Source organism: Triticum dicoccoides, chromosome 2A (assembly GCF_002162155.2).
Source record: "Triticum dicoccoides isolate Atlit2015 ecotype Zavitan chromosome 2A, WEW_v2.0, whole genome shotgun sequence".
Classification (NCBI taxonomy): Eukaryota; Viridiplantae; Streptophyta; class Magnoliopsida; order Poales; family Poaceae; genus Triticum; species Triticum dicoccoides.
The window spans coordinates 182407855-182479943 of NC_041382.1; positions in this window are offsets into that span (position 1 = coordinate 182407855).

Here is a 72089-nt window from a genome sequence, read left to right on the forward strand (position 1 = left end):
GAGAGTTGGTGCAAACTTTGCCGGTGCATCCAAACCCCGTGATATGATATGCTCTAACACACAAAAGCCTCCTTATATCTTCCTCAAAACAGCCACCATACCTACCTATTATGGCATTTTCATAGCCATTCCGCGATATATTGCCATGCAACTTTCCACCGTTTCATTCATGACACGCTTCATCATTGTCATATTGCTTTGCATGATCATGCAATTGACATCGTATTTGTGGCAAAGACACCATGCATAATTTATCATACATGTCACTCTTGATTCATTGCCCTTCCCGGTACACCACCAGAGGCATTCATATAGAGTCATATTTTGTTCTAGTATCGACTTGTAATCATTGAGTTGTAAATAAATAGAAGTTTGATGATCATCATTAATAGAGCATTGTCCCCCCAAAAAGAGAAAGGCCAAAAAAAGAAAGGCCCCAAAAAAGAAAAAAAGGAAAAGAAGAAGAAATAAAAGGGACAATGCTACTATCCTCTTTTTCCACACTTGTGCTTCAAACTAGCACCATGATCTTTATGATAGAGAGTCTCTTGTTTTGTCACTTTCATATACTAGTGGGAATTTTTAATTATAGAACTTGGCTTGTATATTCCAACAATGGGCTTCCTCAAATGCCCTAGGTCTTCGTGAGCAAGAAAGTTGGATGCACACCCACTTAGTTTCTCTTGTCGAGCTTTCATACATTTATAGCTCTAGTGCATCCGTTGCATGGAAATCCCTACTCCTTGCATTGACATCAATTGATGGGCATCTCCCTAGCCCGTTGATTAGCCGCGTCGATGTGAGACTTTCTCCTTTTTTGTCTTCTTCACATAACCCCCATCATCATATTCTATTCCACCCATAATGCTATATCCATGGCTCACACTCATGTATTGCGTGAAAGTTGAAAAAAGTTTGAGATTACTAAAGTATGAAACAATTGCTTGGCTTGTCATCGGGGTTGTGCATGATGAGAGCATTCTTGTGTGACCAAAATGGAGCATGACCAAACTATATGATTTTTTAGGGATGAACTTTCTTTTGCCATGTTATTTTGAGAAGACATGATTGCTTAGTTAGTATGCTTGAAGTATTATTATTTTTTGTTGGGGAACGTTGCAGAAAACAAAAATTTTCCTACGGTTTCACCAAGATCCATCTAGGAGTTCATCTAGCAACGAGTGATTAGATGCATCTACGTACCTTGTAGATCGCGAGCGGAAGCGTTCAAGGAACGGGGATGATGTAGTCGAACACGACGTGATTCAAATCACCGATGATCTTAGCACCGAACGGACGGTGCCTCCGCGTTCAACACACGTACGGAACGGATGACGTCTCCTCCTTTCTTGATCCAGCAAGGGGGGAGGGGAGGTTGATGAAGATCCAGCAGCACGACGGCGTGGTGGTGGATGCAGGGCGTCACAGTAGCAGGGCTTCGCCTATACTACGAGAGAGAGACGTAACGGGGAGAGAGGGAAGCACCAAAGGCTGAGGTATGAAATCCCTCCTCTCCCCCACTATATATAGGAGGGCCAAGGGGGGTTGGTGCGCAGCCTAGGAGATCTAATCTCCTAGGTGCGGCTGCCAAGGGGAGGATTCCCTCCCCCCCAAGGCACCTAGAGGTGCCTTCCACCACTTGGACTCCTTCCCCATGGAAACCCTAGGCTCATGGGCCTAGTGGGGCTGGTGCCCTTGGCCCATGTAGGCCAAGGCGCACCCCCTACAGCCCATGTGGCCCCCCGAGACAGGTGGCCCCACCCGGTGGGCCCCCGGGACCCCTCCGGTGGTCCCGGTACAATACCGATAACCCCGAAACTTGTCCCGATGGCCGAAACAGCACTTCCTATATATAATTCTTTACCTCCGGACCATTCCGGAACTCCTCGTGACGTCCGGGATCTCATCCGGGACTCCGAACAACATTCGGGTTTACTGCATATACATATCTTCATAACCCTAGCATCACCGAACCTTAAGTGTGTAGACCCTACAGGTTCGGGAGACAAGCAGACATGACTGAGACGACTCTCCAGTCAATAACCAACAGCGGGATCTGGATACCCATGTTGGCTCCCACATGCTCCACGATGATCTCATCGGATGAACCACGATGTCGAGGATTAATCAACCCCGTATACAATTCCCTTTATCAATCGGTATGTTACTTGCCCGAGACTCGATTGTCGGTATCCCAATACCTTGTTCAATCTCGTTACCGGCAAGTCACTTTACTCGTACCGCAATGCATGATCCCGTGACCAGACACTTGGTCACTTTGAGCTCATAATGATGATGCATTACCGAGTGGGCCCAGTGATACCTCTCCGTTATTCGGAGTGACAAATCCCAGTCTCGATCCGTGTCAACCCAACAGACACTTTCGGAAATACCTGTAGTGCACCTTTATAGTCACCCAGTTACGTTGTGACGTTTGATACACCCAAAGCACTCCTACGGTATCCGGGAGTTACACGATCTCATGGTCAAAGGAAAAGATACTTGACATTGGAAAAGCTCTAGCAAACGAACTACATGATCTTTGTACTATGCTTAGGATTGGGTCTTGTCCATCACATCATTCTCCTAATGATGTGATCCCGTTATCAATGACATCCAATGTCCATAGCCAGGAAATCATGACTATCTGTTGATCAACGAGCTAGTCAACTAGAGGCTTACTAGGGACATATTATGGTCTATGTATTCACACGTGTATTACGATTTCCGGATAATACAGTTATAGCATGAATAAAGACAATTATCATGAACAAAGAAATATAATAATAATGCTTTTATTATTGCCTCTAGGGCATATTTCCAACAGTCTCCCACTTGCACTAGAGTCAATAATCTAGTTACATTGTGATGAATCGAACACCCATGGAATTCTGGTGTTGATCATGTTTTGCCCTAGGGAGAGGTTTAGTCAACGGATCTGCTATATTCAGGTCCGTATGTACTTAACAAATCTCTATGTCTCCATCTTGAACATTTTCACGAATGGAGTTGAAGCGATGCTTGATGTGCCTTGTCTTCTTGTGAAACCTGGGCTCCTTGGCAAGTGCAATAGCTCCAGTGTTGTCACAAAAGAGTTTGATTGGCCCCGACGCATTGGGTATGACTCCTAGGTCGGCGATGAACTCCTTCACCCATATTGCTTCATGTGCTGCCTCCGAGGCTGCCATGTACTCCGCTTCACATGTAGATCCCGCCACGACGCTCTGTTTGCAGCTGCACCAGCTCACTGCTCCACCATTCAACATATACACGTATCCGGTTTGTGACTTAGAGTCATCCAGATCTGTGTCGAAGCTAGCGTCGACGTAACCCTTTACGACGAGCTCTTCGTCACCTCCATAAACGAGAAACATTTACTTAGTCCTTTTTAGGTACTTCAGGATATTCTTGACCGCTGTCCAGTGTTCCTTGCCGGGATTACTTTGGTACTTCCTACCAAACTTACGGCAAGGTTTACATCAGGTCTGGTACACAGCATGGCATACATAATAGAACCTATGGCTGATGCATAGGGGATGACGCTCATCTCTTCTATATCTTCTGCCGTGGTCGGACATTGAGCTGAGCTCAATTTTACACCTTGCAAAACAGGCAAGAACCCTTTCTTGGAGTGATCCATTTTGAACTTCTTCAAAATCTTATCAAGGTATGTGCTTTGTGAAAGACCTATGAGGCGTCTTGATCTATCCCTATAGATCTTGATGCCCAATATATAAGCAGCTTCTCCAAGGTCCTTCATTGAAAAACTCTTATTCAAGTAGGCCTTGATGCTGTCCAAGAGTTCTATATCATTTCCCATCAAAAGTATGTCATCTACATATAATATGAGAAATGCTACAGAGCTCCCACTCACTTTCTTGTAAACGCAGGCTTCTCCATAAGTCTGCGTAAACCCAAACGCTTTGATCATCTCATCAAAGCGAATGTTCCAACTCCGAGATGCTTGCACCAGCCCATAAATCGAGCGTTGGAGCTTGCACACCTTGTTAGCATTCTTAGGATCGACAAAACCTTCTGGCTGCATCATATACAATTCTTCCTTAAGGAAACCATTAAGGAATGCCGTTTTGACGTCCATTTGCCATATCTCATAATCGTAGAATGCGGCAATTGCTAACATGATTCGGACGGACTTCAGCTTCGCTACCGGTGAGAAAGTCTCATCGTAGTCAACCCCTTGAACTTGTCGATAACCCTTAGCGACAAGCCGAGCTTTATAGATGGTCACATTACCATCCGCGTCTGTCTTCTTCTTAAAGATCCATTTATTTTCTATGGCTCGCCGTTCAACGGGCAAGTCAGTCAAAGTCCATACTTCGTTTTCATACATGGATCCTATCTTGGATTTCATGGCTTCTAGCCATTTGTCAGAATCCGGGCCCGCCATCGCTTCTTCATAGTTCGAAGGTTCACTGTTGTCCAACAACATGATTTCCAAGACAGGGTTGCCGTACCATTCTGGTGCGGAACGTGTCCTTGTGGACCTTCGGATTTCAGTAGGAGCTTGATCAGAAGTATCTTGATCATTAATAACTTCCTCTCTAGTCGGTGCAGGTGCCTCAGGAACATTTTCTTGAGTTGCGCCATTTACCGGTTCAAGAGGCAATACTTCATCAAGTTCTACTTTCCTCCCACTTACTTCTTTCGAGAGAAACTCTTTCTCTAGAAAGGATCCATTCCTGGCAACAAAGATCTTGCCTTCGGATCTGAGGTAGAAGGTATACCCATAAGTTTCTTTAGGGTATCCTATGAAGACGCATTTTTCCGACTTGGGTTCGAGCTTTTCAGGTTGAAGTTTCCTAACATAAGCATCGCATCCCCAAACTTTTAGAAACGACAGCTTAGGTTTCTTCCCAAACCACAATTCATACGGTGTCGTCCCAACGGATTTCGACGGTGCCCTATTTAAAGTGAATGCGGCAGTCTCTAAAGCATAGCCCCAAAAGGATAGCGGTAAATCGGTAAGAGACATCATAGATCGCACCATATCTAATAGAGTGCGATTACGACGTTCGGACACACCATTACGCTGAGGTGTTCCAGGCGGCGTGAGTTGTGAAACTATTCCACATTTTCTTAAGTGTGTGCCAAATTCGTGACTCAAGTATTCTCCTCCACGATCTGATCGTAGAAACTTGATTTTCCTGTCACGTTGATTTTCAACCTCACTCTGAAATGCCTTGAACTTTTCAAAGGTTTCAGACTTGTGTTTCATTAAGTAGACATACCCATATCTACTCAAGTCATCAGTGAGGGTGAGAACATAATGATAGCCACCACGAGCCTCAACACTCATTGGACCGCACACATCAGTATGTATGATTTCCAATAAGTTGGTTGCTCGCTCCATTGTTCCTGAGAATGGAGTCTTGGTCATTTTTCCCATGAGGCATGGTTCACACGTGTCAAATGATTCATAATCAAGAGACTCTAAAAGTCCATCTGCATGGAGCTTCTTCATGCGTTTGACACCTATGTGACCAAGGCGGCAGTGCCACAAGTATGTGGGACTATCGTTATCAACTTTACATCTTTTGGTACTCACACTATGAACATGTGTAGTAATACGCTCGAGATTCATTAAGAATAAACCATTGACTATCGGAGCATGACCATAAAACATATCTCTCATATAAATAGAACAACCATTATTCTCAGATTTAAATGAGTAGCCATCTCGTATTAAACGAGATCCTGATACAATGTTCATGCTCAAACTTGGCACTAAATAACAATTATTGAGGTTTATAACTAATCCCGTAGGTAAATGTAGAGGTAGCGTGCCGACGGCGATCACATCGACCTTGGAACCATTCCCGACGCGCATCGTCACCTCGTCCCTCTCCAGTTTTCGTTTATTCCACAGCTCCTGCGGTGAGTTACAAATATGAGCAACGGCACCGGTATCAAATACCCAGGAGTTACTACAAGTACTGATAAGGTACACATCAATTACATGTATATCAAATATACCTTTGGTGTTGCCGGCCTTCTTGTCCGCTAAATATTTGGGGCAGTTCCGCTTCCAGTGACCCTTCCCTTTGCAATAAAAGCACTCTATCTCAGGCTTGGGTCCATTCTTTGACTTCTTCCCGACAGCTTGCTTGCCGGGCGCAGCAACTTCCTTGCCATCCTTCTTGAAGTTCTTTTTACCCTTGCCCTTCTTGAACTTAGTGGTTTTATTCATCATCAACACTTGATGTTCCTTCTTGACTTCTACCTCTGCTGATTTCAGCATTGCAAATACTTCAGGAATGGTCTTTACCATCCCCTGCATATTGAAGTTCATCACAAAGCTCTTGTAGCTTGGTGGAAGCGACTGGAGGATTCTGTCAATGACCGCGTCATCCGGGAGATTAACTCCCAGCTGAGTCAAGCGGTTATGAAACCCAGACATAGTGAGTATGTGCTCACTGACAGAACTATTTTCCTCCATCTTACAGCTGAAGAACTTATCGGAGACTTCATATCTCTCGATCCAGGCATGAGCTTGAAAAACCATTTTTAGCTCTTCGAACATCTCATATGCTCCATGTCTCTCAAAACGCTTTTGGAGCCCCGGCTCTAAGCTGTAAAGTATGCCGCACTGAACGAGGGAGTAGTCATCAGTACGTGTCTGCCAAGCGTTCATAGCATCTTGGTTCTGTGGGACGGGTGGATCACCTAGCGGTGCTTGTAGGACATAATCTTTCTTGGCAGCTATGAGGATGATCCTCAGGTTCCGGACCCAGTCCGTATAGTTGCTGCCATCGTCTTTCAGCTTGGTTTTCTCTAGGAACGCGTTGAAATTGAATACAACATTGGCCATTTGATCTACAAGACATATTGTAAAGATTTTAGACTAAGTTCATGATAATTAAGTTCATCTAATCAAATTATTAATGAACTCCCACTCAGATTAGACATCCCTCTAGTCATCTAAGTGTTACACGATCCGAGTCGACTAGGCCATGTCCGATTAACACGTGAGACGGACTAGTCATCGCCGGTGAACATCTTCATGTTGATCGTATCTTCCATATGACTCGTGTTCGACCTTTCGGTCTCTGTGTTCCGAGGCCATGTCTTCAAATGCTAGGCTCGTCAAGTTAACCCTAAGTGTTTTTGCATGTGTAAAACTTCTTACACCCGTTGTATGTGAACGTAAGGATCTATCACACCCGATTAACACGTGGTGCTTCGAAACGACGAACTGTAGCAACGGTGCACAGTTAGGGGAGAACACTTCTTGAAATTGTTGTAAGGGATCATCTTATTTACTACCGTCGTCCTAAGTAAACAAGATGCATAAAACATAATAAACATCACATGCAATTATATAAAGTAGTGACATGATATGGCCAATATCATATAGCTCCTTTGATCTTCATCTTCGGGGCTCCATGATCATCTTGTCACCGGCATGACACCATGATCTCCATCATCATGATCTCCATCATCGTGTCTTCATGAAGTTGTCATGCCAACGACTACTTCTACTTCTATGACTAACGCGTTTAGTAATAAAGTAAAGTAGTTTACATGGCGTTCTTCAATGACACGCATGTCATACAAAAAATAAAGACAACTCCTATGGCTCCTGCCGGTTGTCATACTCATCGACATGCAAGTCGTGATTCCTATTACAATAGCATGAACATCTCATACATGACATATAGATCATTCATCATTCATCACAACTTTGGCCATATCACATCACATAGCATACCCTGCAAAAACAAGTTAGACGTTCTCTAATTGTTGTTTGCATGTTTTACGTGGCTGCCATGGGTTTCTAGCAAGAACGTTTCTTACCTACGCAAAGACCACAACGTGATATGCCAATTGCTATTTACCCTTCATAAGGACCCTTTTCATCGAATCCGATCCGACTAAAGTAGGAGAGACAGATACCCGCTGGCCACCTTATGCAACTAGTGCATGTCAGTCGGTGGAACCTGTCTCACGTAAGAGTACGTGTAAGGTCGGTCCGGGTCGCTTCATCCCACGATGCCGCCGAATCAAGATAAGACTAGTAACGGCAAGCATATTGAACAAAATCAACGCCCACAACTACTTTGTGTTCTACTCGTGCAAGAGAACTACGCATAGACCTAGCTCATGATGCCACTATTGGGGAACGTTGCAGAAAACAAAAATTTTCCTACGGTTTCACCAAGATCCATCTAGGAGTTCATCTAGCAACGAGTGATTAGATGCATCTACGTACCTTGTAGATCGCGAGCGGAAGCGTTCAAGGAACGGGGATGATGTAGTCGAACACGACGTGATTCAAATCACCGATGATCTTAGCACCGAACGGACGGTGCCTCCGCGTTCAACACACGTACGGAACGGATGACGTCTCCTCCTTTCTTGATCCAGCAAGGGGGGAGGGGAGGTTGATGAAGATCCAGCAGCACGACGGCGTGGTGGTGGATGCAGGGCGTCACAGTAGCAGGGCTTCGCCTATACTACGAGAGAGAGACGTAACGGGGAGAGAGGGAAGCACCAAAGGCTGAGGTATGAAATCCCTCCTCTCCCCCACTATATATAGGAGGGCCAAGGGGGGTTGGTGCGCAGCCTAGGAGATCTAATCTCCTAGGTGCGGCTGCCAAGGGGAGGATTCCCTCCCCCCCCAAGGCACCTAGAGGTGCCTTCCACCACTTGGACTCCTTCCCCATGGAAACCCTAGGCGCATGGGCCTAGTGGGTCTGGTGCCCTTGGCCCATGTAGGCCAAGGCGCACCCCCTACAGCCCATGTGGCCCCCCGGGACAGGTGGCCCCACCCGGTGGGCCCCCGGGACCCCTCTGGTGGTCCCGGTACAATACCGATAACCCCGAAACTTGTCCCTATGGCCGAAACAGCACTTCCTATATATAATTCTTTACCTCTGGACCATTCCAGAACTCCACGTGACGTCCGGGATCTCATCCGGGACTCCGAACAACATTCGAGTTTACTGCATATACATATCTTCATAACCCTAGCGTCACCGAACCTTAAGTGTGTAGACCCTACGGGTTCGGGAGACAAGCAGACATGACTGAGACGACTCTCCAGTCAATAACCAACAGCGGGATCTGGATACCCATGTTGGCTCCCACATGCTCCACAATGATCTCATCGGATGAACCACGATGTCGAGGATTAATCAACCCCGTATACAATTCCCTTTATCAATCGGTATGTTACTTGCCCGAGACTCGATCGTCGGTATCCCAATACCTTGTTCAATCTCGTTACCGGCAAGTCACTTTACTCGTACCGCAATGCATGATCCCGTGACCAGACACTTGGTCACTTTGAGCTCATAATGATGATGCATTACCGAGTGGGCCCAGTGATACCTCTCCGTTATTCGGAGTGACAAATCCCAGTCTTGATCCGTGTCAACCCAACAGACACTTTCGGAAATACCTGTAGTGCACCTTTATAGTCACCCAGTTACGTTGTGACGTTTGATACACCCAAAGCACTCCTACGGTATCCGGGAGTTACACGATCTCATGATCAAAGGAAAAGATACTTGACATTGGAAAAGCTCTAGCAAACGAACTACACGATCTTTGTACTATGCTTAGGATTGGGTCTTGTCCATCACATCATTCTCCTAATGATGTGATCCCGTTATCAATGACATCCAATGTCCATAGCCAGGAAATCATGACTATCTGTTGATCAACGAGCTAGTCAACTAGAGGCTTACCAGGGACATATTATGGTCTATGTATTCACACGTGTATTACGATTTCCGGATAATACAGTTATAGCATGAATAAAGACAATTATCATGAACAAAGAAATATAATAATAATGCTTTTATTATTGCCTCTAGGGCATATTTCCAACATTTTTATGTCAATATTAAACTTTTGTCTTGAATCTTTCGGATCTAAACATTCATGCCACAATAAATAAAATTACATTGAGAAATATGCTAGGTAGCATTCCACATCAAAAATTCTATTTTTATCATTTACCTACTCGAGGATGAGCATGAATTAAGTTTGGGGATGCTTGATACGTCTCCAACGTATCTATAATTTTTGATTCTTCCATGCTATTATATTATCTGTTTTGGATGTTAATGGGCTTATTTATACATTTTTATATTATTTTGGGACTAACCTACTAACCCAAGGCCCAGTGCAAATTGCTGTTTTTTTGCCTATTTCAGTGTTTCGCAGAAAAGGAATATCAAACGGAATCCAAACGGAATGAAACCTTCGGGAGAGTTATTTTTGGAACAAACGTGATCCAGGGGACTTGGAGTGGACGTCAAGAAATAAACGAGGGAGCCACAAGGCAGGGAGGTGCGCCTGCCCCCTTGGGCGCGCCCCCACCCTCGTGGGTCCCTCGTAGCTCCACCAACCTACTTCTTCCTCCTATATATACCCATATACCCCGAAAACATCCAGGAGCAGCACGAAACCCTATTTCCATCGCCCAATGTTCTGTACCCAAGAGATCACATCTTGAGGCCTTTTTCAGAGCTCAGCCGAATGGGGAATCAATCACGGAGGGCTTCTACATCAACACCATAGCCTCTCCGATGATGTGTGAGTAGTTTACCACAGACCTTCGGGTCCATAGTTATTAGCAAGATGGATTATTCTCTCTCTTTGGATCTCAATACAATGTTCTCCTCGATCTTCTTGGAGATCTATTTGATGTAACTCTTTTTGTGGTGTGTTTGTCGAGATCCGATGAATTGTGGGTTTATGATCAAGTTTATCTATGAACAATATTTGATTCTTCTCTGAAATCTTTTATGTATGATTGGTTATGTTTGCAAGTCTCTTCGAATTATCAGTTTGGTTTGGCCTACTAGATTGATCTTTCTTGAAATGGGAGAAGTGCTTAGCTTTGGGTTCAATCTTGCGGTATCCTTTCCTAGTGACAGCAGGGGCAGCAAGGCACGTATTGTATTGTTGCCATCGAGGATAAAAATATAGGGTTTATATCATATTGCTTGAGTTTATCCCTCTACATCATGTCATCTTGCCTAATGCGTTACTCTGTTCTTATGAACTTAATACTCTAGATGCATGCTGGATAGAGGTCGATGTGTGGAGTAATAGTAGTAGATGCAGAATCGTTTCGGTCTACTTGTCGCGGACGTGATGCCTATATACATGATCATGCCTAGATATTCTCATAATTATGCACTTTTCTATCAATTGCTCGACAGTAATTTGTTCACCCACCATAATACTTATGCTACCTTGAGAGAAGCCACTTGTGAAACCTATGGCCCCCGGGTCTATCTTTTATCATATAAAGTTTCCAATCTATTTTATTTTGCAATCATTATTTTCCTATCTATATCATAAAAATACCAAAAAAAATTATCTTATTATATCTATCAGATATCACTCTCGTAAGTGACCATGAAGGGATTCACAACCCCTTTATTGCGTTGGTTGCGAGGTTCTTATTTGTTTGTGTAGGTATGAGGGACTTGCATGTAGTCTCCTACTGGATTGATACCTTGGTTCTCAAAAATTAAGGGAAATACTTACGCTACTTTGCTGCATCAGCCTTTCCTCTTCAAGGAAAAACCAATGCAGTGCTCAAGAGGTAGCAGGGGGGCACGCAGCTAACCCTTGAGGCCCTTCTCTCCTTTCCCGTATGGCCCTTTAAGGCCCACTACTTCCCCCGGCGAATTTCCGTAACTTTCCAGTACTCCGGAAAATACCCGAATCACTCGAAACCTTTCCGATGTCCGAATATAGCCTTCTAATATATCGATCTTTACGTGTCGACCATTTCGAGACTCCTCGTCATGTCCATGATCTCATCCGGGACTCCGAACAACCTTCAGTACATCAAATCACATAACTCATAATACAAATCGTCATCGAACGTTTAGCGTGCGGACCCTACGGGTTCGAGAACTATGTAGACATGACCGAGACACATCTCCGGTCAATAACCAACATCGTAACCTGGATGCTGATATTGGCTCCTACATATTCTACGAAGATCTTTATCAATCAAACCGCATAACAACATACGTTGTTTCCTTTCTCATCGGTATGTTACTTGCCCGAGATTCGATCGTCGGTATCATCATACCTAGTTCAATCTCGTTACCATCAAGTCTCTTTACTCATTCCGTAATGCAACATCCTGCAACTAACTCATTAGTGACATTGCTTGCAAGGCTTATAGTGATGTGCATTACCGAGAGGGCCCAGAGATACCTATCCGACAATCGAAGTGACAAATCCTAATCTCGATCTATGCCAACTCAACAAACACCATCGGATACACCTGTAGATCATCTTTATAATCACCTAGTTACGTTGTGACGTTTGTTAGCACACAAGGTGTTCCTCCGGTATTTGGGAGTTGCATAATCTCATAGTCAGAGGAACATGTATATGTCATGATGAAAGCAATAGCAATAAAACTAAATGATCATTTATGCTAAGCTAAAGGATGGGTCTTGACCATCACATCATCCTCTAATGATGTGATCTCGTTCATCAAATGACAACTCATGTCTATGGCTAGGAAACTTAACCATCTTTGATTAACGAGCTAGTCAAGTAGAGTCATACTAGGGACACTCTATTTGTCTATGTATTCACACATGTCTCAAGTTTCCGGTTAATACAATTTTAGCATGAATAATAATAATTTATCATGATATAAGGAAATATAAATAACAACTTTATTATTGCCTGTAGGTCATATTTCCTTCAGTCTCCCACTTGCACTAGAGTCAATAATCTAGTTCACATCGTCATGTGATTTAACACCAATAGTTCACATCTTTATTTGATTAGTTCACATCTCCATGTGACTAATACCCGAAGGGTTTACTAGAGTCAACATTCTAGTTCACATCGCTATGTTATTGACACCCGAAGAGTGATCATGTTTTGCTTGTGAGAGAAATTTAGTCAATGGGTCTGCCACATTCAGAGCCGTGTGTATTTTGCAAATTTTTCTATGTCTACAATGCTCTGCACGGAGCTACTCTAGCTAATTTCTCCCACTTTCAATATGTATCCAGATTGAGACTCAGAGTCATCTAGATTGGTGTCAAAACTTGCATCGACGTAGCTCTTTACGACAGACTTTTTGTCACCTCCATAACCGATAAACATATCCTTATTCCACTAAGGATAATTTTGACCGGTGTCCAGTGATCCACTCTTGGATCACTATTGTACCCTCTTGCCAAACTCTTGGTGAGGTACACAAAAGGTCTGGTACACAGCATAGCATACTTTATAGAACCTATGGCTGAGGCATAGGGAATGACTTTTCATTCTCTTTCTATTTTCTACCATGGTCGGATTTTTTTGAGTCTTTACTCAACTTCACACCTTGCAACACAGGCAATAACTCCTTCTTTGACTGTTCCATTTTGAACTACTTCAAAAACTTGTCAAGATATGTACTCATTGAAAAAATTTATCAAGCGTCTTGTTCTATATCTATAGATCTTGATGCTCAATATGTAAGTAGCTTCACCAAGGTCTTTCTTTGAAAAACTCCTTTTAAACACTCCTTTACGCTTTACAAAAAATTCTACATCATTTCTGATCAACAATATGTCATTCACATATACTTATCAGAAAGGCTGTAGTGCTCCCACTCACTTTCTTGTAAATACAGGCTTCACCGCAAGTATGTATAAAACCATAGGCTTTGATCACTTTATCAAAGCATATATTCCAACTCCGAGATGCTTGCACCAGTCCATAGATGGATCGCTGGAGCTTGCACACTTTGTTAGCACCTTTAGGATTGACAAAACCTTCTTGTTGCGTCATATACAACTCTTTTTAAGAAATCCATTAAGGAATGCAGTTTTGACATCCATTTGCCAGATTTCATAAAATGTGGCAATTGCTAACATGATTCAGACAGACTTAAGCATCTCTACGAGTGAGAAAATCTCATAGTAGTCAACATCTTGAACTTGTCGAAAACCTTTTGCGACAATTCGAGCTTTGTATATACTAACACTACTATCAGCGTCCGTCTTCCTCTTGAAGATCCATTTATTCTGAATGGCTCACCAATCATCGGGCAAGTCAATCAAAGTCCATACTTTGTTCTCATACATGGATCCCATCTCAGATTTCATGGCCTTAAGCCATTTCGCGGAATCTGGGCTCATCATCGCTTCCTCATAGTTCGTAGGTTCGTCATGGTCTAGTAACATGACTTCCAGAACAGGATTATCGTATCACTCTGGTGCGGAATGTACTCTGATTAACCTATGAGGTTCGGTAGTAACTTGATCTGAAGTTTCATGATCATCATCATTAACTTCCTCACTAATTGGTGTAGGCATCACTGGGACTGAATTTAGTGATGAGCTACTTTCCAATTCGAGAGAAGGTACAATTACCTCATCAAGTTCTACTTTCCTCCCACTCACTTCTTTTGAGAGAAACTCCTTATCTAGAAAGGATCCACTCTTAGCAACAAAGATCTCGCCTTTAGATCTGTGATAGAATGTGTACCCAATAGTTTCTTTTGGGTATCCTATGAAGACGCACTTCTACGATTTGGGTTTGAGCTTATAGGCTAAATTTTTTTCACATAAGCATCGCAACCCCAAACTTTAAGAAACAACAACTTAGGTTTCTTGCCAAACCATAGTTCATACGGTGTCATCTCAACGGATTTAGATGGTGCCCTATTTAACGTGAATGTAGCTATCTCTAATGCATAACCCCAAAACGATAGTGGTAAATCAGTAATTGACATCATAGATCACACAATATCTAATGAAGTACGATTACGATGTTCGGACACACCATTACGCTGTGGTGTTCCAGGTGGCGTGAGTTGCGAAACTATTCCACATTGTTTCAAATGAATACCAAACTCATAACTCAAATATTCACCTCCACGATCAGATTGTAGAAACTTTATTTTCTTGTTACGATGATTTTCCACTTCACTCTGAAATTCTTTGAACTTTTCAAATGTTTCAGACTTATATTTCATCAAGTAGATATACCCATATCCGCTCAAATCATCTGTGAAGGTCAGAAAATAATGATACCCACCGCGAGCCTCAACACTCATCGGACCGCATACATCGGTATGTATTATTTCTAGTAAGTCAGTTGCTCGCTCCATTGTTTCGGAGAACAGAGTGTTAGTCATCTTTCCCATGAGCCATGGTTCGCAAGCATCAAGTGATTCATAATCAAGTGATTCCAAAAGCCCATCAGCATGGAGTTTCTTCATGCGCTTTACACCAATATGACCTAAACGGTAGTGCCACAAATAAGTTGCACTATCATTATTAACTTGCATCTTTTGGCTTCAATATTATGAATATGTGTATCACTACGATCGAGATTCAATAAACCTTTCACCTTGGGTGTATGACCACAGAAGGTTTTATTCATGTAAACATAATAACAATTATTCTTTGACTTAAATGAATAACCGTGTTGCAATAAACACGATCCAATCATATTATGCACAACGCAAACACCAAATAACATTTATTTTAGGTTCAACACTAATCCCGAAGGTAAAGGGAGTGTGCGATGGTGATCTTATCAACCTTGGAATCACTTCCGACACACATCATCACCTCGCCCTCAACTAGTTTCTGTTCATTCTGTAACTCCTATTTCAAGTTACTAATCATAGCTACTGAAACAGTATCAAATAACCAGGGGCTACTATGAACACTAGTAAAGTACACATCAATAACATGTATATCATATATACTTTTGTTCACTTTGCCATCCTTCTTATCCGCCAAGTATTTGGGGTAGTTGAGGGAGTCCTGGACTAAGGGGTCCTCGAGCGTCCGACCTGTTAGCCATGGGCCGGACTAATGGGCTGTGAAGATACGAAGACCGAAGACTGCCCCCATGTCCGGATAGGACTCTCCTTGGTGTGGAAGGAAAGCTTGGGGACCGAATATGTAGATTCCTTTCTTTGTAACCGACCTTGTGTAACCCTAGATCCTCCCAGTATATAAACCGGAGGACTTAGTCCGGAGGGGGAGATACTCATTATCATAGCCATACAAGCTAGACCTTTAGGGTTTAGCCATTACAATCTCGTGGTAGATCAACTCTTGTAATACTCATATTCATCAAGATCATAGAGAGGGCCCGAACCTGGGTAAAACATTGTGTCCCCTGTCTCCTGTTACCATCGACCTTAGATGCACAGTTCGGGACCCCCTACCCGAGATCCGCCGGTTTTGACACCGACATTGGTGCTTTCATTGAGAGTTCCACTGTGCCGTCGTCGAAAGGGTTGATGGCTCGACTTATTGTCAAGGAAACTATCACCTCCGGAGGAGCTCTGGCCTCAGGCCAAACCCTTCGGCTGGGCGGTTTTATCATGACCGTCCGTTCGGCCCTTGAGCCGACGATGATGACCTCTCGAGTCATCGAAAATTGCCTCTGCGTTGATTCTGAATACGCCAAACGGATGGATCCGACAGAGTTATCGTATTTAAACAAACACCTAGATCGCATTGCCACCTTGGGGGTCGCTACAGACTACGATCGGATTGGGCTTAAACCCGACCAGAGAGAAATTAAATATCCACCGATCACCCACCAGATAGCAGTAGTCGAGGAGCAAGATAAATCTTCCTCTATATTGAGGACGAACTACGTTCGGATATCCGACCTCGAGAAGCCAGACACCTACCGGCAGAAAGACATGCCTTGTCCTCCGAACATAGAATTGGACGATAAGCTCCAAAAATCAGTTGATATCCCGGAGCTCGAACCACTAAGTCCGGAAGATCTTAGGACTCCGGACCCAAAATTGGGTCAGGGTTCGGATTTAATTCCACCCACCCACCCAGACATAAGCGCTCTCTTGAGCACGCAGCAGCAATCTCAGGAAACAGTCCACCACTTTTGGGCCAGATTCCTCCTTGTCAAAAACAAGATCAAAGATTGCCGCGACGAAGACGCGATCTCATCGTTTCGCAACAATTGCACGGACAAGGGAATCCTCAATGCCATCAACCGCCGTCACATATTACACTTTGCTGACTTGGCAACTATCATGCAGAAGTACATCGCAATGGAAAGCGCCTGGAAAACTCAGGCAGCACGGTGGGGACCATCAGTCCCCACTCAACCCCTCGTTCAGACGAATAGGGCGCACCCTCATGGCACGCCGGGACAAATGGTAAAGAAACACAGGCCCGTTATGGGGCGCGGGACTGTTCTGGAAGGATGGCTCGACGGGCCATGCAAAATACACACAACACCGGATAGCATACCAACCCACAGCCTTAGAGCATGTTGGATACTCTGGCAGGTGGCCAAGAGCTGTGAAGATATCCTCACCAGGAATACCCCAGAGCAACACCCCCAGAAGACGACGACCTCAAAGTATTGATGGTCTTCGAGACATTTGCCTCAAACAATAGGCGCAAAAGGGCACTCCGTGAACTCACCAAGGTCTGCCAGATTGCAACAATAAACCCTTGGAACGACACAGCGATAACCTTTAATGCTGGCGACAAGCCAAAATACAGGACAGTCCGAGCACCAGCCGCCTTGGTCGTCAGCCCAATTCTGGACGGCTTTCGGCTCACCAAGGTTCTCATGGACGGCGGCAATGGACTAAACCTCATCTATGAGGATACAATACAAAAAATGGAAATAGACAGGAGCCGCATCGAACAAAGCAACACGACCTTCCAAGGAATAATTCCTAGTTGGGAGGCACGGTGTGCGGGAAAAATAACACTCGATGTGGTATTCGGCACACCGGAGAACTATCAGTCCGAAGAAATAACCTTCCAAGTGGCCCCTTTCAATAGCGGATATCACGCCCTCTTAGGGCGAGATGCATTTATGCGCTTCCAAGCGGTACCCCATTATGGATACATGAAGCTTAAGATGCCTGGGCCCAACGGTATAATCACTCTAGCTAGTGATCCGGACATATCACTCCGCGCCGAGAATAAAAACGCACCCCTGGCCCTCGAGGCATTATCTGAAGCCCTCACGGCCAAAGAATTAACCGCGCTGCGCTCCATGGTGGACAGGGATGATGTGGTCCTAGACAAACGACCCAAATCCACCTCCTTCAAACCAGCAGAAGAAATAGTCAAATTCCAAGTCCATTCCAACGGACCCCAAGAAGACATCATCCATTGGAGCACAACTAGACCCAACGGTTAACGCCGCGCTATGAGAGTTCCTGCGCGAAAATTGGGATATATTCACCTGGCACCCTTCTGATATGCCAGGAATCCCACGCGAGTTGGCCGAACACAGCCTCATTATATTGAAGGGATATAAACCGGTCAAGCAAACACTGCGGCGCTTTTCTGAACCCAAACGTTAAGCTATGGGGGAAGAGCTAGCCAAGCTAATCGAGGCATGATTCATTAGAGAAATAAAACATCCGGGCTGGCTGGCAAACCTGGTGATGGTTCCAAAGAAGGACAAGTCCTGGCGCCTGTGCATCGATTTCAAAGACCTCAACAAGGCTTGCCCTAAGGATCCCTTGCCCCTCCCCCGCATTGACCAGATCATTGATGCTACCGCAAGACACGACTCATTATGCTTCCTTGACGCATATTCCGGATACCATCAAATTAAAATGAAGGAGTCCGATCAAGCCACAACAGCATTCATCACCCCATATGGGCCATTCTGCTTCAACACCATGCCCTTCGGACTCAAGAACGTTGGCGCTACTTATCAACGCATGATCCAAACATGCCTGGAGAAATAGATTGGAAAGACAGTTGAAGCCTATGTGGATGACGTCGTAATCAAGACGAGGCACGTCGAAACACTAATAGACGACCTATGCCTCACATTTGACAACCTCTGCGCATATGACATTAAGCTCAATCCGGAAAAGTGTGTTTTTGGCGTCCCCGCAGGAAAGCTGCCGGGCTTCATCGTTTCCAATAGAGGAATTGAAGCAAATCCAGCCAAAATCCGAGCTCTGTCACAATTGGCTACACCAACAGACCTTAAACAAGTCCAAAAACTCGCGGGTTGCTTGGCAGCTCTAAGCCGCTTTATCTCCAGATTGGGAGAAAAGGCACTGCCACTCTATCGTCTTCTACAGCAAACCGATCACTTTGAGTGGACGGCTGCGGCAACAGCCGGACTGGAAGAAATAAAAACCCTTCTAGCGAGCAACCCAATCCTGGCCGCACCAAACGTCAGCGAACCCATGTTGCTATACATATCGGCAACACATCAGGTGGTGAGCGCCGTACTCGTCGTTGAATGAGAATAGGACGGACACAAATTCCCGCTTCAGAAGCCAGTATACTACGTATCCACTGTCCTTACACCATGCAATTCCCGGTACCCCCATTATCAAAAGATAGCATACGCGGTCTTCATGGCATCCTGAAAGCTCCGACACTACTTCCAGCAGTGTTTGATCACGGTGGCTTCCGAAGTACCACTCAATGACATAATAAACAACCGCGATGCCACAGGCCAGATTGCCAAATGGGCCATTGAGCTCCTCCCATTTGACATTACATATAAACCACGTCGAGCTATTAAATCCCAAGTACTGGCTGACTTCGTCGCCGAATGGACAAAGGCCGAACTCCCTAAAGAGTATGACACATATTCCAATTGGGGTATGTATTTCGATGGCTCCAAAATGCTGGCAGGACTAGGAGCGGGCGTCGTTTTAGTGTCCCATACTGGAGACGTCGTTCAGTATGTACTCCAAATACTATACACAGACTCCAATAAGGCAGCCGAATACGAGGCCTTATTGCATGGTCTCCGGATGGCCGTCTCCATGGGCATATAGCGCCTGGAAGTGTGCGGGGACTCAAACCTCGCAATATCTCAAATAAATGGAGACTTCGATGCCAAAGACCCGAAGATGGCAGCTTATCGTAATGTTGTCCTAAAAATGCCGGCTCGGTTTGAGAGACTCAAGTTCCATCATGTGGCCCAAGAAAGTAATCAAGCGGCGGACGTTCTTGCTCGCATAGGCCCTAAGCGCGACCCCGTCCCACCTAACATTTTTCTGGAAAGGCTTTTAAGCCATCCGTGGTGTGGCAGGGGGAGGGCGGCAACACTAGTCCGGATCTGAACACAACCCCAGATTCCGAACACACCGATATCGTCGGAGGCTGAACCACCGAAATAACACCATCGGCCCATCTCATTATGGCAGTCATTGCCCAATGGACCGAACCATTCCTGGCCTACCTTAATAAGAAGGAGCTTCCCAAGGATCAGAATGAGGCCCGCTGCATTGTCCGGCGTTCGAAGGCCTATAAGGTTCATGACGGAGAGCTCTATAAGAAAAGCGCTAGCGGAGTCCTTCAAAGATGTATCTCCGAAGAGGAGGGGCGACAACTTCTGGCTGAGATTCATGCAGGTCTCAGCGGGCACCACACCGCAGCTCGGACCCTTGTTAGAAAGGCCTTCCATACAGGGTTTTATTGGCCGACGGCCTGAGCAGATGCACAGGACCTTGTCCAACATTGTGTCGGATGCCAACTCTTCGCCAACCAAAGCCATATGCCCCCTGAGGGAGTCCTGGATTAGGGGGTGTTCGGATAGCCGAACTATACCTTCAGCCGGACTCCTGGACTATGAAGATACAAGATTGAAGACTCCGTCCCGTGTCCGGAAGGGACTTTCCTTGGCGTGGAAGGCAAGCTTGGCGATATGGATGTTCAGATCTCCTACCATTGTAACCGACTCTATGTAACCCTAACCCTATCCGGTGTCTATATAAACCGGAGGGTTTTAGTCCGTAGGACAACATACACATCAACAATCATACCATAGGCTAGCTTCTAGGGTTTAGCCTCTCTGATCTCGTGGTAGATCTACTCTTGTACTACCCATATCATCAATATTAATCAAGCAGGACGTAGGGTTTTACCTCCATCGAGAGGGCCCAAACCTGGGTAAAACTTTGTGTCCCTTGCCTCCTGTTACCATCCGGCCTAGAAGCACAGTTCGGGACCCCCTACCCAAGATCCGCCGGTTTTGACACCGACATTGGTGCTTTCATTGAGAGTTCCTCTGTGCCGTCGTCGTCAGGCCCGATGGCTCCTAGGTCATCAATGGCGATGCAGTCCAGGGTGAGGCATCGCTCCCTGGATAGATCTTCGTCTTTGGCGGCTTCGCACTACGGGCCAATTCACTTGGCCATCTAGAGCAGATCGAGAGCTACGCCCCTGGCCGTCAGGTCAGATTTGGAAATTTAAACTACACGGCTGACATCCGCGGGGACTTGATCTTCAGCGGATTTGAACCACCGCCAAGCACGCCGCACTGTCACGACGAGCATGATCTAGCTCTGCCGCCGAACAGTGCCCTGGAGGCTGCACCCGCATCGGCTCCGACCCTTAGTCCGGAGCCAACCGCGCCGATCGAGGATGGGTGGTTGGACGCCACCTCGGGGGCTGTGATCCCAACGACGGTTGAGCCGAACACCAGCCCCGTACTCTGCGAGACTCGTGACTCCATGGAGCCAGATTCTTCTCCGGACTCCGAACCCTCCGCGCCCCTGCCGATCGAATCCGATTGGGTGCCGATCATGGAGTTCACAGCCGCGGATGTCTTTCAGCACTCGCCTTTCGGCGATATCCTGAAGTCACTGAAGTCTCTCTCTTTATCAGGAGAGCCCTAGCCAGACTACGGTCAGCAAGGTTGGGGTACGGACGATGAAGAAATTCAAAACCCACCCACCACCCACTTTGTAGCCACTATCGACGACTTAACCGACATGCTCGACTTCGACTCCGAAGACATCGACGGTATGGACGCCGATGAAGGAGATGATGAAGAACCAGCGCCTACTAGGCCCTAGAAAGCCACCTCGTCATATGACATATACATGGTGGACACCCCAAAAGAGGGAGAGGGCGATGGAACAGCGGAGGATGACCCCTCCAAGAAACATCCCAAGCGCCGGCGTCAGCGGCGCCGCTCAAAATCCCGCCAACACAAAAATGGTGATTCCAGCACGGGAGATAATAATACTCCGGAGAGTGCCCAAGAAAATCCCCTCCAGCAAGGTTTAGCACAGGAGGATGGAGAAACCAGCCCTCATGAGAGAGCGGCAGACAAAGAGGTCGAGGACGATAATTATATGCCTCCCTCCGAAGACGAGGCAAGCCTCGACGACGACGAATTCATCGTGCCAGAGGATCCCGTTGAGCAAAAGCGTTTCCAACGGAGGCTTATGGCCACGGCAAGAAGCCTCGAGAAAAAATAGCAACAGCTCCGAGCTGATCAAGATTTGCTGGTTGACAGATGGACCAAAGTCCTTGCAGCCGAAGAGCATAAACTCGAACGCCCCTCCAAGAGTTACCCAAAGTGCAGGTTGCTACCCCAATTAGAGGAGGAAGCACTTGATGCGGCCGAACGGCCACCTCGTGGCCGCGACAGAGAGGCCTCCCGGCCCTCCACTCAAGCCGCACCCCGTACCAAGGCACGGGAATATGCGCCAGACTTACAAGACATGTTGGAGGACAAGGCAGGGCAAACACGATCGATCTACGGATCGCGTGGGCACCCCACGGCTCGAGACGGTAACTGTCATGCCGGCCACAAATTCGGCAGGGCCGAACACAGTAGACAAAACTCATTGGAGCTACGTCATGATATCGCCCAGTACAGAGGCGTCGCACACCCACTGTGCTTTACAGACGAAATAATGGATCATAAAATCCCCGAGGGTTTCAAACCCGTAAACATCGAATCATATGATGGCACAACAGACCCCGCGGTATGGATCGAGGATTATCTCCTTCATATCCACATGGCCCACGGCGACGATTTTCACGCCATCAAATACCTCCCACTCAAGCTTAAAGGACCAGCTCGGCATTGGCTCAACAGCTTGCCAACAGGATCAGTCAGTTGTTGGGAGAACCTGGAAGCCGCATTCCTCGACAATTTCCAGGGCACGTATGTGCGACCCCCAGACGCCGATGACCTCAGTCACATAATTCAGCAGCCAGAGGAATCGGCCAGGCAATTCTGGACACGGTTCCTAACAAAGAAAAATCAAATAGTCGACTGTCCGGATGCTGAGGCCCTAGAAGCCTTCAAGCACAATATCCGTGACGAGTGGCTGGCCCGGCACCTTGGACAGGGAAAGCCGAAATCTATGGCAGCACTCATGACACTCATGACCCGCTTTTGCGCGGGAGAAGACAGCTGGCTTGCTCGTAGCAACAATATGACCAAGAACCCTGGTAGTTCGGACACCGGGGACATTAGTGGCAGGTCGCGTCGCAACAAGCAGAAGCGCCACATTAACGGCGACAATGCTGAGAATACGACAGTTAATGCCGGATTCAGAGGCTCTAAATCCGGTCAGCGGAAAAAGCCATTCAAAAGGAATCCTAGGGGGCCGTCCAGCTTGGACCAAATACTCGACCGCTTGTGCCAAATACATGGCACCCCCGAAAAGCCAGCCAATCACACCAACAGGGATTGTTGGGTGTTCAAGCAGGCAGGCAAGTTAAGCACCGACAATGAAGACAAGGGGCTGCATAGCGACGACGACGAGGAGCCCCGGCCGCCGAACAACAATGGACAGAAGGGTTTCCCCCCACAAGTGCGGACGGTGAACATGATATACGCCACCCATGTCCCAAAAAGGGAGCGGAAGCGCGCGTTAAGGGACGTATATGTGGTAGAGCCAGTCGCCCCAAAGTTCAACCCATGGTCCTCCTGCCAGATCACCTTTGATCGAAGAGACCATCCCACTAGCATCCGTCATGGCGGATTTGTCGCATTGGTTCTAGACCCAATTATTGATGGATTTCATCTCACTAGAGTCCTCATGGACGGCGGCAGCAGCCTGAACCTGCTTTACCAGGATACAGTGCGAAAATTGGGCATCGATCCCTCAAGGATTAAGCCCACCAAAACGACCTTTAAAGGCATAATACCAGGTGTAGAGGCCAAATGTACAGGCTCAGTCACACTTGAAGTGGTCTTCAGATCCCCGGATAATTTCCGAAGCGAGGAATTGGTCTTCGACATAGTCCCATTCCGCAGTGGCTATCATGCACTGCTCGGACGAACCGCATTCGCCAAATTCAATGCGGTACCGCACTACGCATACCTTAAGCTCAAGATGCAAGGCCCTCGTGGAGTAATTACGGTTAATGGAAACACCGAACGCTCCCTCCGAACGGAGGAGCACACGGCGGCCCTTGCAGCGGAAGTACAAAGCAGCCTCTCCAGGAAGTTCTCTAGTACGGCCATTAAACGTCCGAACACCGTCAAGCGCACCCGGAGTAACCTACAACAAGACCTCCTAGCACGTTCCGAGCAGGCGTAGCAATACCACCCCAACCCCAACCCTAGCAAAAAGGCGACGCTAATACTTCGCGTACATAATTACGCTCTAGAAATACCATGGGCATAGGGGGAAGGGCACCATCACGGCATGCCCAAAACACGGCTTAAACCGCACCAGGGGCTGCCAATTTTTTACTTTTCTCTTACTTCCAGGACTCTACTCTTCGGAAGGCTTGTTCGGCAGTTCAATTGCCGCACAAACGATGCAAGAACCAGGGAAGCAGACAAGCCATGCCGCATTACGGAAATCCCAGGTGGTCTCTATCACGAGCAGTATACCTGTTTCGCATACTATTCCGCAGCTTGCCCCTGGAGCAGACATGTTAAATAGTCCAACTTTTCGTTTATCGCATTACTTGTATTGTTCTGCTTTGATCGCAGCTATTTCTAATAAACAATGCATAGCTTTTGTCTATTTTTGCACTATCTTTTTATAAATAAATGTTCCTTAACGACATGTTGCACCCATACAACTTGGTATGGCCAAAATACGCCAGGGGCTTTTAGCACCCCTCAATATGGTGTGAGAAGTCCGAACACTTTCACAAGTGCGGCACCCCAAACTTATAGCATTATATGCATCGGCTCCGAATCATGTCTTGGGTCAATAGTTGGGTTTGCCCGACTCCTATGTTTTGGTGCCTTATGTTCCGCTATATCGGCTAAGGTAGCACTAGGAGAACCACTGCGATTGTGCCCCAGTTGAGCTGGGCCGAGCACCTCAGTGGAGAAAGCTAAAACTGACTGTCATGATGAAGCGAGAGCTGGTCGCTGTTCAAGAGGTTTTTTTTAGTCCCTAAAGACTTATGCCGCTTAGGGCGACGAGTCGGCTCTGTCCGGCCAAGGCGTGGACAGCGCCCCGAACTCAGTCTTCCGAATACTAGGGGCTTCACCGAAATTTAAAATTATAGAATTCTATGGCTAAGTGAGAGTGTTCACGCATTATAGTCCGATTGCCTCGTTCGTCGGGCTGAGCACCTCCCTCGAAGGACCCAAACATGGAAAAAAGAGCACCCAGATTTATCCCCGAACACCCCAGCACTAGTGGCAAGGGGGCAGAAGCCGACGACTCGCCATCACTCAGTATTGATAAACAGGCGCACAGAAGGTAATATTTTAAATTCAAGCAGCATTGCTCAGCGCATATGAACAATTTTTCAGCGCACAGGACAAAAACGAGCGAGTTTTACTCAAAAATTACATCCCTAGTACATTCATCCGCCACAAGGCGGGCACCCTTCAGAACATCCTTATAGTAATTTTCGGGCTTGCGATGCTCTTTCCCCGCTGGTGGCCCGTCCTTCACAAGCTTCTCCGCATCCAGCCTGCCCCAGTGCACCTTAGCGCGGGCAAAGGCCCTACGGGCACCTTCAATACAGACGGAGTGCATGATGACTTCGAGCCTTGGACAGGCCTCCACCAGCCGCCGCACCAGCCCAAAATAGCTCCCAGGCAGAGCCTCTCTAGGCCACAGCCGAACTAGGAGGCCCTTCATGGCCTGTTCGGCCGCCTTGTGGAGCTCGACCAGTTGTTTCAGCTGGTCGCTCAGGGGCACGGGGTGTCCGGCCTCAGCATATTGAGACCAGAACACCTTCTCTGTCGAGCTGCCCTCCTCGGCTCGATAGAATGCGGCGGCATCGGATACACTCCAGGGAAGATCTGCAAATGCCCCTGGAGAGCTCCGGATTCGGGTATGTATCAAGTAACTCACGTTTATGTGTTTACTTTGCATAAAGAATGCCTTACCCGCCGCTATTTTCTTCACCTCATCCAACTCCTGGAGGGTCTTCTGGGATTCGGCCTTGGCAGACTTGGCATTTTCAATAGCCTCCGCAAGCTCCGACGCTTGCGTCTTCGAGTCAAGCTCCAAACTCTCATGTTTCTTCATGAGAACCTGGAGCTCTTGCCGCACCTTGCCAACCTCGGCCTCATACCTCTCCCGCTCAGTGCACTCCGCGGCCGCACTCTTCTCGGCCTCGAGCAGCGCTTGCTTAAGGGTCGCCACCTCAGATGTGGCCCCTACAATAGCCATGTTAATCCTGTCATTTCTTGCAATTGCACCTTTTTTATATACATATTCAACCAAGGTATTTCTTACCTTCCTTCTCCTCGAGCTGCTTCTTGGCACGCCCGAGCTCTTGCTCGGACTTCTCGAGGCTCTGCTTCAGCGTGTCCACTTCCGCAGTAAGTACGGCGGACGCCAGCAGAGAAGCCTGCACACGCATATTGACTCCTTTTGTTAGACTCCTGCGAATTTTTTTGATCCTCTATTCGGCTTTTCTTCCCGAACGCCCAACAGAGCATCAGGGGCTACTGTCTATGCGGTAATATTATTTACACATTATTTACTTACCTCAAAGCCTGTCAAAAGGCTAGTACAAGCTTCAGTCAGTCCGCTCTTGGCGGACTAAACCTTCTGGACCACCGCACTCATAATAGCACGGTGCTCCTCGTCGATGGAGGCTCCTTGGAGCGCCTCCAACATATTGTCCGGCACCTCCGGGTGGACGGGGGTCACCGGCATGGTGGACTTGCTCCTCTTGGAAGGAGGTCCCCCGCCGGACTCCGGAACCCTTGAAGGTTCCGGAGCGGTGTCCGGCCTAGAACCGGACTTGGAGCCCTGGGGGGTTTCATCCCCTTTACTCCTGGAGTCCGGGAGGTCGCCTTGCGGCGCCTCCGGGACCACCTCCTCCCTGCTTGGAACCTATTGGGACAACACCTCGGTGTCGTCCATAGGGCGGGGGGAGGAAGCCGTCGGAAGCGAGTTCACATCCGACGAGTCCAGTGAGCCGCTCGACGACGCGTCGAGCCGGTCTTTGGGTGGGCTGCATAAGCATGTTCGACATAAGGGAAAGCTGTGCAATAAACGGATACTATGAATTACTCCGGTATACGGATACTTACGATTTTGCCAGGGGCTTGGCCCTCGGCTGCCACTCCTCTCCGCCATCGTCGGCATCGTTGGAGTAGTTCGGAGGAAGGGTTTTCCCCTTCTTGGACCCTCCGGCCTCCTCAGAGAGGGCGGCCTTCCTTTTCTTCTCTCCTCCCGCTGGAGGGGGAGAGGTCTCTTCTTCTTCCTCCTCGTCTTCACGAGAGGAAGGCGCTTCGGGACCGTCGGATGATGAATCCGACACCTCCTGGCGCTGGGCACTCTTTCGAGTCCCCGTGGCCCTTTTTGTGGCCTTCTTCTCCGGCACCACATAGGGTGCCAGAACCAGCAGCTTCGCCAAGCGAGCGTCCGCTGGGCCTTCGGGCAAAGGAGCCGGACAGTTGATCTGTCCGGACGTCACCTCCCAATCCTGTCAAAGATAAGGGAGCTTAGATCCTGCATAGAGTCAAACTATGAAAAACTGATACCCTGTAAAAGGACAAAAACAGCTTACCGCATGAGCGTGATGCTGAGTACTGAATCAGCGATCCTCGATAGCGGATGCGGGAGCCTCGGCGCCTTTGAAAAGCATCCTCCAGGAATCTTCGTACGTTGTGTCAAAGAGCCTGTTTAGATTTCGATGCTGCACCGGGTCGAACTCCCACAGGTTGTAGGCCCGTCGTTGACACGGGAGGATCAGGCGGATGAGCATAACCTGGACTACGTTGACAAGCTTGAGCTTCTTGTCCACCAGGATTTGGATGCATGTTTGGAGTCCGGTCAGCTCTCCTTTTTTACCCCAAGACAGGCCTGTCTCCTTCTAGGAGGTGAGCCGCGTAGGGGGGCCGGATCGAAACTCAGGGGGTGCGACCCATTCGGCGTCGCGTGGCTCGGTGACGTAAAACCACCATGATTGCCACCCCTTCAGGGTCTCCACAAAGGAGCCCTCGAGCCACAGGACGTTGGCCATCTTGCCAACCATGGCACCGCCGCACTCCGCCTGGCTGCCGCGCACCACCTTTGGCTTGACATTGAAAGTCTTAAGCCATAGGCCGAAATGGGGGCAGATGCAGAGGAACGCCTCACACACGACGATAAACGCCGAGATGTTGAGGACGAAGTTCGGCGCCAGATCATGGAAATCCAGGCCGTAGTAGAACATGAGCCCCCGGACAAATGGATGTAGAGGGAAGCCCAATCCGCGGAGGAAATGGGGGAGGAATACCACCCTCTCATGGGGCCTAGGAGTGGGGATAAGCTGCCCCTTTTCGGGAAGCTGGTGCGCGATGTCGCTAGCTAGATATCCGGCCTTCCTCAGCTTTTTGATGTGTCCCTCCGTGACGGAGGAGACCATCCACTTGCCTCCCGCTCCGGACATGACTGGAGAAGGTTGAGGTGGTAGTGCGGACTTGGGCGCTGGAGCTCGAGTGCGCAAGAATGGATAGGCAAAGGAGGAAGAAGGCGTGGGTGAAAAGGTGGATCCTTATCCCCTTATATGGGTGGACGCAACTACATGTCCCCACCAGCCTGGTAAAACTCGCTTATCTCCAAGGGCCGTAATCAAAGGCGCGGTTGGGTTACCCATGCCCGTATTGATGAGAATCCCGGAATAAGGGGACACGATCTCTGCTTTGAGAAGACGTGCCAAGGAAACCGCCTCTCATGACGCCCTGAGGTGGGATAATGAAACGACTCGGATAAAAGCTTGGTCGTGGTGTGTCGCACTACGGAATACGTCAGCAGATTAGATTTGTGTAAATATTATTCTCTCTATGGCAATATGTGGAAAACTTATTTTGCAGAGCCGGACACTATCTTTGTGTTTAAAATCTTCTATAAAGTACTTCGAGGAGGAACCCGCCTTGCAATGCCAAAGACAATCTGTGCGCCGGACTCGTCGTCATTGAAGCCTGGTTCAGGGGCTACTGAGGGAGTCCTAGATTAGGGGGTGTTCAGATAGCCGAACTATACCTTCAGCTGGACTCCTGGACTATGAAGATACAAGATTGAAGACTCCGTCCCGTGTCCGGAAGGGACTTTCCTTGGCGTGGAAGGCAAGCTTGGCGATACGGATGTTCAGATCTCCTACCATTGTAACCGACTCTATGTAACCCTAACCCTATCCGGTGTCTATATAAACCGGAGGGTTTTAGTCCGTAGGACAACATACACATCAACAATCATACCATAGGCTAGCTTCTAGGGTTTAGCCTCTCTGATCTCGTGGTAGATCTACTCTTGTACTACCCATATCATCAATATTAATCAAGCAGGGTGTAGGGTTTTACCTCCATCGAGAGGGCCCGAACCTGGGTAAAACTTTGTGTCCCTTGCCTCCTGTTACCATCCGGCCTAGACGCACAGTTCGGGACCCCCTACCCGAGATCCGCCGGTTTTGACACCGACACCCCCACTGCCTTACAAACAATCCCCATCACTTGGCCTTTTGCGGTCTGGGAACTCGATATGGTCGGACCCCTTAAAGGAGGAAGCCATAAGAGAAAGTATCTGCTGGTCATGGTGGATAAATTCACTAAGTGGATAGAGGCCAAACCAGTCAAAACGGCCGAGGCGGGGCCGATAATAGATTTCATATTCGGCGTGGTACACTGTTATGGTGTTGCACATAGCATCATCACCGATAATGGCTCCAATTTCATAGCCGATGAAGTGAAAACTTGGTGTGCTAATCTGGGCATTAAGCTCGATTACGCCTCTGTCTATCACCCGCAGACGAACGGTCAAGTCGAACGGGCTAATGGTCTTATGATGAGCGGCATCAAACCTAGACTAGTGCGGTCTTTGAAAGAATCAGACAAGCACTGGGTGGAGGAACTTGACTCCGTACTCTGGGGGCTGCGGACCACCCCCAACCGCACTACTGGATATACACCTTTCTTCATGGTGTACGGTGCGAGACCAGTGTTACCCTGCGACATTATTCATGACTCACCTCGAGTGCGCATGTACGAAGAGAGAGAGAGAGAGGCTGAGCTTGATCGGCAGGACAGCTTAGATGCCCTGGAGGAGGAGCGCGACATCGCAAAAGCCCGTTCTGCATTTTATCAACAACAGGCTCGCAGGTATCAAAGCAGAGAAGTGTGGGCCAAGACTTATAACATTGGTGAACTCGTTCTACGCCTGCCGGAGAAGAAAAAGGACAAACTAAAGCCCAAGTGGGAGGGTCCCTTCATCATTGACGAAGTTCTCACCAGAGGGGCATACCGCCTGCGTGATGCGTCAGACAATCACTTGGAGCCGAACCCCTGGAATGCGGCCAGACTCCGACAATTCTATGCCTAGCGCCGAACTCTATGTTTGTCTCCTTCCTCCTGTTATCAACGTTATTTTTTCTCTCTTTTCATTTTTCTCTCTTTTCGTTTTGCTCTTTAGCCCTACGGCTTTAGTACGGCTAGACCATGCTCCCCTGATGCGTACGTCTCCAAATATGTACGCCCATTATACCTGGGGGCTTCTTGTAGAGAAGCTTTCTATTATTCTTCGAGCATCATGCTCACCACACATGCGTTCTTCCCATATGTACCTTTTCTTCGCCATTATATGCATCGATATGACTTAAGTTTTGGCCAAGCTGGGTTGCCTGGCTCATGTGCTTATGCCCTACATTCCCGTTAGTTCGGCTAGGGCATAAAGGGAGCGCCTCTGCGATTGTTACTGCCGGGTCTTCCTGATGTGTATCTCAGACTGGGTGAAGCCGAAAGCTAGCATTCTTAAGGGAATATTCGGTCGGTGAATTAAAGATGTTTCCACATTCACTCCATTGTGAAACCCCAGAAGTTACTTACTCTACGATATTTTCAATCATAGTTCGGACATGCACATTAAACGCATGCACACCCAGGGAAAGGAACCCTTAACGGAACTATTCTCTCTGGAAGACGTTTCTTACATAATGTAATATAACATAACTAGCCAGATACACATTGTCTGTTCAAGCAACTATGACCCCTACGCCTGGTTCCCATGCATACCCTGGTATATTTTACCGCTAGGGTATTAGGAAACACTCCGCACCTTTGGGTCCAGAGGTCAAAGCGAAAAGGTCGGCCATGGCAATCGTTTTTACAATCCAGCTAGAAGGAAAGTACATAGTTACTTAGGACTTAAAGACTTCCTCCTCTATACCGTCCAACAGGCAGTCTAACTTACAATCATGCTGGGAATATCTCGCGGCCACCTCTACTTGGTCATATACTAATCTGACAAGAATTTCTTCCCCATTTGACCCTAGCGGTCCGACCCGGGCCATGTGATTCGGATCCATCTTGGTATACCGTGTTTTTACCATGGCCCAGGTCTCACGCGCACCCTCTCGGCAGGCCGATATCTTACATAGTTGGATACGCCGCCGCGCTCCCTTGAACAGCTCTACAAGCTTCTCCATACTCCCTGGAGGGGAGGCGGATGGCCATAAGGCCTTGGCTACACTCCGCATTGCCTGCCGAGCTTGCTCGTGTAACTGCGACAGCCCTTGCAGAAGATCACTTAATGATCCGGACACCTCCTCTTCGGGACGGCCCGTCAACATACCTGCAATCACAGCTATATCAGCTAATTGTACACCCAAACTGTTATAAGATAAATTCGGCCACATACTGAATATGCCGCCTCGCAGCTTTTTGTTCTCCTTCACGGAGTCGGCTAGTTGGGCTCGCACATCTTTCAGTTCTTCACCTAGTTTGGTGTTTGAATCCTGGAGTTTGTTTTTCTCCTCTCTGACTCGGGTCAGAACCGCTCGCCTGCGGCATGTTGTCTCTTCACCTCTTTTTCGCTTGTTTGAGCAGCCCTCAGTTCCTCTCCCAGTTGGTCTGATGACCCTGTTATGAGACAAGCAGCAGTTGCAATACAGCTGGCCTATAATTTTTTGTTTCTCGATGGAGGGAAATATTACCAGAGGACGCCTTCTTGAACTTTTCCAGTTCGGTGGTAGCAGCAGTTAACTGTGTCCGGCACTGCTCCAGCTCTTGGGCTAGCAGGTCGTTCTTCTCCGTAAGAACCTGGTTATACAACGATCCTTAAAACATTTGTCCCAACTGCTTCAAGTCTCGGGGCTACGGGCACATGGTTATCAAATTCGGACAAGGTAAACTTACCTGCACATCTTTCAAATGTTGCTCGGTGGCTATGTTAAGCCCATCTCGAGCAGCTCAGATGTATGCATCAGCCGAGCTGAAGGCACCGAATGCCTCTTTTGAGAAGTGGGGATTTTGTAAAACGGCCCTTCGGCGCTGGTGATTCATGGCGCTCTCCACTTCCGAATTGGTGACGGACATATTTGCCGAAACCTCGGCAGAAGGACAGTCCGGCGCCACTCCCATATTGGGCCCCGTCTCTTCGGCTGGGACCGAATCTTGGTGATTAGGAGTACGACTGGTCGGGTCCCCGGACACAGTCCGTCGAACCTTTTACCTGATACAAAATGAACATATAAGTCACAGTTGGACGCGACTGCTAAAAAGAGCATGGTTGCAAACCCATACCTCTTCAAGGAAGGCCCGGCCGTATCTCTGTTTGCCTTCCTCTTCGAAGGCCTGCCCGACGCGGGAGTCGCTCTCTCTGGAGATGCCCCCGAGGCAGCACGATGGGCCAAACGCCTCCCCTTCTGAGCACAGGACGGTCAACAGTGAGTGAGGAAGAATGAGAAAACCCTCTCGGACAAAGTGTCTCCTGATTACTTACATGCGAAACAGGAAGGGGGCCAGGATAATCGGCGATGATGGGTACTTCCGTGCCGTCATAGCACGTCTGATAGAAAACTCCATCTTTGAGCTCCACGAATATGTCCGGATCTTCCTCATATCCAGGGTCAAGATCCTGATTGTGATTCTCCGGCTGAGGGGCAGGGTCATGGATCCCCTCGACAACCTTTCGCCATTCCTGTCATGAATGAATAATATACCACCCTTGAAAAATAATTCAGGGAGAGGAGTCGAATATTGGAGTTAGAGCTTACCCAGCTAGGAGAATTGTACATGGAAAACCCGTCTCGATTTTGGAGACGGGTGAACTCCTCCTGCTTCCCTTTGTACAGTTCGGCCAATATTTTGGCCAGAGCGGCGGGAGTCTTCGGGCCCTTCCGACCGTAGCAGGAGGCATAGTCTTCCCCATTGTAATGCCACATGGGTAGCCCTCTATATTGGAGTGGTTGGACCCCCCGTGTTATGGAGACCGCCATTACCTCGACAATTGACAATCCGGACTGGGCGAGCAACTTAATCTTACCCAGAAGCAGACTGATATCTGCGCTATCCTCTTCCTCGAGGCTCCGAGGATGCCAGCTATGGTGTTTTTTAAGAGGAGCACTTGAAAATTCCGGGAGGCCCATCCGGACTAAGTCGGAAAGAGCGACATTGTCAATATAAAACCATTCAGAGGTCCACTCTTCGGAAGCTTTCTTTGGTGTGCCGGATAGGTATCCGGTCTCAGCAATGCGCCATATTTTGGCCCCGCCCACTTCAAATATCGATCCCTCGTGGTTGAGCGGGACAAGAAAACAACCTTCTCCACATATCAAAATGGGCCTCACAACCCAGGAATAGTTCGCATAAAGCGACATAACCCGCAATGTGCAGGATGGAGGTTGGGGTAAAATTGTGTAGTTGGAGGCCATAATACTCTAGAAGCCCTCGGAGGAATGGGTGAATTGGAAATCCCACGCCCCTCAGCAGATAGGGGACGAAGCACACTTGTTCCCTCGCAGAAGTATTGGGGAAATCCTCCGCCTGGGTTTTGCCGTTGAAGGAAGACAACCCTGCTCGAACATGGATCAGATCCGCAGGGGCGGGGGGGTGGGGGGGGGGGGGAGAAATCCCCGCATTTGCAACTTCGTCAATTGACTATGGGACACAGAGCACCTCTCCCACTCGCCTTTCTCTGGGTCGGAATGGGAGGAGGAGCTGGGAATGCTAGCCATGTTGGAATGGTTTTTCCTGGCAATATCTAAGGATTTTCTCCGCGTGGTGCCAAATGGATCTAAGACCCAATCTCTTTAAATAGACGCTCTTTCTTGCATGGCCAGGGTGTTATTTGCAAAAAATACCCGGACCGTCCGCATTCGCCCGACATGTGGAAGCTGAAGTCATCGATGCACAGAAGCCGAGGGGCGCGACCTCGAATTGAAAACCGAATACATTACTTGGAAGTCGTCGTCGGAACCCGCCTTGCAATGCCGAAGACAATCTGCGCACCGAACACCTTGTCATTGAAGCCTAGTTCGGGGGCTACTGAGGGAGTCCTGGACTAAGGGGTCCTCGAGCGTCCGGCTTGTTAGCCATGGGCCAGACTGATGGGCTGTGAAGATACGAAGATCGAAGACTACACCCGTTTCCGGATAGGACTCTCCTTGGCGTGGAAGGCAAGCTTGGCAAACGAATATGTAGATTCCTTTCTTTGTAACCGACCTTGTGTAACCCTAGATCCTCCCGGTGTCTATATAAACCGTAGGACTTAGTCCGGAGGGGAGATACTCATTATCATAGCCATACAAGCTAGACCTTTAGGGTTTAGCCATTACGATCTCGTGGTAGATCAACTCTTGTAATACTCATATTCATCAAGATCAATCAAGCATGACGTAGGGTATTACCTCCATAGAGAGGGCCCGAACTTGGGTAAAACATTGTGTCCCCTATCTCCTGTTACCATCGACCTTAGATGCACAGTTCGGGACCCCCTACCCGAGATCTTCCGGTTTTGACACCGACAGTAGTTCCGCTTCCAGTGACCATTTCCTTTGCAGTAGAAGCACTCAGTTTCAGGCTTGGGTCTAGCTTTCGGCTTCTTCATGGGAGTGGCAACTTGTTTGCCATTCTTCTTGAAGTTACCTTTCTATCCTTTGCCCTTTGATTGAAACTAGTGGTCTTGTCAACCATCAACATTTGATGTTTTTTGTTGATTTCTACCTTCATCGATTTCAGCATCACGAAGAGCCCGGCAATCGTTTTCGTCATCCCTTGGATATTATAGTTCATTACAAAGTTCTAGTAACTTGGTGACAGTGAAAACTCTGTCAATCGCTATCTTATCTGGAAGATTAACTCCCACTTGTTTCAAGCGATTGTAGTACTCAGACATTCTGAGCACATGCTCACTAGTTGAGCTATTCTCCTCCATCTTGTAGGCAAAATACTTGTCAGAGGTCTCATACCTCTTGACTCGGGCATGAGTCTGAAATACCAACTTCAGCTCTTGGAACATCTTATATGCTCTGTGGTGTTCAAAATGTTTTTGAAGTCCCGGTTCTAAGCTGTAAATCATGGCGCACTAAACTATCAAGTAGTCATCATACCGTGCTTGCCAAACATTCATAACGTCTGCATCTGCTCCTGCAATAGGTCCGTCACCTAGCGGTGCATCAAGGACATAATTCTTTTGTGCAGCAATGAGGATAATACTCAGATGATGGAGCTAGTCCGCATCATTGCTACTAACATCTTTCAACATAGTTTTCTCTAGGAACATATCATAAATAAAATAGCGGAGCTATACGCGAGCTATTGATCTACAACATAAATATGCAAAAACTACCAGGACTAAGTTCATGACAAATTCAAGTTCAATTAATCATATTAAGAACTCCCACTTAGATAGACATCCCTCTAATCATCTAAGTGATCACGTGATCCATATCAACTAAACCATGTCCGATCATCACGTGAGATGGAGTAGTTTTCAATGGTGAACATCCCTATGTTGATCATATCTTCTATATGATTCATGCTCGACCTTTCGGTCTTAGTGTTCCGAGGACATATATGCATATGCTAGGCTCATCAAGTTTAACCCGAGTATTCCGCGTGTGCAAAACTGTCTTGCACCCGTTGTATGTGAACATAGAGCTTATCACACCCGATCATCACGTGGTGTCTCGGCCCGATGAATTGTCGCAACAGTGCATATTCAGGGAGAACACTTATACCTTGAAATTTAGTGAGGGATCATCTTATAATGCTACCGTCGTACTAAGCAAAATAGGATGCATAAAAGATAAACATCACATGCAATCAAAATATGTATCATGATATGGCCATCATCATCTTGTGCCTTTGATCTCCATCTCCAAAGTACCGTCATGATCTCCATCGTCACCGGCATGACACCATGATCTCCATTATCTTGATCTTTATCAACGTGTCGTCACATGGTCGTCTCGCCAACTATTGCTTTTGCAACTATTGCTATCGCATAGTGATAAAGTAAAGCAATTATATGGCGCTTGCATCTTATGCAATAAAGAGACAACCATAAGGCTCCTGCTAGTTGCCGATAACTACAACAAGACATGACCATCTTATACAACAATTTATATCTCATCATGTTTTGACCATATCACATCACAACATGACCTGCAAAAATAAGTTAGACGTCCTATACTTTGCTGTTGCAAGTTTTATGTGGCTGCTACGGGCTTAGCAAGAACCGTTCTTGCCTACGCATCAAAAACCACAACACGGTATAGTGATTGCTTTTTGATCTTCAGAAAGAACCCTATTCATTGAATCTGATTCAACTAAAGTTGGAGAAACTGACACTCGCCAGCCACCTGTGTGGAAAGCACGTCGGTAGAACCAGTCTCATGAATGCGGTCATGTAATGTCGGTCTGGGCTGCTTCATCCAACAATACCACCGAACCAAGAAACAACTAGTGATGGCAAGCAATATGTATATACCCATGCCCACAGCTCCTTTCTGTTCTACTCGTGCATATAACATCTACACATAGACCTGGCTCGGATGCCACTGTTGGGGAACACAGTATTTCAAAAAATTTACCTACGATCATGCAAGATCTATCTAGGAGATGCATAGCAACGAGAGGGGAGAGTGTGTCTACGTACCCTCGTAGACCGAAAGCGAAAGCGTTTAGTAACGCGGTTGATGTAGTCGAATGTCTCTGCGATCCAACTAATCCAAGTACCGAACGTACAACACCTTCACGTTCAGCACACGTTCAGCTCGACGACGTCCCTCGGGCTCTTGATCTAGTTGAGGCCGAAGGAGAGTTCCGTCAGCACGATGGCGTGGCGACGGTGATGATGAAGTTACCGGCGCAGGGCTTCGCCTAGGCACTACGACGATATGACTGAGGTGTGTAACTGTGGAGGGGGGCACCGCACACGGCTAAGACAAATCTTGGAGTGCCTTTGGGGTGGCCCTTGCCCATGTATATAAGGTAGGAGGAGGAGGCCGGCCTAGGAGGGGCGCGCCTATAGCGGGAGTCCAACTAGGATTCCCAATCCTAGTTGGAGTCCCCTTCCTTTTCCAAGAGGGGAGAGAGGGAAGGAGTAGGAGAGGGAGAAGGAAAGAAAGAGGGGGGGGGGTGCCGCCCCTCCCTAGTCCAATTCGAACTTGCCATGGGGGGGGGGGCTAACCCTTGAGGCCCTTCTCTCCTTTCCCTATGGCCAATTAAGGCCCACTACTTCCCCCGATGAATTTTCGTAACTCTTCGGTACTCTAAAAAAATACCCGAATCACTCGGAACCTTTCTGATGTCCAAATATAGCCCTATAATATATCAATCTTTAGGTCTCAACCATTTCGAGACTCCTCGTCATGTCCGTGATCTCACCCGGGACTCCGAACAACCTTCGGTACATCAAATCACATAACTCATAATACAAATCGTCATCGAACGTTAAGCGTGCGGACCCTACATGTTCGAGAACTATGTAGACATGACCGAGACACATCTCCGGTCCATAACCAACAGCAGAACCTGGATGCTCATATTGGCTCCTACATATTATACGAAGATCTTTATCGGTCAAACCGCATAACAACATACGTTGTTCCCTTTGTCATCGGTATGTTACTTTCCCGAGATTCAATCGTCAGTATCATCATACCTAGTTCAATCTTATTACCGGCAAGTCTCTTTACTCATTCCGTAATGCAACATCCTGCAACTAACTCATTAGTCACATTGCTTGCAAGGCTTATAGTGATGTGCATTACCGAGAGGGCCCAGAGATACCTCTCCGACAATCGGAGTGACAAATCCTAATCTCGATCTATGCAAACTCAACAAACACCATCGGAGACACCTGTAGAGCATCTTTATAATCACTCAGTTACGTTGTGATGTTTGATAGCACACAAGGTGTTCCTCCGTTATTTGGGAGTTGCATGATCTCATAGTCAAAGGAACATGTATAAGTCATGATGAAAGCAATAGCAATAAAACTAAATGATCATTTATGCTAAGCTAACGGATGGGTCTTGTCCATCACATAATTCTCTAATGATGTGATCTCGTTCATCAAATGACAACTCATGTCTATGGCTAGGAAACTTAACCATCTTTGATTAATGAGCTAGTCAAGTAGAGGCATACTAGGGACACTCTGTTTGTCTATGTATTCACACATGTATCAAGTTTCCGGTTAATAAAATTTTAGCATGAATAATAAACATTTATGATGATATAAGGAAATATAAATAACAACTTTATTATTGCCTCTAGGGCATATTTCCTTCATTTCCTTCTTGGAGGCATTGTCATGGCCCCTATCTGTGCCCCTTCGAGCATCGAGGGAAACCCCAGGTCCGGCTCTCCGGATCAGACAACGACGGTGCCATAACGTTGTTCCCCTTCTCGAAGGCATTGTCTTGTTCGCTCAGCGTCCTTGGCGTTGGATTTTGAGTTTTGGGAACGATCATGTCGGTTCAGACTACATCTCATGGCTAGGTGGTTCCTCTAGTTGCGTGTGTCTTCTTTGGACTGAGCATCCCTCTTCCCTCTGCTTCGGGCACAATACTCGCGCCTTCGTGTTCGTGTAGTGTGTTGTATCCTATCATGTACTTTCTCTATCATCTCCGATCAATGAAAAGATACGCAAGCTTTGTGAATTCGCGAAAAAAGAACAATCTTGTAGTTATGTGTTGCTGCATTTCCACTTTCTCCCCTGCTCCCATTTTAAGGAGAGGGGTACCGCACGGAAGCATGGCCAAAGTAAGAAAAGGCACTGTCATGTAAGGTCTCGACAAGTGACAACTCTCAATGTACAGGAGATGTGCTTCTGTGTGTGCCTCCTGTCATCGCTACGAGCCTACAATATCGTCAATCACGGAACCCCGAGGATGTCCCTGTTAGCCTAGGAACCCAACATGATGATCATACAATGTCGGAGCTGATTTTGGCATATCCCTTAGTAGGTTATCTCGACATGGTGATTAGGTTGGAGGGGAAACAAGAGATGATTTCGCCCAGGTTCACACCCTCTCCGAGAGGTAAAACCCTACTCTTGCCCGTGTATATTGTGATCGGGCTGTACAAAGTACAGGTATAACCAAGGATTTGTATGATGATCTATCTACTAGATCGGCCCTGGCTTATGTAAGATACTGGCCCCCTAGGGTTACACAAACTAGCCATCTACGGCTGTCGAGGGGAGTCCTCCACGGCTCTAGCTTCCTTGTCTTGAATGGCAAGGCTTCCAGAGTCCTCTTCTACAAGGCCCATGGGCCGGACTGATGTCCTAGGGAGAATCCAACCTAGGGGGCCTCGGGTCGACCTACCTGGGCCGAAAACCAACAAGGTGCGGACCCTTGGGCCGTAACACCATCACCTGAGAAGGAACGCCAGCCTGCGGGCACAATCAGTGGAGCCCCCGGGGGGTGCCGTGCCTAGGCTATGCTTGTCTAGGGATCCTGAGCACCTGATTCTAGAGCCAAACCCTGGGCCGAGCCTAGCCCACGTCATGGATCCAGGGAACCCCATCCCCCGCATCACTGACAGTGATACAAAGAATGTAAACATGACTTGCTGAGTCAATATTGAAGTACTTTGGTCAAGGTGACATGCCTTGCTCGCTCGTCTCATTGACGGGGGCATGCATATGGCGGGCTACTTTGATAACCGGTACTAGATTTTTATCATATTATTTTGGCAAAAACAAAAATCTTTCAAAAGTACAAAATTGCTAGGCCAAATAAGTAGACATTTACCCCTTTTGTTTTAGAATTTTTAGAAAAGATTTATTTTTTGTTCAAAATGTTGGAAAACAATGACATAGGTTGTCCAAATGGGTCCGGCTTTAGACAAGTGTCTATTCCAACATGAAGAATGAGGAGTATAAGCGAGGTGTGTCGAAGAAGCTGGGCATGATATAGTGGAGAAGCTATGCGTGTTAATAAACACAGGGAATTTTGAGGAGAAGGGGAAGAACATGGAAGAGAAGGGGATCTGGAGGATCCGGGTAGGTGGATGGCATGTAAAGCCAAACAAACGAGTGCCAATATTAAATTGACGCAACCTGAGATGATACTGGTGAGGTTGGTGGCCTTGAACCCAATGACATGTGGGGTGGAGGGTCCACTTGTATGATTTATTTTCTTTTCTTCCGCAAATGTAAAACACCCCCTTTAAATCTAATTATTCGATGAAGTTTTTGCAAAAAGATTTGTTTGTAGTATTTGAACTTCATTGATGTTTTCATGTATATGTTTCACTAATTTTTGGATAGTTTTACTTTATGTTATACATTAAATGAATTTATGCACACTTATTGAAAGTGATTCCATTATGAGCTGTAGGTGTATCAAATAAGCTCTAAAATGATATACTATATATATATATATATATATATATATATATATATATATATATATATATATATATATATATATACAATTTGAGCTCATGTGCTGCAAACAGATGAAATATCCAACTCAGTGTTATGGTAGATCCCGAGGAGTTTTTCCATGTTTAAGAAAATGACAAGCTGTCTAAATGTAGTAAAAAATACTAAAACTTGGCATGACACCCTTATATAGGAACATAAACCCATGATAACAATTTCATAGGAATACACAAGGTAAAAAATAATAGGTTCTTCACAAAATGGACTATCTTCAATGAAGTTTAATAGTACCATTCACCCTAAATATCCAACTTTGCACTACCCAAACAATTTTCAGTGACTATTTGAGCTCTTCTCTATTTCAAACTTTTTATACATATTGATTTAACATTTATAATGAAAAATGTGAACTAAATCACCATTTTTATGTTATAATCTCATGTTAGCATGATCTCGAGTTATTTAAGGCTAAAAATAGTGTTTGGATGTAGTCCAAAATTACTTAAAACTGGAAGGGGGTCTTAAAATTGGTACAATACCATATGATAAAAAAACTGAGAAAATAGACACAAGAGAAATAACGATTGTTCACTAGGTGAACTACCTCCCATACATCAACCCTTTTGAAGTGAATATTTGAGCTCATTTTCACGTAAAACTTTGTGTAAACTTTGCTTTAAGGTTTGTAATGATATCATATAATCATATCACCTAGGATGAGATTTATTTAAATCTCATGTAGAAGAGAGTTACCGATAAAGGCTCTTGCCTGACTTTTTATAAAGCAACATCAACCAGTGATAGAAGTGTTTGGGGCACCAACTTAATAAAAAGCACAAAACAAGAAAATACTTCATATCAGATGAGTAGTTGGAGCCAATCGAGGAACCGGATCCTTGAAGTTGACCATCATGTCGTTAAATGTAGCCCAATCATATGTTTTGTCTAGGGACTTCCATTGCTCTAAGAAGCCATTGGATTTGTAAAGCAAATAAATTTCCTTGGTCAAGAGACTATGTTCAATAACAACTTTGTTTATAGGGACTTTTACATTTGTGTCCTTAACCATAACCCACTACTCAGATTTACCCCTAATTTTGAAGTGTGCTCAAATTTGCCCCTCTACCGTTAGATGCCCTTATAACAATGACCTCTTGCGCTGTTTCCTTCTGGTCAAAGGGCTTTGACCATTTTCTCGAAGTTTTTTGGACATGCCTACCCCTCAATGCATATGTCACCTACAAGTGGAACCTACTAACGGAAAATGAAAACAAAAAACCCCAGGAACCCTCTCACTAACATACAAGTGGGCCCAGAGCAAAATACGAAGAAAAAACTGTCTATCGTAGCCCCTCTCTTTTTGTACATTGATATGTCTTCGTCTTATCTATAATTTTTGATTATTTCATGCCAATATTATACAACTTTCACATACTTTTGGCAGCAATTTATATGACTTATTGGACTAAGATATTGATCCAGTGCCCAGTGCCAGTTCCTGTTTGTTGTATGTTTTTTGTTTCGCAGAATATCCATATCAAACGAAGTCCAAATGCAATAAAAATTTGCGGAGAATTATTTTGGAATATATGTGATTTTTGAGAGGTGGAGTCATTGCAAACGGAGGCTCACCGCCTCCTCCACCCACCAGGGCGTGCCAGGCACCCCCTGGCGCCCAGGTGTCTTGTGGGCTCCCCTTAAGTCGGTTGGGGCTCTTCTTCGGGCACAAGAAAGATAATTTATGGAAAAAATCATGTAAAAATTTCAGCGCAATTGGAGTTACGGATCTCTAAGAATTTAAGAAACGGTGAAGGGCCAGAAAACATGAACGTGAAACAGAAGAGAACAGAGGGATAGATCCAACCTCGGAGGGGCTCCCGCCCCTCTGCCGTCATAGAGGCCATGGACTAGAAGGGGGAACCCTCCTCCCATCTAGGGGGAGGTCAAGAAAGAAGCATAAGGAGGGGGGCTCTCTCCCCTCTCTCCCGATGGTGCTGGAATGTCGCCGGGGCAATCATCAGGTGACGGCGATCTACTCCAATAACTCCGTCATCTTCACCAACATCTTCATAACCTTACCCCATCTATATTTAGCGGTCCACTCTCCCGCAACCCGTTGTACCCTCTACTTGAACATGGTGCTTTATGCTTCATGTTATTATCCAATGATATGTTGCCATCCTATGATGCTCGAGTAGATTTTTTGTTGTCCTACCGGTAATTGGTGAATTCCTATGATTGGTTTAATTTGCTTGTGGTTATGTTGTTGTCCTTTGGTGCCCATCATATGAGCACGGGGATCACACCATAGGGTTAGTTGTATGTTGATAGGACTATGCATTGGAGGGCAAGGGCGACAGAAGCTTCTTCCTACCATAGAAATTGATGCATATGGGATTGAAGGGGAACCAATATACTCCCTGCATCCGTAAATACTTGTCCTAGAAATGGTTGTATCTAGATTTATTTTAGCTATAGATACATCCATTTTCAACCATCTCTAGGACAAGTATTTCCGGATGGAGGGAGTATATCTTAATGCTATGGTTGGGTTTTTACCTTAATGAACGTTAGTAGTTGCGAATGCTTGCTAATAGTTCCAATCATAAGTGGATAGAGTTCCAAGTAAGGGATGACATGCTAGCTGTGGCCTCTCCCACCTAAAAACTTGCTATCGGTCTAGTAACGTAGTCTATTGCTAAGGGACAACTCCACAAAACCTACCACTACTAATCCACACTCGCTATACTAATTTAATTGTAATTTAATTAGAACATCACCTAACTTTTATTTTCACATTCTTTATTATCTCGCAAACCTATCCTACCACACCTACAAAGTACTTATAGTTTTTATTCTTGTTCTAGGTAAAGCAAACGCTAAGCGTGCGTAGAGTTGTATCAGTGGTCGATAGAACTTGAGGGAATATTTGTTCTACCGTTAGATCCTCGTTGGGTTCGACACTCTTATTTATCAAAAAAGGTTAGAAACGATCCCCTATACTTGTGGGTTATCAAGACCTTTTTCTAGTACCGTTGCCGGGGAGCAATTGCATGGGGTGAATATTCTCATGTGTGCTTGTTTGCTTTATCACTAAGTAGTTTTTATTTTCTGTTCTATGTTGTTCTGTATCTTTAGTTATGGATATGGAACACGAAATACCAAAAAAATTAGTTATACTTGCTACTCACGGAGATGGGGAGCCTCCTAAAACCCTCGATGCTCGTTATGTGAAAAATATTAAACACTACTTTGGTAATCCTGAGAAAACCCCATTCAACTTGATAATGGCAATAAGGTTGGATCAACGTGAATACTTTAGGGATTATCGCTTGACTCAAAAAGGGAGAATTTTATGGGATCACATTAATATTTTGCATTGGTATGCTCGGGATCTATGCTTGAGATATGATTATACTTTTTGTTGTAGGACGAAGGCTCCACACCTTCCCTTTTCATGCAAATTTAGTGATAATGAAACCTTGGCTTCTTATGCTAACGGTGTTGGGGAACGTAGTAATAATTAAAAAAAATTCCTACGTGTCACCAAGATCAATCTAGGAGATTCTAGCAACAAGAGAGAGAGGGAGTGCATCATCATACCCTTGAAGATCGCTAAGCGGAAGCGTTACAAGAACGCGGTTGATGGAGTTGTACTCGCGGCGATTCAAATCACGGAAGATCCGATCAAGCGTCAAATGGAAGACACCTCCACATTGAACACACGTACATCCCGGAGCTGTCTGCTCCTTCTTGATCTAGGAAGAGGAGAGGAGAAGTTGAGGGAGAGCTCCGGCAGCACGACGACGTGGTGGTGGATCTTGCAGTTCTCCGGCAGGGCTTCGCCAAGCACTACGGTGGAGGAGGAGGTGTTGGAGAGGGGGAGGGCTGCACCAGGGAAGGGGTTCGGCTGCCCTCACACACCCCTCTATTTATAGGGTGAAGGGAGAGGGGGCTTCCCCCTAGATGCATCTAGAGGGGGGGCAAGGGGGGACTTGCCCCACAAGTTAGGTGGGAGGCGCCCCCACCCCCTAGGGTTTTCAACCCTAGGCGCCTTGGGTCCTTGGGGGGGACGCACCAGCCCACCAGGGGCTGGTTCCCACCTTTGTTCAGCCCACTTGGCCCATCGGGGTAGGTGGCCCAACCCGGTGGACCCCCGGACACCTTTTGGTGGTCTTGGTACAATACCGATAACCCCTGAAATTATTTCGACAACTAAAACTGGACTTCCCATATATAATTGTTCACCTGCGGACCATTCTGGAACTCCTCGTGACGTCCGGGATCTCATCCGGGACTCCAATAACCACATACTATTTCCCATAACAACTCTAGCGTCACCGAACCTTAAGTGTGTAGACCCTACGGGCTCGGGAACCATGCGGACATGACCGAGACATCTCTCCGACCAATAACCAACCGCGGGATATGGATACCCATGTTGGCTCCCACATGTTCCACGATGATCTCATCGGATGAACCACGATGTAGGGGATTCAATCAATCCCGTATACAATTCCCTTTGTCCATCGGTATGTTACTTTCCCGAGATTCGATCATCGGTATCTCTATACCTCGTTGAATATCGTTACCGACAAGTCTCTTTACTCGTTCCGTAACCCATGATCCCATGGCTAACTCCTTAGTCATATTGAGCTCGTTGTCGGTGTACAAAAGTAGGGGTCCTTTTTGTACCCCTTTACTTGTGCGCGAGCAGTCGCAGCCAGACGCCTGCGGCCACGCTTGGCGGAGCGGAGGAAGCAAAGACACAAAACTACCAGAGCAACGCCAAGAAAGAGGCGCGAGAATCAGAGGGACAAGGTGGGCTTTCCTCGGCAAGAGCCTTGCCGGGGGAGCTTACGTAGCCCCGGCAAGAGTCTTGTCGGGGCAACTTGCCCAGCACCAGCAGAGCCGCCACCCTTGAGCCTAAGAGTTCTGACACTGTTGACAACATTGGAACCAAGGCTCGGGAGGTACCTGCATGGTGGCATGTAGATCTTTGTGGAGACCAAGAACATACAAGACTAGATGAGAACCAGAAGATGTAAACCCCTCGGCAAGATCCCTGCCGGGGACGCTCACGAGACCCCCGGCAAGACCCTTGCCGGGAACACCTGCGAGACCCGGGCAAGACCCTTGCCAGGGACATCTACGGGGCCGCAGCCAGGCCCCCACCTGCCAAGGCTCCACCGCTGTTCCAACACAGCAGTCAACCCGCCAACAAGGCAGGCACCTACGTGGCGACGTGCAGCTTCCAGGCAAACTCAGCAAGCACCTGCGTGGTGGCATGCAGATCTTCATGAAGATTCTGCCACCGCACCAACTTAGCAACCAGCCAGCTAGTGTGGCGCTGAACGCCTAGTCAGCCTGGATGCGCATCAGAGCGAGACGAGGCGACGACGGACGAGACGAGCTTCCTTGCCGTCCCCGATAAAGTGAGAGGGCACGTTGGCAGCGCATTAAATGCGTTTGTCCTACGGTGCCAGGTGATAGAGTTGTGTATAATATGAACTTTCCACCTCCTGTATGCCTAGGTGGTGACCCCTTTGGCTATAAAGAGAGGCTCGAGGCATACTAGAGCAGGATTCAGACTTTTTAGACCCTATGCGCTTTGTATCTAGTCCAAGAGCACCAGATAAACACAAACCAGCAGGAGTAGGGTATTACGCATCACTTGTGGCCCGAACCTGGATAAATTCCCCCGTGTTGATCTTATAAACCCGCTCTTTCCACAGCCCCGCGCCCGCCAACCGTAGAAGGGATTCCCTGTGATCCCATAGGTGTCATTTCCCATGACATCTTTGGCATGTCAGGTAGGGGACCCAAGCTGTTAAAATTCGGTTTGGAAGTTAGCGCATCGACTTCATCATCATCATGGCCCCCAAGAAAAAGGGGATCACAGCGATCGGGTCGTCCGGAGCCGGCTCGTCCGCGCCAGCGCGAGTAGGCGATTGGGTGGCCATGGATGGTGCCAAAGACATGGCCCGCGAGCATCCATGACATTATGGTCGGAGCCAGGCAAGCGGCGTCGTTCGGGTCCGAGACGACGAGCCGCGCGCCGCTGGGTCTGGGGGCGGGGCCGTGCTGCCAATGGGCGGCGCGGCAACCTCTACGTCGCTCCAGCTGGCACCCGCGCGCGGCCTTCCCAGGCCGCGCGTGATGAGAAACACCTCACCGCCGGAGCTCCCGGGCACCACCGCGGGAAGAGCCCTATGCGTCACCCTCAGGACGTACCAGGCCGGCGTGCGCACCCGGACGCCGACGGAAGCGGCATGCAACCGCGGGACTGTGACAGAGCTCCTTCTAACTTGGTTAGAAGTTGGAGTGCGTCTTGTTCCATGCAGCTCTCGCCGCCGCCCACGCCAGCAGAAGCGCTGGCGCGCGTGCAACTACTCCTTAACTCCCCCCGTTGCGGAGAAGCTTGATACGTCCATTTTGCATCATGCTTTTATATTGATATCTTTTGCATTATGGGTTGTTATTACACATTATGTCACAATACTTATGCCTATTCTCTCTTATTTTACAAGGTTTGCATGAAGAGGGAGAATGCCGGCAGCTGGAATTCTGGGCTGGAAAAGGAGCAAATATTAGAGACCTATTCTGCACAACTCCAAAAATCCTGAAACTCCATGGGAGTCATTTTTGGAATATATAAAAAATATTGGGCGAAGGAAGCACCAGAGGGGGGCCACCCACCATCCACGAAACTCCGCCGCCACGAGGCAGAACCTTGGCAGAACCAATCTAGGGCTTCGGCGGAGCTGTTCTGTCGGGGAAACATCCCTCGGGGAGGGGGAAATCATCATCATCATCATCATCATCATCATCATCACAATCGATCCTCTCATCGGGAGGGAGTCAATCTCCATCAACATCTTCACCAGCACCATCTCATCTCAAACCCTAGTTCTAGCAATAAAGAAAGAGAGGTTTTCACATATAAATATACTATCTTGGACATCTTTTATGATTGTGAGGACTCATTAAAATATGCCAAGCTAAAAAGTTGATGTTGGACAAGGAATACAACGTAATGGGTTATGTTTTCCTACATCCAAAATAAATTATATTGTCATGGATCATCCAACATGTTGAGCTTGCTTTTCCCCCTCATGCTAGCCAAATTCCTTGCACCAAGTAGAGATACTACTTCTGCTTCCAAATATCTTTAAACCCAGTTTTGCCATGAGAGTCCACTATATCTACCTATGGATTGAGTAAGATCCTTCAAGTAACTTGTCATTGTTGCAAGCAATAAAAATTGCTCTCTAAATATGTATGATTTATTAGTGTGGAGAAAATAAGCTTTATACGATCTTGCGATGTGGAAGAAATAAAAGCGACGGACTGCATAATAAAGGTCCATATCACAAGTGGCAATATAAAGTGACATTGTTTTGCATTAAGATTTCATGCATCCAACCATAAAAGCACATGACAACCTCTTTTTCCCTCTGCGAAGGGCTTATCCTTTATTTTTTGCCCTATACTTCTGACAAGAGTCATGGTGATCTTCACCTTTCCTTTTTACATTTTATCCTTTGGCAAGAACATTGTGTTGGAAAGATCCTGATATATATAGCTAATTGGATGTGAGTTTTCATGAACCATTATTGTTGACATTACCCTTGAGGTAAAAGGTTGGGAGGCAAAACTATAAGCCCCTATCTTTCTCTGTGTCCGATTAAAACTTCATACCCATAAGTATTGCATGAGTGTTAGCAATTGTGAAAGACTAAACACAACTCTGAAGATTGGGAACTCGAGAAGGTAAGGAGTCAGGTATAACACCTAAGTTTGATTGTTACATCTTTTATGGATACCAATGCTCTTCGTGAATTTAGCACTAAATATGGACTTGACTCTGAGATAGTAGCTTCTTTCTGTGAATCATTTGCTACTCATGTTTATCTCCTTAAGGAGAAGTGGATTAAATATCATCCTCCCATTGAATTAAAAGTAGTTGAACCTATTAAAGTTGAAGAAAAGACTATCACTTATAATGTTGATCCTACTGTTCCTATCACTTATATTGAGAAACCATCTTTCCCTAATAGAATAAAGGATCATGCTAAAGCTTCAACTGTGGTTCATAAGAGTAATATTAGAATATCTACACCCTCTGAGCAAATTAGAGTTGAACCTAGTATTTCTATGGTTAAAGATCTCTTGGTTGATAATATTGATGGGCATGTTATTTACTTTTGTGATGAAGCTGCTAGAATTGCTAGACCCGACACTAAAAATAAACATAGACCTGTTGTAGGCATGCCTGTTATTTTCGTTAAAATAGGAGATCATTGCTATCATGGCTTATGTGATATGGGTGCTAGTGCTAGTGCAATACCTCATTCTTTATATGAAGAAATTATGCATGATATTGCACCCGCTGAGATAGAAGGTATTGATGTTACAATCAACCTTGCCAATAGAGATACTATTTTACCAATTGGGATTGTTAGAAATGTTGAAGTCTTGTGTGGGAAAATTAAATATCCTTCTGATTTTCTTGTTCTTGGTTCCCCACAAGATGACTTTTGTCCCATTATATTTGGTAGACCCTTCTAGAATACTGTTAATGCTAAGATAGACTACAAAAAGGATATTGTTTCTGTTGGTTTAGAGGATATGTCTCATGATTTTAATTTTGCTAAATTTCGTAGACAACCCCATGATAAAGAATTGCCTAGTAAAGATGAAACTATTGGTCTTGCTTCTATTGCCGTGCCTCCTAATGATCCATTAGAACAATATTTGCTAGACCATGAAAATGATATGTTTAATGAAAGAAGGGAAATAGATGAAGTATTATTTAAATAGGGACCTATTTTGAAACACAACTTACCTGTTGAAATTCTAGGGGATCCTCCTCCACCCAAGGGTGATCCCGTGTTGGAGCTTAAACCATTGCCTAATACTCTTAAATATGGTTATCTTGATGAAAGAAGATATATCCTGTTATTATTAGTGCTAACCTTTCAGAGCAGGAACAAGATAAATTATTGAAAACTCTGAATAAGCACAGTGCTGCTATTGGATACACTCTAGATGATCTTAAGGGCATTAGTCCCACTCTATGCCAGCACAAAATAAAATTGGAAAAAGATGCTAAACCGGTTGTTGATCACCAACGACGGTTAAATCCTAAGATGGAAGAAGTGGTAAGAAAAGAAATACTAAAGCTTCTTGAGGCAGGTATAATTTATCCCGTTGCTGATAGTCAGTGGGTAAGTCCTGTCCATTGTGTCCCGAAGAAGGGAGGTATTACTGTTGTTCCTAATGATAAAGATGAATTGATCCCACAAAGAATTGTTACAGTTTATAGAATGGTAATTGATTTCTGCAAACTAAATAAAGCTACTAAAAAGGATCATTACCCTTTACCTTTTATTGATCAAATGCTAGAAAGATTATCTAAACATACAATTTTTGCTTTCTAGACGGTTATTATGGTTTCTCTCAAATACCCATGTCAAAAGAGGATCAAGAATAGACTACCTTTACTTGCCCTTTTGGTACCTTTGCTTATAGACGTATGCCTTTTGGTTTATGTAATGCACCTGCTACCTTTCAAAGATGCATGACTGCCATATTCTCTGACTTTTGTGAAAATATTGTTGAGGTTTTCATGGATGATTTTTCTATATATGGAACTTCTTTTGATGATTGCTTAAGCAACCTTGATTGAGTTTTGCAAAGATGTGAAGAAACTAATCTTGTCTTAAGTTGGGAGAAGTGCCACTTTATGGTTAATGAAGGTATTGTCTTGGGGCATAAAATTTCTGAAAGAGGTATTGAAGTTGATAAAGCTAAAGTTGATGCTATTGAAAATATGTCGTGTCCAAAGGACACTAAAGGTATAAGAAATTTCCTTAGTCATGCATGTTTTTATAAGAGGTTCATTAAAGCCTTCTCAAAAATTTCTAGGCCTCTGACTAATCTCCTACAAAAAGATGTTCCTTTTGTCTTTGATGATGATTGTGTAGAAGCATTTGAAATACTTAAGAAAGCTTTGATTTCTGCACCCATTGTTTAGCCTCCCGATTGGAATTTACCCTTTGAAATTATGTGTGATGCTAGTGATTATGTTGTAGGTGTTGTTCTAGGACAAAGAGTTGATAAGAAATTAAATGTTATCCAATATGCTAGTAAAACTCTAGACAGTGCCCAGAGAAATTATGTTACTACTGAAAAAGAATATTTAGCAGTTGTATTTGCTTGTGATAAGTTCAGACCTTATATTGTTGATTCTAAAGTAACTGTTCACACTAATCATGCTGCTATTAAATATCTTATGGAAAAGAAAGATGCTAAACCTAGACTTATTAGATGGGTTCTCCTACTACAAGAATTAGATTTGCATATTATTGATAGAAAGGGAGCTGAGAACCCCATTGCAGACAACTTGTCTAGGTTAGAGAATGTTCTTGATGACCCACTACCTATAGATGATAGCTTTCCTGATGAACAATTAGCTGTCATAAATGCTTCTCATACTTCTCCATGGTATGCTGATTATGCCAATTACATTGTTACTAAATTTATACCACCTAGTTTCACACACCAGCAAAAGAAAAAGTTTTTCTATGATTTAAGACATTAATTCTGGGATGACCCACACCTTTACAAAGAAGGAGTAGATGGAGTTATTAGACGTCGTGTACCTGAGCATGAACAGGAACAGATCCTACACAAGTGTCACTTTGCGGCTTATGGAGGACACCATGCTAGAGATATAACTGCACATAAGGTATTGCAATCCGGTTTTTATTGGCCTACTCTTTTCAAGGATGCCCATAAGTTTGTCTTGTCTTGTGATGAATGTCAAAGAATTGGTAATATTAGTAGACGTCAAGAAATGCCTATGAATTATTCACTTGTTATTGAATCATTTGATGTTTGGGGCTTTGATTATATGGGACCGTTTCCTTCCTCTAATGGGTATACACATATTTTAGTTGATGTTGATTACATTACTAAGTGGGTAGAAGCTATTCCAACTAGTAGTGCTGATCATAACACCTCTATTAAGATGCTTAAAGAAGTTATTTTTCCGAGGTTTGGAGTCCCTAGATACTTAATGACTGATGGTGGTTCACATTTTATTCATGGTGCTTTTCGTAAAATGCTTGCTAAGTATGATGTTAATCATAGAATTGCATCTTCATATCATCCACAGTCTAGTGGTCAAGTAGAACTGAGTAATAGAGAACTTAAATTAATTTTGCAAAAGATTGTTAATAGATCTAGAAAGAATTGGTCCAAGAAACTTGATGATGCATTATGGGCCTATAGAACTGCTTATAAAAATCCTATGGGTATGTCCCCATACAAAATGGTTTATGGAAAAGCATGTCACTTACCTCTCGAACTAGAACATAAGGCATATTGGGCCATTAAAGAGCTCAATTATGATTTCAAACTTGCCAGTGAGAAGATACTATTTGACATTAGCTCACTTGATGAGTGGAGAACCCAGGCTTATGAGAATGCCAAACTATTTAAAGAAAAAGTCAAAAGATGGCATGACGGATACAAAAACGTGAGTTTAATGTAGGTGATTATGTATTGTTATACAACTCTCGTTTAAGATTTTTTGCATGTAAACTCCTCTCTAAATGGGAAGTTCCTTACGTTATCGAGGAGGTGTATCGTTCCGGTGCCATACAAATCAACAACTTTGAAGGCACAAATCCGAGGGTGGTAAACGACCAAAGAATCAAACATTATATCTTAGGTAATCCTATAAATGTTGAAAGTAATGTTATTGAAACCGTAACCTGGAGGAGTATATAAGGGACACCTTCCAGAATGTTTCAACCTCCGAAAAGGAAGAGGTACGTGGTACGGTAAGTAAACCGACTCCAAAACAGTTCTAATAGCAATTTTTCTCCGTTTTGGAATATTTAAGAAAATAGGAAAATAAGAAGCAGTCCGAAGAGGACACGAGGCGTCCACGAGGGTGGGGGGCGCGCCCCTGACTCGTGGGCACATTGTGTGCCCTCCGGACTCCGATTTCTTTCACGATACTTCTTTTGGTCAGTAAAAATTCATTATATAATCTCCCGAAGGTTTTGACCACCGTACCATGCAATTATCCTCTGTTTTTGTTTTGAGTTGTTTCTGCAGCAGATTTAGATCAAGATGTCTTCTCAAGAGTCAGTTGGGGAGAGTCGGGTGTCTCACCCGACACCGGGACCAGGAGCAAGTAGTGATGCTGACCACTTTGGGCCGTCAACGGAGGAAGAGATGGAGGCCGACTTGAAAAGGATAGATGCCATGGAAGAGGATCAAGATGTTACTGCTCGTTTCTGAGCTGGATTCATGACGGGGGAACTACGGAGCTCAGCTATTCCAAACTCGGTCATCCCTTCCAATGTTAGATTTCTTTCTTATGAAAATATGAAAAAGAGTGTTACTTGTTCTCCCGCAATTATGCAACATCCATGGGTGAAAGGAGCTTTAGCCGTCATGGGCAAGCTCCGTAAGGAAATAATGGACCTCAAGCAGCAAGTTAATAAGCTCGAGGAAGAGAATCCTATCCCGAGGGCCATCATCGCCAAGAATATTACATCACCACCTCCAAAGAAAGATACATAAATACATGGGTATGGGCATTCCCCTTGGCAACTGTCAAGCTTGGGTGAGTGCCCCGATATCGTATGACCATCACACTTTTTTATCTTTATCCTTTTTCTTAGTTGGATCCTTTTGGTAATATATTGATCTAGTAGAATAAAGTTTTAGTATGATTTACTTTTAAGTTTTGCTTTATGATCCTTATATGTAATCGAGTCCGTGAGCTATATATAATAAAGATTAGTTTTGAGTCAAGGGCTTGGTTATCTTGCTATGATCCAGAGGGAATACAAAAAAGGGGGAGAAAGAATAAAAAGAAATAAAGAGATCATATTGATCTTGTGGAGAGTAATGACTTCACATATAAAGAGTATGATGAATAAAAGTTGTTGAGAGTTGACAAACATAGTTTTGGTCATCTTTGCAATTAATAGGAAGTAATAAAGAAAGAGAGGTTTTCACATATAAATATACTATCTTGGACATCTTTTATGATTGTGAGCACTCAGTAAAATATGACATGCTAAAAAGTTGATGTTGGACAAGGAAGACAACGTAATGGGTTATGTTTTCCTACATCTGAAATAAATTATATTGTCATGGATCATCCAACATGTTGATCTTGCATTTCCCCATCATGCTAGCCAAATTCCTTGCACCAAGTAGAGATTCTACTTGTGCTTCCAAATATCCTTAAACCCAGTTTTGCCATGAGAGTCCACTATATCTACCTATGGATTGAGTAAGACTTCAAGTAACTTGTCATTGTTGCAAGCAATAAAAATTGCTCTCTAAATACGTATGATTTATTAGTGTGGAGAAAATAAGCTTTATACGATCTTGTGATGTGGAAGAAATAAAAGCGATAGACTGCATAATAAAGGTCCATATCACAAGTGGCAATATAAAATGATGTTCTTTTGCATTAAGATTTCGTGCATCCAACCATAAAAGCACATGCCAACCTCTTTTTCCTTCTGTGAAGGGCTTATCTTTTATTTTTTGCCCTATACTTCTTACAAGAGTCATGGTGATCTTCACCTGTCCTTTTTACATTTTATCCTTTGGCAAGCACAGTGTGTTGGAAAGATCCTGATATATATAGCTAATTGGATGTGAGTTTTCATGAACCATTATTGTTGACATTACCCTTGAGGTAAAAGGTTGGGAGGCAAAACTATAAGACCCTATCTTTCTCTGTGTCCGATTAAAACTTCATACCCATAAGTATTGCATGAGTGTTAGCAATTGTGAAGGACTAAATGATAGTTGAGTATGTGGACTTGCTGAAAAGCTGTTGTATTGACTCTTTCCGATGTTATGATAAATTGCAATTGCCTCAATGACTGAGATTATTGTTTGTTAGTTTTCAATGAAGTTTCTGATTCATACTTGAAATTGTGAATGCATTGTTACCTTAGGAAAAGAAATCATATGACAATATATATATATATATATATATATATATATATATATATATATATTGCTGTTATAAGAATGATCATGATGCCCTCATGTCCGTATTTTATTTTATCGACACCTCTATCTCTAAACATGTGGACATATTTTTCGATATCGGCTTCCACATGAGGACAAGCGAGGTCTAAGCTTGGGGGAGTTGATACGTCCATTTTGCATCATGCTTTTATATCGATATTTATTGCATTATGGGCTGTTATTACACATTATGTCACAATACTTATGCCTATTTTCTCTTATTTTACAAGGTTTGCACGAAGAGGGAGAATGCTGACAGCTGGAATTGTGGGCTGGAAAAGGAGTAAATATTAGAGACCTATTCTGCACAACTCCAAAAATCTTGAAACTCCATGGGAGTCATTTTTGGAATATATACAAAATATTGGGCGAAGGAAGCACCAGAGGGGGGCCACCCACCATCCACGAGGGTGGGGGGCGCGCCCTACCCCCTGGGCACGCCCCTGTCTCGTGGGCCCCTTGGCAGGCCTCCGGTGCCCATCTTTGGCTATATGAAGTCTTTTGCCCTGGAAAAAATCACAAGCAAGCTCTCGGGATGAAACTCCACCGCCACGAGGCGGGACCTTGGCGGAATCAATCTTGTGCTCCGGCGGAGCTATTCTATTGGGGAAACATCCCTCCGGGAGGGGGAAATCATCATCATCATCATGATCGATCCTCTCATCGGGACTGTCGTGGTTTTGTCACGGTAGATGTCCTCGTGAAAGGACTTAGTCGTGGAGCCATCGCAACGGGTTAGCTTGAAGGGGTTAAAGCGGACACAGGGACGCAAGAGAGTTTATACTAGTTCGGCCCCTTCGATGAAGGTAAAAGCCTACGTCTAGTTGTGATGGAATTGATGGGGTTTCGATGACTAGGGAGCAAACAAGCTTCGCCTAAGTCTCGAGTTGTTGTCTATTGTCCTTGAACCGCCGCCGGGTCGTCCCCTTATATACATGGGTGATGCCCGTCGGTTTACAGAGTCCCAACACCGGCTCATATACGTGTTCGGTTTGGTCTCTACTTATTCCTAACTTACAATACAAGTTTACATACCGACGCCGGTTTACGGCTATAGGCCTTAAACCGATCATGGGCTTTAAGCCCTCATCTACCTTTATGGGCTTTAAAATACTTAACTACTGATGAAGTTAACCCGGCCCAGATAGGCCGGTTTACGCCCATTAGTAATATCCCCAACATTAGGCCCCAGATTGATTTGAACAGGTTCATGTCAATCCTTTACCAAAAACTTCATCTTCCACATCTTCTTGTAGTTTGGTGAACTGCCGTGATGTCATCTTCTCTGATTACTGTAAACTGGAGTGACGTCATCTGTCATAAAGAAACTATCCATGCTACCTTCTTATTTAATAGATCTGCGACAATCGAGGCGACAACTCCGTTTCCAAATTCGCGGCCCCTTGATTCTCGCGCCTGACACATGTCCCTTTCTTTATAAATAGGACCAAAGGGTCATTTCTTTTTCCCCTTCGTGCCCTTCTGCTTCGTCTTCCTCGCGTCGCCCAGCTTCGGAGCTCCGCCGCCGCCATCAACTACTGCACCAACCTTGGCCGCTGCATCACCCTGAGCGTACCAGAGCACCGCGACGACCTTCCGCGTCTTCCTCAGCTCCGGTAAGTCTTCTATCTTTTCATTATAGATCTGTTCTAGGGTTTCCATGCTCTCTAGTATTCATCGCCTGCTCCTTGTTCATATGCTAGATCTTTAGACGAGTCTGTGAATCTTTGCTTTTGTGTAGCAGTAGTTTTTACCCTCTGTTTTCACTTTCGCATATTAAGACCATAGATCTTATCCGTAGCAATGGCTCATTGATTCGGCACTGCTCCTTTTGGGCCTTGAATTTTTATCTCTTTTATGAACATGTTCTAGATCCAACGCTGTAGTATAATCTTGTGAAACCTGTTTTTGCATACTTACTCATCTGCAATCTCGACTGTTTCAATGTTTAGACCAGGAGGTTTAACTTTGTAGAAAAAACTGCCAAACCGGTATATACCATTAGTCCCCTTGTTGAACCGATGTTGCTTCATAAAACTCCGGTTTTAGATAGAACTGTCTCCGGTTTAACATTGTACATACCAGTGTACTTTAATCAATGCATTCTTGAACCGGAATCACCTATCTTGTAGATTTCATCATGGCGAAGCAAGTATATGAGTGCAACTGGGTTCCTTCTTGCGTCACAAAGACTCAACTGAACAATTTAGTCCTGATCGGTGCTTTAGGCAGCAAAAACACCATCCATTGGAGGGTCCCTGGCAAAGAATGCCCTCCCACACCTCAAGAAGGAGAGGTCGTCGTTTTCGTAGATCACTTAGCCCAGGGCTTTAAGCCGCCCGGTTCTAAATTTTATCGGGATGTTTTGGCCAATTTTCAACTCCGCCCACAAGACACTGGCCCCAACTCTGTTACAAACATGTGTCACTTCCAAGTGCTTTGTGAGGTGTTCTTTCAAGAGGAGCCCACAGTTGAGTTGTTCAGAGACTGCTTCCATCTAAACCGCCGTACTGAGTTTACTGATGGTTCCAATACAGAATTGGGTGGTGTGGCGATTCAGAAAAGGAAAGAGGTCACATACCCTCACGCCAAACTACACAGCCACCCCAAAGAGTGGAATCAAACATGGTTCTATTGCAAAGACACCTCCCCTGCTGGTGAAAATCCTTTGCCTGGCTTTCGTCTGGAGCGGCTTAGCAATACACACCCCTTTCCGTAAAGGTTGACTGCCAAGGAGAGAAGCAAATACTCTCCTCAACTGTCCAAGCTCAGAACCTTCATGGCCAACGGTTTAACAGGGGTTGATCTCGCTCGCTGTTGGATATCGTGGAGCATATTGCCCCTTAGTCAGCGCTCCGGTTTGATGTGCGAGTATACTGGCAGTGTTGATGACCCACTGTGACATGCTAACATCCAGCTCACCGACGAAGAAATCACAGAGGCTGTGAATAAAATGCTGAATGAACCGGAACACGTCTGTGCTCGAACCGGCCTGCTTCCCTTCTGTGCCACCAACAAACCGCCAGCTGTAAGAGTTTGATTTTTCTTTTTACTGAACCTGTTATTGATATATCTGGTCACTGTTTAATATCAATGTCTGTTTAAACAGGGCAATGATCCGTTTTGGAGCAAGAAGCTTTCCCAGGAGAAGCCAGAAAAAACAAACAAACCAGAAAGACCAACCCGGCCAAAGACTAAAGTCGTGAAACTGCCTGCTCATAAGAAGAAAACTACTGCATCTTCTGATCCGGCCGCTGATGATGATGTGGGTAATCCGGACCTTGAGGTAGAGCTTGACTCACTTGGCTTATTTTTCACACGCCTTATTGATGATGACATTTGTCAGGATGATGCCGAATCCAGCCATGTTGATGCTGCAGAGGTAATTACTCTCTCTTCCGATTCAAACCCTTTGCCTTCGCTAAAAATCCGTCAGGCAAACCGGAAGGTTAAATTTTCTCATCCTCTTGCTTACTTGGATCCCAAATTTCTTATGAAGACCCAACAACACGAAGCTCGCCGCACAACCCGGCACAGCGGCCAGGTAGTTACCTCCGCCGGTTTACCGAACAGTCCGGTTCGGAAATGCCGTTCAGAGGTCTCTAATTTGCTTGTTAGTGCTTGTCCTAAAGCGGGCTGTTTTCGTCAACCTGTTAATCCATCTGACTCTGATTATCAGGTTACTTCCCACTCATCCTCTGGCGAGTCATCAACTACTCAGCTGCCACCGCTCAAAACGGTGCTTGGGTAAGCTATACTTATCATAATATTTCTGGTACATCCCCTTGGAACATATGTTGTATTTGACTTTGTTATTCCTTTCAGGGCCAAGCCTAGGCCGAGCAAGAAGGCTTGCCTGGATAAAGCGGCCGAGGAGGACGCCGTCCCTGAACCGGGTAAAACACCAGATCTTGAAGCGGCTATTCATGAATATATACCCAATGATCCACCATAGCAGGATGACGATTTTATTGCTTAAGAAAGGCCTATTGACACCTCAAGCCCTGTCAACCAGCCCACAAGCCCCATCCGGATTGAGAAATCCACCAGTCCATCAAAGCCTACTGATAAGCCAACGGCCTCAGTGCAAACCGGTGATGCCAAGGATGATGAGGTTATCATTACTAGCATTGGTCGCACAGAGCCAGGCAATCCTGTTGCTTTATCCAGACACATTGCCAAGGAAGAATCTGCTGCCATTGGCAAGGGAAAATGGAATGCCGATCTGACAACTTATGCCGCTCTGAACGCCCAAGATCTCCATTCCGGCTATCTGAACCGGCTATACACCAGCCGTGACTATGAAGCTGGTCTGGTTAATATGATGAAAGAGAAATATGAGGTAACTTCCATATGCTTATCTGCGTATGTACTTCAATCTGTCAACTCTCCTAGCCCCCAAGGGCCGGTTTAGGATCTTCATTCAAACCGGGACTTGCTAATATAAATCCCAATGCTTCGGAATTCGCTGATGTAGCCCCCAAGGGCCAGTTCAATTAGTGTAGTTAAACCGGGACTTTAAGTAATTGAGATCGCAGCATCAGAATTCATTCGAGCAAATAGCCATTAGCCCCCAAGTGCCAAGTTGAATACTTGTATTAATCTTGGGACTTTATAATCAAGTGAAAGATGAAGATCAAATAGGCATTAGCCCCCAAGGGCCAAGTGCATAACTTGTTATGTGGTTGGTACTTCAATTCTTGCACTGCTTGATGAATCATATAACTGCCTGTATGCAGGCTGAGCTGAAGACAAAAGAAAACCAAGGCGCCGATCTCCAAGAAAATCTGAAGTCCCAACAGACTGAAACCTCAAAAGCAAAAGAGAAGTTGACCAGCGCCTTAAGCATCATGGAACAGCTTAAGGAAGACTTCAAGAAAGAGCGGGCGGGCTGGTCTACTGAGAAGGCCGCTTTAACTAAGCGAGTTGAAAATGCCGAAGCCGCACTTAAACCGGTGGTAGATGAACTGACCAGCGTAAAGCGTCAAGTGCATGCCATGACTGCCGCCATCTTTGGTAAGCTTTCTTGACTTCTGTAGTAACTTGGCCTTCTTATGATGTGTCCGGTTTGTGAATCCTTTGTAATGTTGTAGGGACACGCATTGGTCACTTGGGGTCAGATGTGCGGAAGAAGTTGAAGGCTGCCTACACATTGACAGAGCAATTGTATACTGGCGTGCAGCGGATCATCTCAACTACGTCCCATAACAGCCCGACGCCCACCTTGATTCAAGACACCCTGAAAAGACTGTCTATGCTTCCTGCCCGGGTTGAAGAACTGAAAAAATCTACTGCTCGAACCGGTGTTATCAATGCCTTAATCCGGGCAAAAGCGTGGGTGCCGGATTTTGATCCTGTTGAAGCAGCTCAAGGCTACCCCCACTTGAAGGAAGATGGCTCAGAATTCAATGAGGAGGACCTGAGAGCGATAAACCGGGAGGTGCGCCCTCTAGCTTGCCAATTGGTGGAAGAGGCATACTTGTCTCATTATCAAGCCCAATATGACAACCAGAACAAACGAGTGGCTGCACCAATTCCTGAAGCGGAGAATCTGATCCCTCCAATCCGTAAGCATACTTACGCTCCTTATATTGAACCGTCGTTGCTGATCCATGATGAAGCTGTCTTTCAAGCCTTAATGGGAATCGACTGGAAAACTGTTGATTTCCAGCCACTGGGTAGGGAAGCTGAAGTTGAAGCGGCGCGGGATGACCCACAACCATCAGGCCAGGCTGGTGACCAAGCTTGAACCGGAAGCCGGTTTAAACTGCTTCTCCTTTGCGAAAAAACAATGATCTTATTTTGGGCACCGTGTTGCCTTGTAATAGGCTAGCCGATACACTTGATTTTGATATGCCTTCGTGCATAATTATTGCAACTTGTTCTTCCTTTGGGTGATGAATTTTCTATTTTCTGCAATACAAAAAATCTTAAAGTGCCACCGCGGTTGTACCGTCAGGCGGAGTATGATGTCTGCATATGTGAAATCAAAATATCTGAAATTTAAGCATATGATCAAATCTTTGGGATACATAATACCTGCCATCGTTGGGCATGAAGTTGGCTTGGCCAATCTTGAAGCGGAGGTTTATAAACCCACACTATTGGAGGAGATAGCAGCTCCTGTATATATATAATGCCGGTTTCCTATGTAAACCGTGCCGGGTTATAATAAAACACTGTGTTACTCCATAATAAGATGTTAATAAAAAATCAAACCGGGCAAATAGTCTCCGGATTAAAAATGGACCGTGTTCCGTCAATTGACAGTTTGAACCGGTTTAAAACTTTGTCGGTTTAAAAACACAACAAAAAGAAAAAAAATATCTATCAAAGAAAATTGTGAAGCAAAGGCAATGAAAAAACCGTTTGCAAAAAGAGGCTTATTTGAGCCGATCAGATGGCATTACCATGGTCGGACACGACCAAGCTCCCGATAGGTGTAGCTATGGTTCAAGTCAGCCAGGTCCCCAAATGAAATCGTGGCATTTATGCCGATCAAGAGGCGTGGCAATGGTTCGGGTTCGACCAAGCCCCCAAGTGATTCTGTGGCCTTAGGCCGATCAAGAGGCGTGACTGGTTCAGACGTGACCAAGTCCCCAAGTGATCTAGTGGCTCTCGCCTATCAAGAGGTGTTGCATTGGTTCGGACACGACCAAGCCCCCAAGTGATATAACATGATGCTTTGAAAAGCTAACTCAAGGGGTAAACCGGAGGCCGCTTTAGAACAACTCCGTGTAACCACACATGATGTAAAAGAACAGATACCCCGCTTTAGCTAAGGTTCCGGTTTATTATATTTAATATATACATCATAGTAATATGTACATAAGTAGAGCCAATGGCTCAGGTATAGTAAGGCCGAAGATGAGCTATGTTCCACGGCCTGTTGGTCTCCTCCTCTGATGTACGTGAGTCTTTATGCTCTCAAATATCAATCAGATAGTATGACCCATTGTGCAGATTCTTGCTGACCATGAAAGGTCCCTCCCAAGGTGGGGATAACTTATGCATATCAGTCTGATCTTGGATGAGCCGAAGCACCAAATCTCCTTCCTGAAAGGTTCTGGTTCTGACTAGGCAACTGTGATAACGACGAAGATCCTGTTGGTAAATCGCCGAGCGGGCGGCTGCTATGTCACGTTCTTCATCCAACAGGTCCAAAGAGTCTTGCCGTGCTGTCTTGTTGTCCGCTTCAACATAAGCCGCCACACGAGGTGAGTCATGACGGATATCACTTGGGAGAACCGCCTCCGCTCGGTAGACCATGAAGAACGGCGTGTATCCTGTTGATCTGTTGGGTGTAGTATTGATGCTCCATAACACAGATGGTAACTCTTCTACCCAACAACCCGGTGTTCTCTGCAAAGGAACCATAAGCCGGGGCTTGATGCCTCTCAAGATCTCTTGATTAGCCCTTTCTGCTTGACCATTGGACTGTGGGTGTGCCATTGATGAATCGTCAAGCCGGATGTGCTCCCGTTCACAGAACTCCTTCATGGCACCCTTTGACAAATTGGTACCATTATCTATGATGATACTGTGTGGAAAGCCAAACCGGAAAATCACTTTTTTGATGAACTGAACCGCCGTGGCCGCATCGCACTTGCTAACAGGTTCTGCCTCCACCCACTTTGTAAACTTGTCAACCGCCACCAGGAGGTGGGTCTTCTTATCTTTGGACCTTTTGAAAGGCCCAACCATATCCAGCCCCCAAGTCGCAAACGGCCAAGTAATTGGAATCATTCTCAATTCTTGAGCCGGCACATGAGCACGTCTTGAAAACTTTTGGCAACCGTCACATCGTCTGACCAGATCCTCCGCATCAGCATGAGCAGTTAACCAATAGAAGCCATGGCGAAACGCTTTAGCCACCAAAGATTTTGAACCGGCGTGGTGACCACAATCTCCTTCATGGGTCTCACGCAAAATTTCACAGCCTTCTTCAGGAGACACACAACATTGAAATGCCCCTGATACACTACAATGATGCAACTCGCCATTGACAATAGTCATGGACTTGGACCGCCGGATTATCTGTCGGGCTAGAGTCTCATCCTCTGGTAACTCACCCCGGTTCATGTACGCCAGGTAAGGAAGCGTCCAATCCGGAATGACATGAAGAGCTGCCACCAATTGAGCCTCCGGATCAGGAATAGCCAAATCCACTTCACCAGGGAGCTTGACCGATGGGTTGTGCAGCACATCCAGAAAAACATTGGGCGGGACCGGTTTGCGCTGAGAGCCCAGCCGACTTAAAGCGTCCGCCGCTTCGTTCTTCCGTCGGTCCACGTGGTCCACCTGATAGCCTTTAAAGTGACCTGCAACAATATCCACCTCACGACGATATGCTGCCATGAGTGGGTCCTTGGAATCCCAAGTGCCAGATACTTGTTGAGCCACGAGGTCCGAGTCACCGAAGCACTTAACTCGACTTAGATTCATCTCCTTAGCCATCCGGAGACCATGGAGCAAGGCTTCATACCCAGCTGCATTGTTAGTACAAGGGAACATTAAGCGGAGAACGTAACAAAACTTATCACCTCATGGGGAAGTTAATACGACTCCAGCCCCCGAGCCTTCCAATTGCCTGGATCCCTCAAAATGGATGGTCCAATATGTGTGATCTGGCTTTTCTTCAGGTGCTTGCAGTTCCGTCCAATCATTGATGAAATCAACAAGTGCTTGAGACTTAACCGCCGTCCGAGGCACATACTTCAACCCGTGCGGCCCAAGCTCTATAGCCCACTTGGCAACCCGGCCAGTCGCTTCCCGGTTCTGGATGATATCCCCAAGGGAGCAGAACTGACCACCGTAATGGGGTGCCCTTGGAATTATTGCTTAAGCTTCCGGCTTGCCATAAAAACTCCATATACCAGCTTCTGCCAATGCGGATACCTTTGCTTGGACTCAATGAGTACCTCGCTAATATAATAGATCGGACGTTGAACCGGATGCTCCTTGCCTGCCTCTTTTCACTCCACCATAATAGCCACACTGACCGCACGAGCATTAGCAGCAACATATAGCAGCAACGGCTCCTTGTCAATGGGAGCGGCGAGCACAGGCGTGTTGGCCAATTGCCGCTTTAAGTCCTCAAATGCTTTATCAGCAGCAGAACTCCAGATGAATTGATCCATCTTCTTCAACATCTGATACAAAGGGATTGCCTTCTCAGCAAGGCAGCTGATAAACCGACTTAACGCGGCAATCCAGCCTGCCAGGCGTTGAACATCATTGATACACTTCGGTTTAGCCAGGGAGGTGATGGTTGTGATCTTCTCCGGATTAGCCTCGATTCCCCTGTTGGACACCAGAAAACCCAATAACTTGCCTGCCGGTACACCAAAGACACACTTGGCCGGATTAAGCATCATCTTGTACGTCCTCAGGTTATCAAAGGTTTCCTTCAAGTCGTCAACCAGAGTCTCCTTCTCCCTTGATTTAACCACGATATCATCCATGTAAGCATGTACATTACGGCCAATCTGCTTGTGAAGACAATTTTGTACACACCGTTGATAAGTTGCCTGGGCACTCTTGAGCCCAAAGGGCATAGACACATAGCAGAAGGATCCAAAGGGAGTTATGAATGCCGTCTTCTCCTGGTCCTTAACTGCCATTTTGATTTGATGATAGCCAGAATATGCATCCAAAAAATCAAATGCTCACAACCCGCCGTAGCATCAATAATTTGATCAATACGGGGAAGGGCAAAAGGATCTGCTGGACAAGCCTTATTAAGATCTGTGTAATCCACACACATGCGCCAGGTGCCGTTTTTCTTAAGGACCAGCACCGGATTGGCAAGCCACTCAGGGTGGAAAACTTCAATAATAAAGCCAGCTGCTAAGAGCCTGGCTACCTCTTCTCCAATCGCCTTGCGTCTTTCTTCGTTAAACCGGCGGAGGAACTATTTCACCGGTTTGTATTTAGGATCCACATTAAGGGTGTGCTCAGCGAGTTGCCTCGGTACACCTGGCATGTCAGAGGGCTTCCATGCAAAAATGTCCCGATTCTCACGGATGAACTCGATGAGCGCGCTTTCCTATTTTGGATCCAAGTTGGCACTGATGCTGAAGTGCTTGGACGAATCGCCAGGTACGAAGTCAACAAGCTTAGTTTCTGCTGCCGATTTGAACTTCAGGGCCGGATCATGCTCCGTAGTTGGCTTCTTTAATGGAGTCATGTCCGCCGGATCAACATTGTCCTTATAATACTTCAGCTCCTCGGTGGCACAAACCGACTCTGCGTAGGCCGCATCTCCTTCCTCGCACTCCAAAGCAATTTTACGGCTTCCGTGAACCGTTATTGTCCCCTTGTGACCCAGCATCTTGAGCCGCAAATACACATAACAGGGCCGTGCCATAAACTTGGCGTAGGCCGGTCGCCCAAACAGGGCGTGATATGGACTTTGGATTTTCACCACTTCAAACGTCAATGTTTCCGACCTGGAATCATGATCATCTCCAAAGGCCACTTCTAGAGCTATCTTACCAACATGATATGCTGACTTGCCAGGTACCACACCGTGGAACACCGTATTGGACGGTTTGAGATTTTTATCTGTTAGTCCCATACGACGGAAGGTCTCATAGTACAAGATATTAATGCTGCTCCCTCCATCCATGAGCACCTTGGTGAAATTGTAACCTCCCACCTGAGGCGCCACCACCAGAGCCAACTGACCCGGATTATCAACCTGGGGAGGGTGATCCTCTCTTCTCCATATGATTGGCTATTCAGACCAGCGTAGATAACGGGGCACGGCCGGTTCAACAGAGTTGACTGCCTGCCTCTGAACCTTCCGGTCTCGCTTGTCCAAGATAGTGGTGAAGACATGGTACTGCCCACTATTCAACTACTTTGGGTTGCTCTGGTAACCTGACTGTTGCTGCTGCTGGTTGTAACCACCCTGGTTGTTCTGATTATTTTGATTGTTATGTCCGCCTAGATTACCAATAAATCCTGAACTGGAATTTCCTCCACCGTATCCCAGCCCGGATCCTGAGCCACCGCCGGAGCCGTGATCATACCGGAAAGCGTTAGAATTCTTGAACTCTTGCATAATGTAGCAATCCTTCCAAAGGTGGTTTGCTGGCACCTCCTTCGTCCCATGTCTTGGACAGGGCTGGTTCAGTAGATAATTTAGGCGGTCCGGGTTAGGGTTGGGTGCCCCACTGCGATTTGGCGGTTTACCCTTGCGTCGCTGGCCCTTGTCCTGCGCGTTGGTATTAGCCACAAAGTCCATGTTACCATCCGCTTTACGCTTGCCTCCGCTACCATTGCCTGCCGAGTGATGCTGCTGACCTTTGGAGTTGTTGTTCCTCTTTCCCTTCCCTGCCTTGTCATCATCAGATTCGGGATCCTTGGTACTATCAGAATCAGCATACTTTACCAAAGCAGCCATGAGGGTCCCCATGTCAGTGCAATGGCGCTTCATCCGTCCCAACTTCAGCTTTAGGGGCCCAAACCGGCAGTTGCCTTCTAGGGTTAGGACTGCAGTGTCAGCATTGATGCGGTCTGATGAATGCAACACTTGTGAGACCCGGCGCACCCAATGAGTCGTTGATTCTCCTTCCTCCTGGACGCAGGCAGCTAAGTCCACTATCGACATAGGCTGCTTACATGTGTCCTTGAAATTACTGATAAACCAGGCTCATAATTGGGCCCATGAACTGATAGAATTAGCCGGTAAGCTTTTTAGCCAAGTACGGGCCGTTCCTTCGAGCATCATGGTGAAGTATTTCGCACATGCCGCATCATCCACATCAAGCATCTCCATGGCCATCTCATAGCTCTCCACCCATGTCTCTGGAGGTTGATCCGCCGTGTAATTTGGTACCTTGCGCGGGCCCTTGAAATCCTTGGGCAGGCACACATTGCGTAAAGCGGGGACAAGGCAAGGCACCCCCAAAGAGCTAGAAGTAACACCAGGTTCGACCGAGATAGTTGGAAGAACCGGCGTAAGCTGCCGAGCCTGATACTGTGCGGCTAACTCGGCCTCCCTGCGCGCTCGGGCCCGGTCCACCACTTCCTGAGCGTTATCAGCACCACCCGCCGGGTTGTTGCCGCGGGGTGCTCCACGTCGTTCATTACTTGACACGGCCGGTTCATCCATATGCCTGCTATAGCTCCGGCTTGGATGAGGGGTCGAGTGGATTCGGTCGCGACTGTACGAGTATGCTTCCTGTTGGACCAAAGTTGTCCTAAGAAGCTCCTTGTCCCGTCGCGTCTCTACCGGCTGCGGCGAGTCACCTTCAATTGGGATGGCCTCCAGCTGTGCAGCAGCGGCAACGAGATTGTCCATCGGGTTGGAGTAGTGACCCGGAGGTGTTGAAACAGCCTGAGGTATAACAATGTTTTGACGAGGCAGATCCATCAGACGGGGCTGAACCGGCGCGCCGGTCCCAGGAGCTTCCGCCTGGTTTACCTCCAGCGGATTATTGGTTCCTGCTGCTGGGGTGTTGAAAAGGTCTCTGGCCTCAAAAACCGAAGGCAAACGGGATTGGTACTTCCTCTTCATGACTTTATGCGACGCGTTCTGGTCCAACATGAGCCTGTAGGCTTGTGCGTCTAAAGCGGCCCGCTCTGTGGTCATCCTGGCATTCTCAGCTGCCAGGTCCGCCTTGGCCTGGGTGATCTGTTCCTTCACCTTTGTAATCTCCGCGTTGTGGACGTCCTGATCCGCCGGGTTAGCTTCTGCCATAAGCACAACCAATGCATCAAATAGATCTGATAGAACTTGAGTCGGCGGGCGTACAGAGCTTCCTTCCCCGGCAGCTGTCGCCACTACTGAACCGGAGGTTATTGGCGCAGCGGTCGAAGAATGAAGCGCTGCTTGTGTGCCGGCCATGAATATTCCAACTCGGTTGGGTAGATCAGAGGGGTCCGGAATACTGTCGCCATCGGAACAACCCCCAATCCGGCCATCTTGTAGCTGATATAGAGATTCGGTTTCTCCGGTTGATGACTCATCGCCGGAATAAACGACGGTCTCGCCGTGAGATTCCGATCCATCCTCATAACTTCCTCCATGGATGACTCCCACGAAGGCACGCTTCACGGCCGGTTTAACCCGGGCGGATCGCGCACGATGAGCCATTTCGACGAGGTCAGTGCAGATGTCCGGCTCAGGGCCCGGTTCACCGATCTTGCCGATGAAAACGTGTATGCCACCAAAGGGGACCCGGTACCCGTACTCAACTGAGCCGGCCTCAGGGCCCCAGCCTGCATCATCGATGTAGAGCTTGCCACGACGACTCTTAGTCATCCGGCCCACAGCGTAGCCCTCGAGTCCTTCAAAGCGGCCCTCCAAGAACTTGAAACCATCGTGCGATAGCCCCACGGTGGGCGCCAACTGTCGTGGTTTTGTCACGGCAGATGTCCTCGTGAAAGGACTTAGTCGTGGAGCCATCGCAATGGGTTATCTTGAAGGGGTTAAAGCAGACACGGGGACGCAAGAGAGTTTATACTAGTTCGGCCCCTTCGATGAAGGTAAAAGCTTACGTCTAGTTGTGATGGAATTGATGGGGTTTCGATGACTAGGGAGCAAACAAGCTTCGCCTAAGTCTCGAGTTGTTGTCTGTTGTCCTTGAACCACCGTCGGGTCGTCCCCTTATATACATGGGTGACGCTCGTTGGTTTACAGAGTCCCAACACCGGCTCATATACGTGTTCGGTTTGGTCTCTACTTATTCCTAACTTACAATACAAGTTTACATACCGATGCCGGTTTATGGCTACAGGCCTTAAACCGATCATGGGCTTTAAGCCCTCATCTACCTTTATGGGCTTTAACATACTTAACTACTAATGAAGTTAACCCGGCCCAGATAGGCCGGTTTACGTCCAGTAGTAATATCCCCAACAGGGAGGGAGTCAATCTCCATCAACATCTTCACCAGCACCATCTCATCTCAAACCCTAGTTCATCTCTTGTATCCAATCTTTGTCTCAAAACCTTAGATTGGTACCTGTGGGTTGATAGTAGTGTTGATTACTCCTTGTAGTTGATGCTAGTTGGTTTACTTGGTGGAAAATCATATGTTCATATCCTTTATGCATATTAATAACCCTCTGATTATGAATATGAATATGCTTTTTGAGTAGTTACGTTTGTTCCTGAGGACATGGGAGAAGTCTTGCTATGAGTAGTCATGTGAATTTGGTATTCGTTCGATATTTTGATGAGACGTATGTTGTCTTTCCTCATTACATGTGAACGTCGACTACATGAAATTTCACCATTATTTGGGCCTAGGGGAAGGCATTGGGAAGTAATAAGTAGATGATGGGTTGCTAGAGTGACAGAAGCTTAAACCCTAGTTTATGTGTTGCTTAGTTAGGGGCTGATTTGGATCCATATGTTTCATGCTATGGTTAGGTTTAGCTTAATACTTCTTTTGTAGTTGCGGATGCTTGCAGGAGGGGTTAATCATAAGTGGGATGCTTGTCCAAGTGAGGGCAGTACCCAAGCACTGGTCCACCCACAAATCAAATTATCAAAGTACCGAACGTGAATCATATGAGCGTGATGAAAACTAGCTTGACGATAATTCCCATGTGTTCTCGGGAGCGTTTTCCTTTATATAAGAGTTTGTCCAGGCTTGTCCTTTGCTACAAAAAGGATTGGGCCATCTTGCTGCACCTTATTTACTTTTATTACTTGTCACCCGTTACAAATTACCTTATCACAAAACTATCTGTTACCAATAATTTCAGTGCTTGCAGAGAGTACCTTACTGAAAATTGCTTATCATTTCCTTCTGCTCCTCGTTGGGTTCGACACTCTTACTTATCGAAAGGACTATGATAGATCCCCTATAGTTGTGGGTCATCAAAGCTCGACGAGTGGAGGGCCACCATTCGAAGCCTTGTTAGCTTCGCCAACAAAGACAAGCCGCTCCCAGCGGGACCCTCACGTCGGTGTTCTGTCGAGCCGATGCATGCCGACGGTGGGAGGACCGGAGACGCTGCAACCACGGTGCACTCTCCTCCCCCACGGACGCTACAGCAGCCACCGGCTCGTCGGGCCGACGCCCGTGACAACGTTTCCATAGCATCGTCTGACCCGCGGACCCGCTGCGACCAACGCCGAGTTCTTCGAGAGCGAGCTCAGGAACGCGCTCGGACTACCATTAAGCGACGACGGGAGGCGCGCCATCAGTCAGATCGGCATGCAGGGCCTGCTATGGACTACCCAGCGCCGGGGGGATCTGGCGACCTGCCTTACAAGGTGGGTTGCCCGGCCGTTACCCGAGAGCTGCGACAGTTCCTGTGGCCCTCCCACCGAACGTTCACGCCTGATGTTGGGGAAAAGTACAACGACAAGACTCACCCGTTGGAGTTCCTCAGCATCTACACCATCGTGATGCAAGCCACTGGGGCTCGCGATGACAAGGTGCTCGCTAACTACTTTCTGTTGGCGCTTAAGCCCAACGTCATGTCATGGTTGATGCACCTGCCAGTTGATTCCATCTCTTCCTGGTCGGATCTGTGCCACGAATTTTTTGGCGCCTTTACCGGAGGCCACCAAGCTCCTGGCCAGGCAAGTGACTTGCATGTCATCCCCAAGAAGGATGGTGAGTCCCTACGTAAGTACATACAAAGATACAACCGTGTGCAATACACCATCCCAGATGTTCATCCCGCCACCGTCATTAGTGCGTTCCATCAGAACATACGTAACCGTAAGATGTGTGAAGAGCTGGCAATGAGCAAGGTCAAGGATGTAGCCGAACTTTATGTTCTGGCAGATAGATGTGCTCGGGCTGAGGAAGGAAGGAAGTACCCCGGTGAGGACGCCGGTGCGGAAACCGACTCCATGGACGAAGACGGCGCCGCCCTAACGAAGAAGGGCCGGCGCCGCAACAGGAAGCGTAAGGGCAAGACTATGCTTGCCGTGGAAGGATTCGGCGACCCCGGCGCCACCAAGAAGGCCAGGGCTGACGACCCCGGCAAGGAGGTTGCCGGGTGCACCGCCTGTCGGGCCTTGGCAGCCACCGACAAGCCAGGTGGCTCTGACAAGCAGTACTGCAAGATCCACCGCACCAAGGGTCATGACCTCCAGAACTGCCGACATGTTGAGCTGCTTGCAGAAAAGCAAAAAGCTGAATATGAAAGGAGGGACAAGGAGAAGTGTCAGGATAGTGCTGAGGGGTATGACAAGAAGCATGGTGGCCAAGGGGGTCGCCGTGGCAAAGATAATCAGCAAGAGAGGCTCGCACGGGGCCGCAACAAGAAGGAGGAAGATGATGATCACGACGAGGGCGACGAGTCCGGCAAGCACGAGTTCCAGAAAGCTACAAAGGCCATGTGCGTCGACGGTGGCGCCTCATTGCACACCTCTCACAGCCAACTAAAACAGTGGGCACGAGAGGTCACTGCGGCGGAGCCATCGTTCGATGCCCAAAAGCCACTGAAGTGGTCCCGCACGCCCATCATTTTTGACATCGAGGATCACCCTGATCGCACAACTGTGGTCGGGTGTTTGCCGTTGTTGGTTTCACCAACAATATGCAACCTCAAGGTGACAAAAGTGGTGGTTGACAGTGGGGCTGGTTTGAACTTGATCTTGCTCGCTGTGATCAAGAGGCTGCAGATTCCTGATGGAGATCTCGAGGAGGCGAGCATGTTTCAAGGGGTGAACCTAGGAAGGAGCCAGCCAAAAGGCAGAATCACGCCGCCCGTTACGTTTGGGGGCGAGCTAAACTATAGGACGGAGAAGATCGTTTTTGATGTCGCCGAGATCCCCTTGCCATACAATGGGATCCTTGGCTGCCCAATGCTGGCCAAGTTCATGGCGGCGTCGCACTATGCCTAAAACACATTGAAGATGCTGGGGCCTCGGACCATCATCACCGTCCCCTCTGACAAGAAAGACGCGCTCATCTGCGCCGACCAACTCTACCGAGAGGCAGTTGCAGCAACTGCCGCCAAGGCACTTGCTCCTGTCGCTCAAGCCCCGGGAAGGAGGAAGTCCGGCAAGACCTCTACCGGCAAGACCCCTTCCGGTGAGACCTCTTCCGGCAAGACCTCTTGCGCCCACTCCGGCAAGCGCGCCTCTTTGGATTGCTGTGCTCCCGTTGAGGACGTGCCAGAGAGCTCCACCGGCAAGAGCAAGAAGTCCAAGGCTGCACCACCAGAAACCAAGAAGGTGTCCATCAAGGAGGACGACACGGGTGGGGCTTTCACTATAAGCTCCACCCAGGATAGCAAATAGGAA